Source organism: Chiloscyllium punctatum, chromosome 4 (assembly GCF_047496795.1).
Source record: "Chiloscyllium punctatum isolate Juve2018m chromosome 4, sChiPun1.3, whole genome shotgun sequence".
Lineage (NCBI taxonomy): Eukaryota > Metazoa > Chordata > Chondrichthyes > Orectolobiformes > Hemiscylliidae > Chiloscyllium > Chiloscyllium punctatum.
In genome coordinates this window covers 24332375-24404463 of record NC_092742.1, presented here as the reverse complement: position 1 = coordinate 24404463, position 72089 = coordinate 24332375, and the positions used below count along the sequence as shown (strand labels likewise).

Below are 72089 nucleotides of genomic sequence, written 5' to 3'. Positions count from 1 at the left end.
TTAAAGAGATGCCAAGACCAAAGAAAGGGCACAAAGGAAATGTACTGGACTGATACCAGTGACGGGGAAAGTGAGGACTGCACATGCTGGAGATCAGAGTTGAGAGTCTGGTGCTGGACAAGCACAGCAGGTTAGGCAGCATCCGAGAAGCAGGATAACTGACATTTCGGCCATAAGGCCTTCATCAGGAATGAGGCTTGTGGGTTGGGGCTGAGGGATAAATGGGAGGGGGGGGTGGGGTTAGGGAGAGGTAGCTGGGAAAGCAATAGATGGATAAAAGTGAGGGAGAAGGTGAGAGGTCAGAGGGGGCAGTGATGGACTGGTCTGGAGGACGGTTTCGAGTTGGAGGTTTGGGACTGGGTTAACGTCAGTGGGGGGAATGAGGAAGCTGTTGAAACCCACATTAATCTCATGTGGTTGCTGGGTCCCAAGGCAGAATATGAGGTGTTCCTCCTCCAGGCATCAGATGGTAAAGGTTTGGCGATGCAGGTGGCCCAGGACCTGCATGTCCTTGATGGAGCGAGAGGGGGACTGGAAGTGTTCAGCCACACGGCTGTGGGTTTGGTGGGTGCCGGTGTCCCAGAGATGTTCTCTTAAACAATCCGCAAGAAGGCATCCTGTCTTCCCAATGTTGAGGAGACCACACCGGGTGCAAGGGATGCAGTAGATGATATTGGTAGAGTTGCAGGTGAATTTCTGATGGATGTGGAAGGATCCCTTGGGGCCTTGAATGGAGGTGAGGGGAGTGGTGTGGGTGCAAACTTTGCACTTCCTGGGTGGCAGGGAAAGGTACTAGGAGTGGGGTATAGGCTGGTGTGGGGGCATCGACCTGATGAGGGAGTCGTGGAGGGAATAGTCTTTTTGGAATGTTGATAGGGGTGGGGAGGGAAATATATCTCTGGTGGTGGGGTCTGTTTGGAGGTGACGGAAGCGGCAGAGGATGATGCACTGTATGCAGAGGTTGGTGGGGTGGAAGATGAGCACCAGGGGGGTTCTGTCCTTGTTGCATTGGGAGGGGTGGGGTCCAAGGGCAATTGTGCGTGAAGGAGATGCACTGAGGGGTATCGTCAACCACATGGGAAGGGAAGTTGATTTCAGTTACATGAAAAATTCAAGAAGCTGGGTTTGTTTTCCTTAAGATAAGATTTGACAGAGATGTTCAATATCTTGAAGGGTTTTGGTGGAGTAAATGAAATAGAAATTGTTTCTGCTTTCAGATGAGTCTGTAAACAAAGGAAGCAGAAGTCAAATTAGGAAAACACTGTTTGTGCAGTGGGTTTGTAATCTGGAATGCAATGCCTAGAAACATAGTGAAGAGGGATACAAGAATAATTTGAGAGAGTCAGAATCTGCGCCTCGTCCACCACATATTTTTATGTAGGAAGGATGTATTTAAATTAGAAATGACAAAGAAAAAATACTTTACAAGGGACTGGAGGGTATGAGTTATAAGGAGAGTCTGGATAGGCTGAGACTTCCTTGGAGTGTTGGAAGCTAAGGAGTGACCTAATAAAATCATGAGGGGCGTAGATGAGATGAATAGCCAATGTTTTCTTCCTAGTGGAGGGGAGTCCAAAACTAGACGGCAGAGATTTAAGGTGAGAGGGGAAAGATTTAAAAGGAACCCAAGGGGCAACTTTTTCACACAGAGGGAGGTGAGTGTATGGAATGAACTGCAAAAGGAAGTGGTAGAGACTGGTACAATTACAACATTTAAAACACATTTGGACAGATATATGGATATGGAGGGAAATGGGCCAAATGCAAGCCAATGGAACTAGTTTGGTTTAGGAAACATGGTCAGCATGGATGAGTTGGACAGAAGGGTCTGTTACTGTGCTGTATGACTCTATGATTCTAGAACTTAATGTTAAGTTAGATAAATACCGAAAAAAGAGAGACAAAATGTTGATTTATGAACAGCCACATGAGAAAAAAATGAGGAAAGCCACCCGGGCAGGATTCCGCATTGTTGAGAAGATGCCAGTGTTGTGGTTGTGCTGGGAATGTAGAGTTCTTCACACATCTATCCTGCCCCAGCTGGTTTCTTATTTTACCACAGCCTTCAGCTACCCCCTCTTGCAACCTTCAATGAGCCCTCTGTTCCCAAAGTGTCCATATGCATGACAATCCAGCCGACCAGGCAAAAGTCCAGATTGGGAAGATTCTAAAGTTTGGTCCTTGTAGCTCACTTGTTCAGTGGGAGTTTGCAGATTAAGAAAGTTGAGAGTAACCTACAGAGCTCTCGCTTTCTGAAAATCATCTTCACCTTTAATAATCTGGAGATTTAGTACCCAGATTCTGGAGGCATTATCTTTTTACCTTTCTTTTAAATATTAAGGACACAATAGTAAAAATTCTGATTGATTATTTCCTCCACTTGGTAGACATGGGGAATAGATCTTCCAATATTCCTGGCAAATTTATCTCCGAGTGCCAAAGAAGGCTAAGTTCAGAAGATTTGTGAAGCATTGACAAGCATTGTGAGAGTCACTGGACGTTAAGACCTACTATATATAAGAAATGGTATAATATCATGTGTTCATTCTGCAAATGAGTAACAAATCAAACTTGGTGCCCATTTATCCTTACTCCAATCTCATGTAAAATAATACAAATCATTAAAATTGATTATCTATGTTACTGATTTCTATTGAAGACAATCATGCCTGACCAATCCTCTTATTTTTTAGCTCTTGGGGATCAGTGGTGCTAATGTAACTACCTTGGACTCAGAAATTCAATGTAAGATGATTAATTTGATGCAATCTGAAAATTCAGAGGAAATTATAAAGTTGAAGGAGACAGCTCAGCGGTGCTGAATAAACTGGTCAAAACAAACTTGACTACAGCTCCACCTTCAACACTATGATTCCAAACAAACTCATCTCCAAACTCTGAGACCCAGGTCTCGGCTCCCCCCTCTGTAACTGGATTCTCGACTTCCTGACCCATGGACTGCAATCAGTAAGAATAGGCAACAATACCTCCACCCAGTTAATCCTCAACATCAGTGCCCCACCAGAGTGCGTATCCAGCCCCCTACTATACTCCTTACCATCTCACAACCTTGTGGCCAAATTCTGCTCCAACTCCATTTACGAGTTTGCTAACGACACCACCACCATCAGATCGCAAACAATGATGAGACAGAGTACAGGAAAGAGATAAAGTGTTTAGCGGCATTGTGTAAAGACAAAAGTCTCTCCATCAATGTCAGCAAAATGAAGGAGCTAGTCATTGACTTCAGGAAGTGATTGGAAGGCACACCCCTGTCTGCATCAATGGCGTTGAGATGGAGATGGCCTAGACTGTCAAGTTCCTGAGAGTGACAAGCAACAACAATCTGTCCTGACACACCCACGTCGATACAATGGTCAAGAAAGCACAACACCTTTACATCCTGAGGAGGCTAAGGAAATTCAGCAAGTCCACAAAGACTCTGACCAAAATGTATTAATGCACCGTAGAAAGCATCCTATATAGATGCATCACAGCATAGTTTGGCAATTGCTCTGTAGGGAATTACAGAGAGTCATGAACACAGCCATGTCTATCATGCACACCAGCCTTCCATTCATTGACATCATCTATATTTCCCACTGCCCTGGGAAAACAACCAACATAATCAAAGACTCCTCCCACCTCATATATACTCTCTTCTGTTGGGCAGAAGATAGAAAAGTGTGAATACACATACAAACAGATTCAAGAACAACTTCCTCCCCGCTGTTATCAGACTATTGAATGGACCTTTCAAATGTTAATGCTAAAATCTCTCTCTGCATCTTCTCTGCAGTTGTAACGCTATATTCTGCACTCTGTTCTGCCACCTGATGCACTTTGTATGATACGATCTGCCTGTAGAGTGTGCAAAACAACATTTTTCATTGTATTTTAGTTCATGCGACACCAATAAATCAAATCAAATTAAATCAAAATACATAATGCAGAACAATGGTCATCTGCCAATCATTGTCCTCATCACCCAGCAGGTGTAACAGGTTAAAATCAGAACCTGTGGGAAGAGGACAATCATGGCAAATAACAATTTAATACAGAATAATACAAATTCCACACAGAGGAATTAGTGCACATTTCTCCTTCCGCATAAGTATTGCTTGAATAGTAATGGCCAAAATTGAAAGAGTCTGATGAGTCACAATTGGTTAAAATTATCTGGCACTGTAGACAAGTCATAAATTCATAGAGATGTATAGCATGGAAACAGACTTTTCAGTCCAACTCGACAATGCTGACCGGATATCCCAACCCAATCTAGTCCCACCTGCCAACACCCGGCTCATATCCCTCCAAACCCTTTCTATTCATATATCCATCCAAATGCCTTTTGATTGTTGCAATTGTACTAGCCCCCACCACTCCTTCTGGCAGCTCATTCCATACACGTACCACCCTCTGAGTGAAAAAGTTGCCCCTTAGGACTCTTTTATATCTTTCCCCTCTCACCCTAAACCTGCTGAATAAAACACTAAACCTTGGAGTCTAAACAGTAGAACACAAAGCCCCAATTAATCAGAGAGGGAGGTGCTGAGAAGGGTGCAAAATATGACAATGTGGAACCCAGGAAATTTAAAAACTCTAACCCTATCGGTGCAGCACCCGCCCGTCTCCTATGGGATGCAATGTCAAGTGCCAGCAAACCACCACGAAGATGGGAAGGAATGTCCCCAGTGTTGAGGTAACAGTGAGGAGTTGTGAGGGCCTTGGTGGCCTGGAGCTGAGGGGAGTGAAATGCCCAGACCAAAAAAGGGCTTCAGCACTCTCTAAACTTGCAATCTATCTTTCTTCCTTTGCTTCATTGCTTTATTTTTTCCTCAGTGCTGGAACAACCTTTCCATAAATCTCCCAAAAAACAATTATCAAAAATATACACAAAATGGGCAAAATGTTTTGTCTTCCTACACAAATGTTTTTAGACTGTCAATCAAACACGGAAAATGTGCTCCACCATATCAACTTGAATTGGAAGATAGTAGGATCATTTTCACTTAAGTGTATCGTTTTTTTCTTGCTCTATGTACACAGCACACTCATATACAGCACATTAATGTTCCCATTCTCACCTCTGAAATTGTTCATGGTTGCTCTGTTCATTTAACTGGTGGCGGTATCTCATTATTCATTCATTGTCAAAGAATTGCCAGAGTAAATGTCATCCTGTACTCCTAAATTCTTTATGCTTTGTTGAACTGTCCTATTAAAACACCATTCTATGCTATGAATTTGTTTTGCTAGTGCAGTACAAGTCAATTAATAGACACTTTGTTAGTGGGTGTGTTTGTTTAAAGGAAACTGTTTGATCCAACAAAAACAATTGTCATCCGTTTGGAACTGCATGCTTCAGACAAACATGTCTTTGAAGGAAATGATTGCTCACACTGCCCTCTTTAAAGAAGGCTGTGAAATCCTGCACTCAACGATGCTACCCCAACCCCTTAGCTGGTTCCTTATTTGACTGCAGCCTTCAACAACCACCCCAGCTCCCAAGGTCTACAAATGCTGCCCAGTGCAGCTCACAATGACCAATAAAACACCAAACTGGGAGGATTATTAAAGCAGGGTTTTCAACAGTTAGCTAGCTTATTCAGTGGGTGTTGAGGGGACAGGAAATTCTGAATTAACTCACCTCTCTTTTCTCTGAATATCATCTTTATCCACCTTATCCTATTTATAAAACTGATATTTCATCTCTCACTTTAAGTCTTATCTGCAACCCACATAATTTACTGATCAGGCAGTCTCAAGAGGCCTAATTGTAATGGAGATACAAATCTCTGGAATGAAATGCCTTTCATTTAGTTTGGTTTAAGTTGGATGTCTAGTAGTAGAATTTCACTCCTTGAAGATGACAATGGAGCTAACTTTCTGCAGGACCCACGATGGGGATAGATCGAAATCAAGGAGGTAGATAAATTTATCCTTGGCTACAGATGGGTAAGGATGGCCCAGCATCATACAATAATTGACTATTTATCTTGCCTCTCTGTGAAGCAATCCTTAGCCACCTCTTGACACCATACCAAGATGATAGCTCATCTCACAATGTCTCAATATCATATAACAGCAGGTTTTACGGATCAGTATCTGTTATTCATGGGAGATTTCACTGTTAACTTATTTACAGGTGCTCCATTTGGTTCTGTTGAGGTTTGGATGAAATCTTGTGAACATTGACCATCTGTGCAGTCCAGGAGCTGTTGGGATGATGTCAATGCTCAGCAACTGTTATTTACGCCACAATTAATTGTCAATTCGGTTCAGTTGAAAACCTTCTTGCTTCAGAGTCAGGAAGTTTCATATTTAACCAGGATAATCTGGTGCAGTACTAACGAGGTACCGTACTGTTAGCAGAGCTGTCTTTTAATCAGAGGTCTCACTACTTATTTAGAGGACAAAGTTAAAAATCACACACGACCAGGTTAGAGTCCAACAGGTATATTTGGCAGCACTAGCTTTCAGAGCACTGCTACTTCAGGTGGGTGTGAAGCAGAACCATCAGACACAGGATTTATAACAGAAGCAGAACCATCAGACACAGAATTTATAGCAGAGTTCTGCTTCACAACCACCTGATGAAGGAGCAGCGCTCTGAAAGCTAGTGCTTCCAAATAAACATGTTGGACTATAACCTGGTGTTGTATGATTTTTAACTTTGTCCACCCCAGTCCAACATCTGCTCCTCCACATTATGGCTACTTATTTAGATGGATGGGAAAGTTGGCAAGGACTTTTTTTTTGATGAAGACCGAGGGAATTATCCCTTGTGTCCTATCCAATAACTATCCTCCAATCAACATCAACAAACTAACTAAAAGATTTCCTTGTCATCATACTATTTCTTTTAGTGGGAGCTCCCTGCATGCAAATTGGCTACCACATTGCTGACATTCAGCAATGGTGATATTCAGAAAAGTAGTTAACTGACTGTAAAGCACTTTGGGTATATGAGTTCATGGAAGATGCTACGTAAACGTAAATTTCCTTTTGAGCCAATACAGCAGTAATACTGCGAGTGCGAGTGAATCTCAATTCAGCAACAACATTCTGTCCTTCGCATTGACCTGAGCACAGACTGCTCAGTAACAAGCCAAATTCAACCTGGGTTGACATATACAGGCGCAGCTTAAAATACTCTTCAATTCATTTACCACTTCTTTTGTAAAAAAGGTACCACAGTGTGCAGGAATATTAAAAGCTACGTTGCATCCCTTGGTGCAGTAAAAGTATACGTTAATTCTTTTAACATTGAACTTAACAATAAAAATAAGGGCTTCTATATATTCATGCAGATGGCACAGTCTCAGAGTTAAGGGATGCCAATTTAAGACTGAGATGAGGAGGAATTTCTTCTCCCGGAGGGCTGTGAGTCTTTATAACTTCTGGGGTTCTGGTAATGGTAATGGGGTTCAGGCTGCAGGGAGCAGAGTACTGGTGTATATTTAAGGCTGAGACAGACACATTCTTGATCAGTAGGGGGATCAAGGGTTATGAGCAATCTGGCAAAAAGAGAATCATGAGGGGCATGGATAGGGTGAATAGCCAAGGTTATTTTCCTGGTGTGGGGGAGTCCAAAACTTGAGGGCACAGGTTTAAGGTGAGAGTGGAAAGATTTAAAAGGGACCTAAGGTGTAATCTTTACAAAAGGTGTGTGGCATGAGCTGCCATAGGAAGTGGTGCAGGCTGGTACAATTAGAACATTTAAAAGACATCTGGATGGGTATATGAATAGGAAGGGTTTAAAGAGATATGGGCCAAGTGCTGACAAATGGGACCAGATTCATTTAGGATATCTGGTCAGCACAGATGAGTTGGACAGAAGGGTCTGTTTCTGTGCTGTACATCTCTATGACTATGACTCCATGAATGATGAGGTAAAAACAATGACTGCAAATGCTGGAAACCAGATTCTGGATTAGTGGTGCTAGAAGAGCACAGCAGTTCAAACAGCATCCAAGGAGCTTCGAAATCGACGTTTCGGGCAAAAGCCCTTCATCAGGAATAAAGGCAGTGAGCCTGAAACGTGGAGAGATAAGCTAGAGGAGGGTGGGTGTGGGGAGAAAGTAGCATAGAGTAAGAGCTTCAGGGCAGAGGAAATGACCTGGGAGTTGCAGTGGGAGAGGGACTCCCTAAGATTCTTGTAGAGAGAGGCCTGCCTTGAAGATGTTTTCCTCCTCTCTCTACAAGAATCTCAGGGAGTCCCTCTCCCACTGCAACTCCCAGGTCATTTCCTTTGCCCTGAAGCTCTTACTCTATGCTACTCTCTCCCCACCCCCACCCTCCTCTAGCTTATCTCTCCATGTTTCAGGCTCACTGCCTTTATTCCTGATGAAGGGCTTTTGCCCGAAACGTCGATTTCGAAGCTCCTTGGATGCTGCCTGAACTGCTGTGCTCTTCCAGCACCACTAATCCAGAATCCATGAATGATGAAGCAGCTATGACCCTATTGAATGACAGAGCAGCCTCAAGGGGCCGAATGGCTTACTCCTGTTCCTATTACTTATGATCTTATGGTCTTATAAACCTGGATCCAAATGCCCAAAATGGTGCTTGAGTACATCAGATTTACTTGAAGGTAGTTCTTTACATGGTATGGTAGTGTAATGCACATGGTATTTTGTGAGCAGTCCAGAGGTTTGAAAGTTGTATTCCCTACAGTCCATTGTGAATATTAATCACTTTGCTGTAGTCCTACTGTCTCATTACAGAGAGATGACTGGTGGTGATTTAACTGAGGGTCATCATGCTTCAGGGCAGTAGAGAGAGACTGAGGAGAGTCCTTTGTGGAACCTCAGCCACTACAACTTCAGCCAGATGGTCGGTTTGCTCTGTTAGCCGGCTGATTGGTTTGTGATGCCAAGTGATACCTGTGGCGCTGTTTCAATTCCTGTACTGGCTGAGGTTATCATGCATGTCCCACCTTCTCGACCTCATCCCTTGGCTGAGGTGTGATACCCGTCAGGTTAAATCCAACGCCAGTTGTTGCTCTCTAATGAGAGTAGCTCTGACACTGCGGTGACTTTACTTTTGCTTTATTATTCGCTTGTGGCTTTGTACAAACCATACTTCACACACTTCGGCACATCATTCAGGCTGGCCTTCCAATGCATGTGGAAGGAATACTGAGGGACCATGTCACCAGCATAACCAAAGGTTAAAATGCAGAAAGCAGTCATTTGGCCCATGACCTCTGCCCTGGCCCTCACGTACCAGCAGATTCGAGATCAGCTTCTTTCTCACTGTTATTAGACTACAGAGTGGACCCTTAAATTTTAGATTTAATGTCGATCTTATTCTTTGGGCACCTTTCTGCAGCCATTATATTGTATTCCTCGCTCTTTTCTATTACCCTTATGCACTTTGTACTGCATGATCTGTCCTGATGAAGGGCTTATGCCCAAAACGTCGATTCACCTGCTCCTAGGACGCTGCCTGACCTGCTGTGCTTTTCCAGCACCACACTCTCGACTCTGATCTCCAGCATCTGCAGTCCTCACTTTCTCCCAGTGTGATCTGTCTGTGCTGCATGCAAAACAAAATGTTTTAATGCACCTAGGTACATGTAATATAAGAAATCAACTCAAATCAAATCAAAAACCTTCTGTCTTTTTGCCCAAAACCCAGCATGTTGCTTCTAATAATCATTGTATAGCACTTTGAACACGTCAACTGAACGTGCCTCCATCATATTTCCAGGCAGTACATTCCAAATCCTAATGACTCGTTGTGTGAAAAACTTATTTCTTCCCTTTTTTTTGTAAAATAATATAAAACCATGTCCTTTGGCTCTCGATCCTTTTCAAAACGGCAGCTTTCTCCTCTCCAAGGCAAGCAGTCCCAACTTCTCCAATCTACCCTTCCAACTGAAAGTTTCCTAACTCAGGAAACAATTTTGCAAATCTCTTCTGCATGCTCTGCAATGAAATTACCTCTGCGTAAAGTATGCCCACAACTGTACAGAATATTCCAGCTGAAATCTAATCAGTATCTTCTATAAATACCTCATAACATCCTTGTTAGCATGTTCAATGCTCCTATTTATGAAGCTTAGAATACTGTCTGGTCTATTGTCAGCTTGCTCTACCTGCCCTGCCACCTTTCATGACTATTGTACAGATATACCCAGGCCTCTGCTTCAACAAACCTTCCAAGTACTTGGTATTTTATACTAACTCCATACTCTTTATGCCAAAGCCAGTCACCTTCCACTTCTGAACTCTGAACTTCATCTGCTACCTATTATCCCACTCCACAAACATGTCAATCTTGTTTTGATGTTCTGTGCTGACCTACTGCCAGTTTTGTGTGTCATTCGCAAACTTTGAAACTGTCTCCTGCACACCAAGATCTAGACCATTAGCAAAAACAAACCTCCCGATAGCAGCCCTGGGGTCCTCCATTACAGATTCCAGCCTGTTCGAAAAATGTCCAATGTCCATTACTTTCTGTTTCCTATCCCTCAGCCAATTCTGTATCCACAATCTCATGAGATGTTAGAATTAGGTTCCATCTGGCTCTGAGACTCTGGCACCAATTCTATCTGCCCACAAGTGATATTTAAACCATCCATTCAGAACATGTACATAACACTTACTAGAATGTTTTTTGAACCCTTTCCCACCATCAATTTCCAAAACATGCCCTGTAAAAGAAATGGCTGAAAATACCTTTCTGTGCTCTGATTCATCACTCAATGTGGTCAAGAATTGACATCCTCTACCCTTGCTCTCTCTCCCTACTCTGACCTCTCATCAACTTGCTAGCCAGTTTATCCCCAAGTATTACCAATGCTTTAGGACTGGTCTCCTGATATTAAAGTCCGGAATACTGGAGAGATCTTTGGAGAAGGATCACAACAGCATTAAAAACATATGTCCTGAGGATAAATAATGAACCTCCTGGCTCCACTTGTATACCCCTGTGAGTCCAGAAGCCGGCACTAATAGGTTCAGCCCTTCAATGCTCTCAAATCAGATATGCACATTTTTCACACCACTCTATTCCCACATGTCACACTGACATGAAGAAATTGAACTCTGACTTTTTCTGACTGACGCCTGTGATGCCTGTGAAGCTGAATTTGTATTATTTTTACAAAATCTTCACTTTTTTTTGTTTGTGTTCCATTAACCTTTACAATTATCCTTTAAACTTGTTTACTTATTTTCAGGACTTCTGCGCACTGATTCCAAAATCTCTTGCCCCTCCACAGTTTCTAGCTTCTCACCACCTAAAGGATTCTCCAATCTATCTTTCCGAGGTCGAAGGCAAATGATGGATTTTGATTTGCTCGCAATTAGTCACTCAACGAATTGATTGGTTATTTTAAAAGCCGGGTGCTTATTTCAGCCAATTGAAGCTTGTTGTCCCATAACTTTGTGGTGTTCTTGTGGTGTGACGCCCTGAAGTGTAACATTTTTGAGGCTGCAATTTCAGGTGTGGCTGCTTTGAAAGGCAGGACGTGACAGATGCACACGAGATGCAAGTCTTTTTAATTGTTCAAATGTTGTTTTTCATCTTTATTTCAGTCCATTTTTGTGGTGGCATTAGTGGTTGAAAGTATTTTCCTTGGTGGTCCACTGGGGGATATACATCTGCACCAAGCGCTGGTGGTCCATTGATGGATATGCATCCAAGCCCCTGGAGTCTAGTAATAGGTATGCATCCAAGTCTCCAAGGAGGTCTAGTTATGGGTACGGCTCCAAATTCCTGGTGGTCTGGTGACAGTCTGCCTCTGACTCAGTGCCAATATCATAAAAAGATCTCTTTTCAAAGAGTGTTACAGTAAACAACCTCTCGGGATCGAAGGACTATGCTCCTAACCTGGAATCTGAAAATACTAGAGGTGCACACCTGATATGCTAGCATGGAGCAATGACAGGTTTGTTCCGTAGAACTTGCATCAGTTCTAGCACATCCTGAAGCATTAACATGTCACTTTTCTTTGCAGATGTCGACTGACCTTTTTATCATTTGCTGCTTTTATTACGGATTTCCAGCAATTTGTGCATTTTGTTTCAGTTTTTTTTATAGAAGATCTATGTATGGGGTAGGCTCATTATGTCACCTTAATGGACAGATAAAAACCTTGTGCAGAAACAGTAAGTAACACTGCAAAGAAATGGAAACCAAGCATTGTTTCAAAACAAAAAGCAGCACAGAAGTTTTCCTCTGCCTATTTCTGAGGAGGGAAATTAAACAACATCCACTGCCCAAACAGCAGGAAAAAGCTGACAGTTACTGTGGATCAGCAGTTGTAGGGCTTGTCTGCTGATTTCAATGAATGCACACACTGTAAAATGGGTTAGTGGTGTTTGCATTTATTGCTGTGAGGCCAGCACTTGAGTGCACAATTGTATTGGTGACAAAGATCGTACATGCAATTTAAAAACATATACAAGCCCAACGTAATGTATGCACTTTATAACTGTCGTGGCACAGACAGAGTACAAGTAGCGAAAATCTCCGGTATGGTAAAATTGGACTGCAGGATGAATGTGATGCATTTGTATATGCATTTCTTAACAAGAATATTGCACGCAGTTTGACATACTGATCATGCAGCCTAACTCTAAAGGGGAAGTCTCCTCTTTCCACTGTAACTTGAGAAATAAATAACATACTATCTTCGTTTAACAGGACTCAGAACATATAGGATAAGGATCAATGATGACATTAAAAAGACCCAGAGCTGTCATGATGGGAAGCATGGATGAACTCAAATTATTTAATCCATTAATCAAACCAAAATCGATAAGCACTCATGATTTATTGATTGCTAAGGTCTTATAATCAGCAGACTCCCCCAGCGATCAAATGCTTACAGGATGTTTACTGTGGATAAATGGACCATGGTTACAGGAAGACAGACCAGGAGTAGGGCAATGAATAATGTAGGTACCTGCAGCTCAGAAATCCCATCTCCAATGTGTTCTCTGTGCGAGGGCCAACTGCAGGTTAAGTGCCCAGAAGTGGCTTATTGCAGGTCACGCCATTACCCAGGCTTAGTGCTCGGCAGGCAGATGGAGAGAAGGCAAACATTATGTCCATCACCAACTGAAAAAAAATGCTGGTGTACTCTATTATTTTTGTATGGACCAACTGTTTGGGCTTTGCATTAATTACTGCTCAGTCACCATGCTACAACACAGAGTGGATACTTTCCACGTATAGAAATAAAACAACAAACTTATCTACATGATATAAAAATAGCTGAAAGCCCTGCTATTGTCAGAACAGCACCTCTACTGTGCTCCGAAATAAAATATCACTTGTCGCATGGCATGTCCAATAACACGAGAAAGAACTTTGTGGGCCACTAGGGCTGGAAGAGAGCAATGGGAACTTGCATGTCAATTTGGCATCTCTCCTGATTTATTTTTCATGGACAAAAATAGAAATAAAAGATGCAGTCATGTAACATAGGCTGCCAAGTCATTATCACCCGTGTTACGTTCACATTCATAGGAAATTTCTGGCTCTAAGGATGTTCTGTCATTGTGTAGGAAGTAGGGCAGACTCTGGAGTTGTTGGCTTTATCACTGACCCATACTTCCCTCTATCACACCATCTTCTCTGGGAAGTCAGGATGGCAACATCACTCCTCACTCCCACATGAAGGAATTGTCAAAAATATTTCACTTCTTGTCCTCTTACTCTAAAATGAATCAAAACTAATGTAAGTAATTAACATGCGAATAGTATTTCAATTAAAAATGTAATTTTAATTTTTAAATCGTTTATATGACAAAGATATTCTTAAAATAATCATAAGTATTTGCATCACTTTGCATATAAATGTGGCACACCATAGCTGCACAGTCCATAATGTGCACTTTTTCACTAATACAGGGTAAGTCAGGATTCTTATCCAGCAATAATATTCACCTGCAAATTTCATGTTATGGTCACTAGCTGCCAAGCACACTTCTATAAATCCCCCTTTTCTCTCAAGTTTTGACAATTCCTTTGTACCTAATCATGAAGTAACGATCCTGTTCACAGTTGGCCACTTCTAATAAAATAACAATTCTAAGGGATGTAATTTTTTTGCTAAACATGCAGGCAGCAATTGTTCTAACTTAGAAAAAACTCAAGATATTCCGGAGGAGAAGAAATCATGTTTAGTTTATTAGACATCTTTAATTAATCAATAAAGGCAAGTGTACCAATCACTTCATTCACTACTCTGTCTGTGAATCCACTTTGCCAAAAACAGTGAAGAAATAGAGTATTACTTAAGAGTACAGCACATAACCAAGACAGCTAATGGGATGCTCTCTCTTATTAGGAGATGAATCAGACGTAAAAATAAGGATGCTATGCTTCCAAACAGGATCACACCTTGAATAATGCATGCAATTTTGGTTTTCTTGTTTCGGGTAGGATATGCATCGGAGGCAGTTCAGAGGAGATTTACTAGATCGAGACCCGGATTCTCTTATGAGGATGGGTTGGACACACAATGCTTGGTTCCACCGGAGTTTCAGAGAATAAGGGGTGACTTGATTGAAGTATATAATATCCTGAATGGTCTCGACAAGGTGGGCATGGAGAGGATATTTCTTCCTGGGGTGAAGCCAGATTTAGAGGGCAGCATTTTAAAATTAGGGGTCACCCTTTTAGGACAGAAATGAGAGGATTGCTCTTTCTCAGTGTTGTGCAACTTTGGGATTTCCTACAATAGAAGTGGGTGTCACTGAATACTTTCAATTTAAAGGTAGATACATTCTTGTTGAGCAATTGAATCAATGGTTATGTGGAGCAGATGGGAATATGGAATTTAAAAGACAAACAGATCAGCCATGATTTTATTAAATAAGGGAGCAGACTCAAGGGGCCAAATGATTTACTTCTGCTCATATTTTGTGTGTTTCTCCCTCTGTAGAAGGAACTTTCAGCAGCAGTGGCACTGCACAGTCCAATTGTAATGAAGCTTATTTGTAATTCTCAACCTTTCATGAAGTGGCATTCATAGTAAAATCAAAGTTACTCATCTTGATATTGCAGATTTTGGGGTATTATTCAATGCAGAAATTAAGAAGTCAACCACAGTGTGAGATTAACTGTATGTCATGGCATTAGTTCTATCTGTAATACTTGTTTTAACACAATCTTTCACCTCACCACCTTGTGAACATCAGAGGACGCACTCCAGATTTAAGCCTTAAAATATTAGCCCTTATATTTACTGAGCTAGCTGTGTAGTGAAGCAATTTATTCAGTTGATTGAAGAAGGGAGACTCACCATCAATACTCTGTCAAAAATTAAATAGTGAGAAAGAATTATAATTATTTTTAACACTCATAGATTTTTTTCTGTCCCTTTGTGAGTAAAATTTCCAACATATCTTAATATAAAAAATGAAAAAAATGTTAGAAAGTATGAAGTGTGAAAATTTCCTTTTGTTTCTTTCTAAAATTGTTCAAATATCAGCAAAATATATCCATGGATTGTTTTAGGTTTAATGAACCCCTGTACAAGTGTGAAGGAGACTTTCAAAACCCAGACAATTGAAACAGTAAACTCACTAAAGAACCTAAAGAAATGATTATCGACTAATATTCACCCAGCACTTACTCAATTCACTCCTTCTCTGACTCTACCTCCTCTTTTTTCTTAAGTTATCAGCGACCATTATTTTAAAAATAGAAAACAGAAATAGCAAAATAAAAAAAAATGAGGTTATTCATAATTTTTGGAACTGTTCACTTTTAGTTCAGAGATTGTGTCTTTAATGATTAATCCTGAGGAATGATAACATATTAGAAGTATGTTAACTGAATGATGTTTAACCAGAGTATCTTACAACCAATATCCTTGTCAATCATTTTTCCCAAGAGTAATGCTGTATTATGGAAGGTAGATTTTTCCAATTACCTTCTCAAAGTCTCTCTTTGGATTTTTTTTTCCCTCTCTCCCACACATTCCCTCTCTCCCACTCTCCTCTGTGTTAATGGCTGTAAGGGTTATGTATTTTAGTGTAAGACTCCGTGAAGTTGTTTTTATTTTAACAGTGTTCGTTTTCCCTCTCTCTCTCACCCCAATGGGTGGGCGTGAGTGGCAGCTGGGAAAGAGAAAGCAGGTGTTTTGGAAGTGAAGCGTGCCATCCAGCTCAGGCGTCAGGTAAAATAACGTCCCTCGGGGAACCATGCTCATCTGCATCAACACAACTGTCCTCCAAGGAGACACAAAAGCCAGTTGTGACCCGCTCCGGACAGCTGTTTGGCAGAGCACCAGCTCTGTCAGCCATAATTACAGCTAATTTATTGTGGTGCAATTTAACTCCTTCATATGCTCATTACTTGAAGGTTTTATCACCTAAAGTAGTACAGTGGGCTTGCTTTCTTTATTCCATTAATAATGTATCATTAAACTTGGCATGTGAGGGGCATATCAGGTTTACAAAATTATGAGGGGCATGGATAGGGTAAATAGTCTTTTCCCTGGGGTGGGGGAGTCCAGAACTAGAGGGGTTTAAGGTGAGAGGGGAAAGATATAAAAGAGACCTATGGGGCAACTTTTTCACACAGAGCATGGTACATGTATGGAATGAGCTGCCAGAGGAAGTGGTGGAGGCTGCTCCAATTGCAACATTTAAGAGGCATTTGGATGGGTATATGAATGGGAAAGGTTTGGAGGGATATGGAGGGTTTGGAGAGTGCTGACAGGTGGGACTAGATTGGGCTGTGATATCTGGTCGGCATGGACGGATTGGACTGAAGAGTCTGTTTCCATGCTGTACATCTCTATGACTCTATGACACTATTTAATCATAACAGCCATCTAAGTAGTCCTTACAAAAGAACACTTGGAATAGAATCTGAATCCAATATCTAAATCTATGTTTAGATTTTGTTGTATTTGCATGAAACACGAGTTAGAAGTGGTGGAAGTCAAATATGAAGTGAGCCTGTCTCATTTTGTTTTTATTTTGAATCTGTCATTTCTGTCAATGATTTTACTCTCCCACTTCATCCTTTGTCCAAGCATCCTCATTTGACCAACAGTGGCCTCACTTCACACTGCCATTTCCCATTTTTGAGTCAAGCTCAGGTGATTGCTGGACAATTGGAGAATGAGGCTCTCAGACGTGTTGAATACTGACAAAAGTTAACCAGCTCTGTGATCCTGGCTTCAAGACTTGCTCCAGGGTCATGAAGACATTATCTAAATGACCACTTCAATGGAGTACTGAGGGTATGCGATCCTGCCAGTTGTACCATCTTTCCGATGAGACATTAGGCTCAAGCCCCATTGATCGTTCCTGATGAAGAGCTCATGTTTGAAACATCAACTCTCCTAATCCTTGGATGCTGCCTGACTGGCTGTGCTTTTCCAGTGCCATACTTTTTGACTCTGATCTCCAACATCTGCAGTCCTTCCTTTCTCCCTTCAAGCCCTGCTGATCCACTTCGGTGATAAAAGATCATATGACACTATTTGAAGAACAGGGGCATTCTGCTGGAGGTGTCGGAGGAAGGGTAGGTAGCATTCTGGCACCTACGCCCTTCCGGTCCACAGCACCAGGCTGACTACATTCTACTTTCTCCTTTTCTTTCTTATTTTCTCTCTCATCTTCAATTACCCTTCACCTTTTTCTTCTTTTCGTAGGCGACAGCAAAAGAATCAATCAGTGCCGAGAGCAGGATCAGGCAGTCCCAAGGTGGACAGCAGCAAGAATGGGAGCAGGCAGCCCCTGGAGTGGGAAAAGGCAGCAGGGACAAGGATGAGCCTGAAGAGGGGAGGTTGAGCCTGTTGTGAAGAATGTGAGACCAGCATGGCCTGGTGCTTATGGACTGTGTGCTGAACTGCTAACCGTCTATCTTTTTTCTTCTATGTTTTAGTAAGAAGATCTGTAATATTTAACTTTTTAAACTTTATTTTCCTTATTTTTCTGCTTTGTAACTAAGATTCTGTACCTAGGTACCTTTGTACCTAAGATATACCTGTAAGTGGTGGCTTGTAAACTTCTCACAGTACACATGTGAGCACATGTGATAATAATTCTAGTTCAACGAAACATATTTCTGTTACTTGTTTTCTTGCTGGTTGTTAGATCTCACTATACATAAGTTGGTTGCTGTGTTCTCTACATTATAGTAATGACTCACTTCAAGAGTATGACATGGGGTGCAGAACACTTTAGACATCCTGAAGTCATGAAGGGTGGAATCTAAATGGGGAATATATTTTTTTCCTTTTAGGGAATGGAAACCCTTGCTCAAAGTTACTAACTCTAACAGGAAACAACCCTCCGTCTAAACCAATACTGTTACCTAAACCAGTCCAGCTGATGAAATAACTTCAAGGCTCACAAGCTTGTATATGCTTCACCTCAAGGAAATTTCCATCTGCCCACTCCCTGACAAAAATCACCCCTATACCACCAGGTAAAGCATTTAAGTAATCATGTTTGTGTCAACTGTGCAAATGCTAAAGCGCAAAATGAGACTGTACATATATCATAACTCTGTCTAAAAACATAGGCGAAAGTGAGGACTGCAGATGCGGGCAAAAGCCTGAAATGTTGATTTTCCTGCTCCTTGGATGCTGCCTGACCTGCTGTGCTTTTCCAGCAACACACTCTTGACTCTATCTAAAAACGTGACTTTCCATTGCCCATAATTTGGCCAACCGAAGTGAAACTTCCAGGTTTCTAAAAAATAGGAACATTCTCCGTGAATAACTGGGCATTTGCTTGTTTCTCTTTCCTTTATAAATGCCACTTCAGTTGACCTTGGGGTTGACCATCATAACATTCTCCAAGGATGACATGTTCGATTCTCCGTTATACGTCTCTCGGAGTCTCCGCACTTTGAGTACTTTGTCCACTCTGTGCTGTGCAGGGATGATTTACGTGTTGCAGAAAATATCCTTTTTTCCTTTATTATCCCACTCCACGTAATTGCCAACTATTGAAAAGCAATTTCTTGATATGGACCCTTCTTGAAAATCAACTATAATATTCTTGTCTCTCATATAGTTTTGTCCCTTTTGTCTCATTCCTTTGGAGTTGCTGACTTGTTTACATGCCAACCTATATTTTTGGACTTCATTCTACCTCACTTGGCCTCCAGCCTATCCCCTTTTGATGCTGGAAGGTTTCCAGTGGTGTGGCTTGGCTCCTCACCAATAAGATTCCTCTTATGTTGTTTCCTGTCTCTGGCTCCTCGAACCATCCCATGCTTTCTCAAGTAGTTGCAAATCTCACTTTTTCCTTGTTATGTGTGGTGTTATGATTTCTCAGGTACCCAGATTCCCGATATTATTACCCTTCATGTGCGCTCAAAAGTATGCTCATGTACAAAGTTTAGAAACAAAGAAGGCATTTATTTCATGATTATCCACGTTTTAGAGCGATGCATTTTTGAACTGAAGTTTTTTTGCTTTGCTTCTGTCCACAGAGCATTGTATTTTGACAGGGCACATTTCCATGAATGGCAAAAGTCTTCTGCTGCAAAACTCATCTGGCTATTTACTAAACGAAAGTGAGGACTGCAGATGCTGGAGATTAGAGTCAAGAATAGAGTGGTGCTGGAAAAGCACAGCAGGTCAGGCTGCATGTCCTGGGGAGAGGGAGTTGAAATGTTCGGCCGCAGGGCGGAGGGGTTGTTTGGTTCGGGTATCTCGGAGATGTTCTCTGAAGCGCTCTGTGAGTAGGCTACCAGTCTCCCCAACATAGTGGAGACCGCATTGAGAGCAGCAGATACAATAAATGACGTGTGTGGAAGTGCTAGGTGAACTCTCAGCTACCGTCCATCCCCCCCATCCCCACCCTCCTCCCATTTATCTCTCCACCCCCGAGAGTCCCAGCCTCACTCCTGATGAAGGGCTTTTTCCCAAAACATCAATTTTCCTGTTCCTCGGATGCTGCCTAACCTGCTGTGCTTTTCCAGCACCACTCTAAACTTGGCCATTTACTATGTGTGAGTTTAAACAGTAGAGGCGATAGAAAACTCAATGTTAGAGGGCACTGACATTGAACCGCATCCTCTTCTCAACTCATACCCACTCAGGCACGCTTTTATCAGTTGCATAGCTCTCAGAAGAGGAATCCTTGGCTGATTCCTCCCCTCCTTAGCTCAAGGCCAGTGAGGCTAACAAATTGCACCCTCCGACTGAATGAGGTCAACAGGCTGAACATCTTGGGGACCTTTCTAGTCTGTGCTGCACTTACACATCACTACACAACTTAAAGATCTAGGTATCAATGAACAGACCTTTTGATTAGAAAGTTTCAAACCCACTGTCATAACAAGAATGAAACAGCAGTGTTCATGTATTATTTGGAGAGTCCCTCCCTTTATATTCAAGATAATTTCACTGTGGTCTTCGGACAGTTGATCAGTCAATAAAACAAAGCCATGCATTCACCTGATTGTGTCACATCTCAAAAGTGCTTTGTTACCATTACTGAAGCACAGGCAAAGAAAGATTCTATTTCTCATAAACTCCAAAATCAACACAATGAATGGGCAGTCACTCTATTTTTGATGGTGGAGGCTAAAGGAGGAACATCAGCCAGGTCATTGAGAAAAGACCCTATTCTTCTACAGATAATGCCAGAAGATCGGTTACATCCATCTGAAGTGTCGGTAACCACAGAGTCAGGTACTTGTCCATGCAGTAAGGTTGACTCATTAATTCCTAATTCCCATCATATAATATCTCCAAAAAATAAAATTACATTGCTGAATATTATGACATTTCAAAGCGCATAGTGCATTATTCCCCCTTGGTAATGAAATACACTGCAATATATTTTTAGATTATTTTGCAATATATTTCTGTTCCATAGGGGATTCTTCATTATTAATACTCAGAATAAACTTAAAATTCAAATCTTGTCATATTTATTATTGTTGTCCATGAAGGCTACAAGAACCGCAGAGAGTAAAGATCATTGGTTACCTTACTGATACATCATTGCCTTCCAAGGAATGATTTAAGAAATTGCTTCAAAATTTCAAACGTATAGATTCAATTCACAAATCATTGAATCCTATTGCATAAAATGTGCTTTCATTATGCAAAAAAAAAAGGCTCAGCTCTTTTATGGCTTTGGGGAATCTGAATTTATATTCACTAGGAGCCATTTTCACCTAAAGCCAATAAAACAAAAGTAGTCCTTGTTTCTGGAAGCTACCTGCCAGCTACATGCTAACCTTAGCCTTAAGTAACCTTTAGCGATAAGTCCAAATTCTGCAGGTGATCTGGCCCTCTGCAAGTAAATGTTAGGTGCAAGCTGTAGTGGTCGAAAGTGATTTTCTCCAACTGATTTTTATTAAAGTTGCATTTAGAATGTCTATAATATAATTCAGCTAGCTGAAACAGAAGTCCATGTTTTTCTGGATGCTTGAACCCATATTGAATTCCCATTAAATATTAGGTCAGAAGAATCAGGGTTCAAAAGCTTCAAAGTTTTAACATTCATAACTTAGCTTTGAACAGAATACTGGAAGGGAAAACCAAGCTTTTTTATTTCAAAATGGTGGGTCATTCCCTCCCCAGATCTCATGCCCACTGCCCCCCAGGAGTTAGCTTGCCTACCATGATGAAGTTGAGAGGTCATTGAACTATTGAGGAACAGGCCACTCTAAGGATTTGCATATGCCACACTCCTGTGGTACATTTGTCAGTATCTCAATGTCTTCACTAGCAACGCGCATGAAACTTTGGCACCAAAACCCAATTATTTTTGTATGTGCATCAGAAATTTTCCTAATGCCACTAGGAGGGATAGTCTTCAACAATGAGGGATCCCCTAACAAACAGATCAAATTTTGATAATGAATGTGTTGCCAAGATTTAGAATCATAATTCCAAATTGTCAGGAACGTGAACTAATTACAGTAAAGCTGCAAACAAGTCTCCAAAATTTTGTTCAGTGATGTGAAAGGCGACACAACTGGAAATGATACTCAGACAGCTACAACATAAAGCTCTTTCCATAGATTACTAACTGCAAAGGGCTGCCAACCTCCACTTGTGGTTGAATAGGACCTTAATCACCTATTGCTGTGGGATACCAGGACTTTGGACATACCCAATTGTCTGTCTCATCTTGATGGGCTGCATGCAGTTTGATTTGATTTTTTTGATTTGATTCATTATTGTCACATGTACCAAGATACAGCAATAAACGATGTTTTGCATGCTAAGTCATACCTTACACAAATACATCAGAGTAATAGAACAGAATGCAGAATATAGTCTTGCAGCTACAGAGCATTTAAGGTGAAGGGGGAAAGTTCAAAGGAGATGTGAGGGGCAAGTGAGTGGTAGGAGTGTGGTATACGTTGCCAGGTTTGCTGGTGAAGGCAGATACTATAGGGACATCTAAGAGATTTTTAGGTAAGCACGTGAATACGTAAGGAAAGGAGGGGGATATGGACCAAGAACAGGCAAAAGAGATTAGTTTCTTTTGGCTTCATGTTCAGCACAACATCGTGAGCCGAAAGGCCCTTTCCTACTCTGTACAGTTCTATGTTCAGGGGATGCAGAGAAAGATCAACTCTAACATATGAGAGGTCCATTCATAAGTCTGATAACAGTGGGGAAGAAGCTGATCTTGAATCTGTTGGTATATGTTTTCAAACTTTTGTATCTTCTGCCCAATGGAAGAGGGTGGATGAGAGTATAACTGGGTAGGACAGGATTTCGAACGCGTTGGCTGCTTTCCCAAAGGAATGGGAAAGCAGTGTGGGAAGTACTTCCATCACATTTCCCTCTTGATGCAACAGTCACATTTACATAATTTCTTTCATTTGAAAGTGTCACAAGTTCACAAATGGAAATGGGGGAAAAGATGGCAAACCATTGGGGAACATGATAGAAGAAAGAGATTTAGTTGGATGCATTTTGAGAAATACTTTAAGGGTGGGAAGAGATTTGATTTGATTTGATTTGATATACCATTGTCACATATGCCAAGACACAGTGAAAAGTTTTGTTTTGCATGCTATTCAGACAAATTATCCCTCACATAAGGGCATCAGGGTAGTAGAACAGAATGCATAATTTCATGTCTAACCAGGCTGGACAGACTCGATGCAGGGAGGATGTTTTCCCTGGATGGAGAGTCTAGAACCATAGTCTCAGGATACGGACAAGACCGTAGGCGGCACGGTGGCACAGTGGTTAGCACTGCTGCCTCACAGCACCAATTGCCGCCTCAGGCGACTGACTGTGTGGAGTTTGCACATTCTCCCCGTGTCTGCGTGGGTTTCCTCCGGGTGCTCCGGTTTCCTCCCACAGTCCAAAAATGTGCAGGTCAGGTGAATTGGCCATCCTAAATTGTCTGTAGTGTAGGTAAGGGGTAGACGTAGGGGTATGGGTGGGTTGCGCTTCGGCGGGGCGGTGTGGACTTGTTGGGCCGAAGGGCCTGTTTCCACACTGTAAGTAATCTAATCTAATCTAATCTAAAAAAAAAGACCATTTAAATCTTGAGAAGAGGAAAAGGGTCTTCACTCAAAGTGATAGTGAAGCCGTGGAACTGTCTTTCACAAAAGGCTATGAAAGCCAAGTTATATAATTGAGAAAGAGACTGATAAATATTTGAATTTCAAAGGTATCAAAGGGTATGAGGGAAACATGGTATTGAGTTACAGGAAAAGTCATGACCATATGGAATGGAGAGAAAGCTCAAAAGGACTGAATGGCTGATTCCTAATTTCTTAGTTTCTAAGTTTCATCTCCCATCACTTTTCTGTTGGAAGTCACAGCCACCAGTGTAATGGCAGCAATCTCTCCAAGCTGCTCGTCCAGTGGCATCACCTGGGGGATGTGGCACTAAGTCCCAGGCAAAGCTGACAACCAGGGCTTTCGTTGTCCTTATTGAACACGATCCACAACTTCAAGACCTTGTTTTCCTGTGTCGCAGGCATTTTGTGTGCTTTGACAGACTGTAATGGCTTGATTCAGAATTGCATCCTGATCTCTCAGGTCATCGATGTAAATTTAGAAGAGAACAAGATCAAAACCTGCAAACTGGAAAGCTCGAGCATCAGTACAGGTTATGTTTGAAGTTAGCTTGTGGATTGCCGTCTGTTGCTGTTGACCTGTAGTGAAGGCTAATAGCTATTTAAGGAAGCATTCTCTAGTGATGCAAGCCTGTAATTAAGTAATCAAACCTGAGTGACCTCTTACAATCAAAAGCTTTCTTTGTAACAAGAATTGCTTCTTGACGCCTTCCGGATTTATCCAGTATGAGTCAGTGCATAAGTAGGGTTGTATATTTTTCACAACTTGTACTGCCGTGGCAAATTGGGAAACTAAATATAATCTTCACATCACTTTTTTTAAAAAATGCATTAGAATTAGTGCTAGACCTGCTATTGGTTTGTACACCCAGGTCGGTCAGAAAGAGGAGTTTCTAAGCACATGGATGCTAATTATTGGGTGATGAGGGTAAAGTTAGCTTGTTGCAGTTGTCAGCTTGTGATATTTTCAGCCAACACACCTTTAAATTAATTCTCAAGCACAGAGTGCTGCTTCTGCTGTTACTGTTGCTTCACCTTTATCATTTGCATATTTATTTTTTTAGCCTCTGAAAACTTGTTTCCCAAATATGCTCACTGGGTCTTTTTCGGCTCTGTGCACAGATTCCCATCATGCCTTGTTGCAACAGGGGAGAATTAAAGCAGAAAGATCAAAGAATAAGGCAACAAAGAAAAAGCAGGCCATTTGGTCCATCATTCCTGTGCTGGTTTTTTGCTAGATCTGCACAATTAGTCCCATTCCCTTGTCCTTTTCCCATCATCCTGCAATTTCTTTTTAGCCTTTAGACAGTTATCTGGTTCTCTTTGTAAATCATTGTTAAAAATATTGCTGAACAAAAATATTGCATTTGACATTTATTTTTGATTTGCTGAAACTATTTAGCAAATTTTCCAAGGCACTTAATAGGCCATGTCCTTCTTTAAATCATCATTTCCACATTTTGTTAATTACTGTTGAAAATCTACATTGGGTCCATACATAATCGATAGAATTTGTCCTTGCTACGTATGCAAGAGCCATAAACTTGACTGAAAATGTGAATACCAACAATGATGGCTACATGCCAAAGGTCCAGGCAGCTTTGTGTTGTGGACTTACCTCTATGGGAACTAGATTACCTCTCACAGACTTGGTTCAAATTTCACATCAAGCAGTGAAGCAGAATCATCAGCACTGCAGACTGAAAACTGGATGTGCAGCTGACAAATAACATTGGTAACCAACCCCAGAGAACAGTAAACTATGAAAATAAGTTCTAATGCGTACTGCCATGATGAGAGTGGAAATGGGGGAAAAAATAGGAAATGTTATTGAGTCTTGTATCTACCCATTAAGGCCAGTGGATTACATTAATGATGGAATGACTTACAATGAGCACTTGATGCATTGTCATAGAACAAAGACTTTGTGCATTAGACTACTTTTGTTTGGCATCGAGAGTGTGGTGCTGGAAAAGCACAGCCAGTCAGGCAGCATCTGAGGAGCAGCAGAATCGATGTTTGAGGCATAAGCCCTTTATCAGAGCTTATGCTCGAAACATCGATTCTCTTGCTCCTCAGATGCTGCCTGACTGCTGTGCTTTTCCAGCACCATTCTGTCAACACTGATCTCCAGCATCTTCAGTCCGCACTTTCTCCTACTTTTGTTTGACGCCTGTGTCATGTGATGCATTGTACAGCACTGAAGGAGGCCATTCATCCCATTAAATTGATGTCAGCAAGAGCATTCCAGCCCCATTTGTCACACTTTCCACTTATTCCTAATGTTTTTTCTCTCCTTCAGATAGTTATCAAATTCTTTTTTGAAGATTACAAATGCATCTGTTTCTAACACATTATCATCTGTCATATTATCAGGCCACATGCTCCTCAACAGAACCACTCATATTAAAAGGTATTTCCTTCATGTCATGTGTGTTGTTTTAACCAATTATCTTTAACTTCTCTCCTCTATACCCCTCTTACCAACCTCTCAGCCATATTGGAAGCTGTTTCTCATTACCTCCCATGTCTAAACCCGTCACGGTTTTAAACAACTTTACAAAATCGTCACATCACCTCAATGCTAAAGCAAAATACTGCTGGAAATTTGATTTAAAGAAATGACAAATGCCGCAACTACTCACTGGTCTCAGGGTATCCATGAAGAGAGCATTTCTTTTAACTCACTCAAAAATGCATACACAGATTTAAGGTTGTCCTCAATATTTCAGGCAGGTAATCTTTCATCAGAACATTGTTCTGTTTTCAATGATGTTGCCTGGTCTGCTGAATATTTGCAGCATTTTTTTTTGTTTCTGCCACACTGACACTTCCACCTCCCTAAGGACAACAAACCATTTGCCATCTTGATGGAGTACTGAATCTATGAGGAGTGGGAATACATCCAATTCGTTCTCCCCAGGAGCATGCCTCCTGCTGGCAACCCATGTAACTGCAACGATCAGAAAAGCAGGGGGTAGGGGCTGGTGTATGGACCACTGCTGAAAACACTGCAAAATTCAGCATTGGATGGGTTAATATGTCTGCCTGCCTACGTAGTTACTTCCAAGGAATTTTCACAAAAAGGGGTTTTCATGAGGGGACCATTTACTGACATAAATGAGATCTGCAGCTTTTAAAAATTAATTGTAATGTAGACACTGCTTAATGAAAAAAAACAGAATGTGTTATTACTTTGCCTGCATCAGATCAACTGTTCTGTTTTTATTTTGCCTCGAGTTTCTCACGAAACGAAGGGGTTTTCTTTTGATGTATTTAGCTTCACGGCTTCTGAGCACTCGCTAATTCCATCTGTCCACAACACAGAAGAAGAAATAGCGAGAGAAAGCATTTCCATATGTGCAAATTATCACCAAGCCTCCCATAAGCTGCAAAGAGCTCCTCTGAAGCAGAGACAGAGAACAGCTGCCAACACACTAATGGCATTAAAAAGGTAATAGCAGACCTCTGAGGTACATTTTTAAAACATCAAATTTTAACATTATACTTTCGATTTTTTAGCAAATCTAGATCTTCCAATGCATTTATCAGCAAAATTTCAATTAGTATGTTTATGTTTTAAACTAGCTTTTTTCTCTCTCTTTCCCCCCTCTCCCTCCAGCTGTAACAACCCTGAAGTAGTTTGTTTCAGTCAATAATAATACAGTAATTCTAGACAACTAACGCGGGTCATTCTGGTGGGGCCCACTAAAATAGATCTGAGCTTCAAAGGAAATTCTGTACTGAAAAGGCTTTAAGCACCTCTCAATTTCTCAGCCTGTACAAAGAAATGAGCTGTACTGTGGGTGGATTTTTTTTTTAAGGTCAACTCATGCAATATGGATATTATTCTGATAATATAAGCACCCAAAATGTTAACTTATAGCAGTGAAAGCAACTGGACTCCAAACTGCATACCGAGATGTTATCCTAGAGCAAACTCAACGGCATTGTCCTGTATTAAGAGCACTGGATGAAAGTTACCCCTGGTGCAAAAGATCCTGTCTATGCTTTACTGACAGGATCAGCAGTAAAGGACTGAATGAATACCACCAAAATCCATGGTTGTGAGAGCGATTTTCTTTCTTAGAACCTTTTCAGTCTCCTGTTACAGTAAAATTGTTTTACTTCTTGAAAAAAAAATTATTTTCATCAAATCCCCGTCGAAAAAAAAATGCATTGGCCACAGGAAGGGTATGATATTACCATGTGCTGTGCCATGTCAGTTAAGGAACTTAATCCCCCTGTCAATTAGGTGACTGAATTCCAATCACTGCTGACTGGATCGTGTGATCCAGTATCCAATCCTTTCTATCTGTCACACGTGAACACTCAATACGCACTCTGCCGAATGATACAGCTCTCTGATAATATTCATTCCACTTTTGCAGAGATTCCTGTTGAGAATTTATTCCGGAGCCTGAAAGCAGAGTGTTCAAGAAGGATTTCTGCTGCTCATCGCAACGGAGAGGCCCTTCTTTCCCCCACCCTCCCACCCCCATTGCACCTCTTCTCCTCAGAGGGTGTTTAAAATTGGCAAAAAAAAGCAAGGGCTTAGGCTGAAGAATGTAACATTCAAGGGCTAGGAGCACACAAGTCTATTGATTAGATGAGTTTGTTCAGGATACTTTCTCCACAGCATTCCTATTGCTCGCGGCTCTGTCAATGTGTGTGCCTTATGCCTCTGGCTGTTCGTAAAAGGAGCTGGAGGGCTTATATTTTTTTTAATTAAACAGATAGGAATTGCTATAATAGCAAGTGCCTTTCAGATGCCACTGAAGGTCATATTTATTTTCTGCATGCAGTTTTTTTTTCCTACAGATATTTTAGGTTGCTAATCACTAACTCTTAAAATTGCATCCTTTTAAATAAGAATGTGTCAAATCAATCATAATGGCACAGCTTCTATATGTAGGACTCATTCTCTGTGCCTCTCACCTTTTCCCTTACATAATCAACCAATTTTGTCTATAATGCGACAAACATATTGTTCAGGAAATACAATAAGACTCTGAAAATCCATAAGTGCCAATTTTGGCTTTATTCCTGTTATCCCTGAATTTCCCCCCCCGCCCTGCTGATGCTCACCCACACGGGCACAACGGACACCTCATTTCTGTAAGACCCATCATTGGCTGCCTATCCCACTGTGGTTGTTAATGCTCCAGAATAGTCCTGGAATCACCAGGAATAGTAGGTTAATCTGAACGTTATTTTGCCATGTTTAAAGTGATACTCCAAATGAAGCAACAGTGATGTAAGAAAGAAACTGTTATTAGACTTCTGAATGGAACTTTCAAATTTCAAACTTAATGTTGACCTTGCTCTCTGCAGCAGTAATATTGTATTCCTGGCTCTAAGACTTTGATGCACTTTGTATGGTATGATCTGCCTGTACTGCATGCAAAACAAACTTTTCATTGTACTGAGGTACATGTGACAAAAATAAATCAAATCAAATTAAAAAAACCTCTTCACACGGCAAGTAGTTAGGGTCTGGAATGTACTAACTAGAAATAAGGTTCGAGACAGTTTCAATTGAAGCATTCAAGAGATCACTGGGTGATAATTTGGATAGAAATTGTGCATATGGATATGGTATAAAAGCAGGAGATGGGACATAGGGGATAGAACAAGCACAAGCATGATGGTCCAAATAGCCACCTTCTGCAGCTGTAACAATTCTGTGATTCTGCTGGAACACATGGATGAAGAAAATGTTATTAGAAGTTAGACATTAGAAAATAAATAATGTTGTTTTATATTGGGCTTTTCTCTTTGATAATTGTCAATTTCATAGCTGGTTTCTCTGTGAGGCCTAGTGAATTTTTTTGAGCCATTGTCACAAACTCCCCTCCTTAATTATGGGCGGCACAGTGGTTAGCACTGCTGCCTCACACTGCCAGAGACCCGGGTCCAATTCCCGCCTCAGGCGACTGACTGTGTGGAGTTTGTACATTCTCCCCGTGTCTGCGTGGGTTTGCTCCGGGTGCTCCGGTTTTCTCCCACAGTCCAAAAATGTGCAGGTTAGGTGAATTGGCCATGCTAGATTGCCCATAGTGTTAGGTGTAGGGGAATGGGTCTGGGTGGGTTGCGCATCGACGGGACGGTGTGGACTTGTGGGCTGAAGGGTCTGTTTCCACACTAAGTAATCTAACCTTAACCACCCCCATGGCATCCCTCTTGTCCAATGCTGACCTGATTCTACCACATGCTGCAGCTGGGAGTACTCACCACCACTGACTAGAATTCTTGAATGTATCCTGTCAACGGTGCCATCTGTGAAGCACTGTCAGTCTTGAGCCACCCGGCACGGTTTTCTACATTTGCCGTGACATGGCATGGAGGCCACCTGAAAGTCCCTACATATGGAGTGATGCAGTGGAGAGCTTTCCTCTCCCCTCAGGACCACCAGAACAGGATATGAATCTAGATCCTGCCCGCTTGGTCCCAGTATCTATCAGCTTCTCTGCTGTGCCAGACTAAGTGCCACCACCTTTTTGCCACGTCACATTCATTTTATCTCTGCAAATGCCCACCTCTCAGTTCTGCAGCCCTCTTGACCTGCTCTAGTAGCTGGCATTAATACATGGCTGCATCCCAAACATACAGGCAGATGCCAACACAGCACTTCGCCCATCCCCAGGAAGTGGAGTTAGGGCCGATAGACTATGGTCTCTGTCCAGACCCTGTGCACTGTGAGAGCTTCCTGTGGCTGTGACCTCTGCACAAGCCGTCCTGCTGCTTGTCCTGTCTGCTGCTACTTCTGGGTTTGCTGTCAGCCCTGGTTCCTCCTGAATCTGCCTTCACCTTCTCTGGGAGGTAGCCACAGTGACCAGCATTGCATCCCACCAGCAGCCGGGCACAGGATGGTCAGTCAGTTAGCATGTCTAAGGAGCAAAAGAGTTTTGTCAATCTCAATGTTGGAATACCATGCAGACAAGGCCTGCAGTCACCTCTCTGGACAGTGATCACACGAGGGCCATGTCTCTATCGTTCATTCAGCTTTACCCTCAGTATGTGCACTAACTTGTTAAGGATGCCATGTCAGGTGACCACCGCATTACATTGCTGCACTCTGGAACCCTTCCCATTGCAGACCCACATCAGCTGTTCAACTTTCATAATATTCAGTTCAAAACATCATTACATTTACAGGACAGAGGATAAAGCAAAGGTCTACACCTCTCACAAAATGCTTAGAAATTGTGTGGGTGATGGTTCACCTTTGACCAGCTTTGGCCTATTTTCAGTTATAGTTGCTAATTTCAACATCATTGAGACGCCAATGGTCTATTTGCAAACACCAATTTGCAAGCTGTAAATCATCTTTAACCAACGTTTGGCCCCTAACCATGCTCACTATTGCAAATGTACAATGAAACGATTACAAATTAATTGTATTCAAAGTTTGTAAATGCATGCATCGTGTCTTTGTCCCTTCAATGCCCCTGCACTTTTCAGTCAAAAGGACTCCCCTCACGCTTGACATTCTCCCAGATATTTTCCAGTTGCATTTCACATCTAGAGAATGACAAGTGATGCCAGAGAATGTAGCTCACACGGGACATCATCATCAGCAAGCTCTGCTGGGTTCTGACCCTCACCCTGAGCCTGCATATGACCCAACAGCCCATTTGAAAACCTCCCACACCCCATCACAGCCATGTGGGGGGCCATGACATTGATCTTCACCCTGTGCTCTCCTCCCTGCCTCCTGAATTTTGACAATACCCACCCTGCTCCTCTATGTTCCTGCTGTGGAGAGACTGCTGATAACTCCCTATCATGGTGCTCCTCGAATGCTGCTTGACCTGCTGTGCTTTTCCAGCACTGCTCTAATCTAAACTCCCTATCATGATGTACCATGCCCTCTGATGCTGCATACCTCCCATTCACCCATCATCATCCTTGTCCCACCTTGAAGCAATGCCTTTGCTCTCCCACCATCAGCCTTGACAACACCCCGACTGGAAGTGAACCACTTGCCACCTCATGATCAACAGGTGGGCACCCACATCTGCATTTGCCCCAACCTCTGACCAATTTCAACCAGACCCCTGACGGCTGACTTTACAGATCCTCAACAACTGACGATACGCCATTCCCTAGTCACTAATGTCAGCCCTCCACAACTGACCATTGTCAACACCTTGAACTGTAGTTGGACAAATTACGAGAAAATCTCAGCAGGTCTGGCAGTGTCTGCAGACAGAAATCAGAATTAACATTTCGGATCCAGTAATCCTTCTTCAGAACTGGAGGTGCAGTTGGTTCTGGGGCATTGCAGTTGAGATGTTGTTAGAGTTTATAGCTGTAACTGTTTCTAGCTTCTATTCTTTTATATCCAAAAGTGATCCAACACATGATTGATTCCCATCACCAAATTGCCCATAGAGTTTTGTCCATTTATTAACTGCCATCTTGAACAGAGGAATGCCCCTGACCAAGACCTTTGACTGTGTGCAGGCTGGTGCCTGTGACTGACTGCATTGAGATCCCCTAAAAGACAACATCTTGGCACCAAATCTTGACTGGACCAGAGACTCGTCCCCTGCCAAGTTCTGACATGGCTTTTTAAATGAATTAACATTCAGCGTCTTTGCTGTGCAGGAATCCAGCACATAATGTAGGTTTTGTCTCGACGTTTCAATCTGCTGAACAGCAGGATAATGCCCCTCCCTTCCATACCCTGCTACCGACAAGCCTGGCACACAGTGTGCTCACACTGGCATAGCACAGCCAGGCAGGGCATGGGATGCTGTGAGCGTGAAACATAGGTTCTAGGTGAACAAGTGCTAAGATCCAGTCTTTGAGGTGGGGAATCTGTCTCTTTACACAGTGTCTTCACAGTGGCCTTTTAATGTTAGTGGCCATAGCACTCTCCAGTGTTTCCAAAGCAGCTTGACAGTGGACCATGAGGGGTTGGCAAATGCTGGATGCCAATATCCATGGGCATGGGGTGTTCCTGAAGAAGGGCTCATGTTCCGAAACATCGATTCTCCTGCTCCTTGCATGCTGCCTGACCTGCTGCGCTTTTCCAGCAACACATTTTCAGCTCTGATCTGCAGTCCTCACTTTCTCCTCGGAAAGTTGTTGTGTCAATAAGATATTTAACAAGCTATTTTGATTGAAAACTCACTGCTGCCTAATGAGAAGTTCACCTCATCAGTAATTGCATAAAAAAGATGCAATGAGTTGCTGGGCTTATCACATGAACCTGCCACAAAAATCTTACCATAGCCAACATCCCTCAGCACTCTGGAAGATTCCAACCTGATGGCATCCAAACCGAGTGTTAGCGAGCAGGTTAGTAGTAAGTGTCCCTCATTATCACTTTCAGCAACACCTCCATCTGTTTCAGAGTGGACTGATAGGACAATGATTGGCCTGATTGGATCTGTCCTTTTGGTGAGCAAGATTTACCTTTCTACTTTGTCAGAGAGACGGCAGTGTTGTACCAGTGCTGGAACCTTTGTTAGAGGAGCAACTAAAAAAAAAGAAAGACATGCAGATGCTGGAAAAGCTCAACAGATCTGGCAGCATCTGTTGCAAAAAATCAGAATTTACGTTTCTGGTCCAATGGCCCTTCTTCAGAATTCAAGATGCGGTTGGTTCTGGGGTACTGCAGTTGTGATGTTGTTAGAGTTTATAGCTTCACCTGTACCTAGTTTCTCTTCTTTTTGTAGCCAAAAGTGCTCCTACACATGACTGAATGTTTCTGTCTTATCAACAAATCTCCCATGGTTGTTTTTTCCACTTGTTATCTGCCACCAGTAAAATCACCTGAGTTTCTCATTGAATACTTTACATGCAATACCTGGATCTTGTGCCAATAACCATTTATTGCTATCACCTGTGGACAATTTAATTAGCAGAAGTCTGGCATCTGTGAAGCTGGAGACCTCAAGAGGAGGTCAAGATGGAGTATACAGTGAGCAGTTTCAAATGCTTCAACCTTGTCTCATACACTGACAAACTGATCTCCCCTTTCATTCAGAATAAGGAAGTTTATGAAGCCTTTTCCTGCCTGCTTAGTTACCCACAATCATTCATGAGTAGAGATAGCAGGCTGCAGATCTTTGTGATCCATTCGTTGTGGGATTGCTTAGCTCTAACAAAACATGTAACCTCCACTGTTTGAAATGCATGCAATCCTGTGTTTTAGCTTCACCAGGGTTGGCACCTTATCTTTAGGAATAGCTGGTGCTGCTCTGGGCATACCTCTTGGACACCTTTTTAAACCGCAGTTGACTTCCTGGCTTGGTGGTAATAGTTGAGAAGAGGATAGGTGCAATGAGATCACACATTGAGACTGAGGGCAGTTCTGGTGATGTTGCTGAAGTCTTTAGTACGGCTTTGTGCTCATAAATTTGTTTGAATTAATGCCTTGTAGCACAGCGGTGCCTGTATAATACAATATGGAGGATGTCCTCACCAGAAGGATGTCTCCCTGCTATAGCAAAGATGTTGTAAAACTTGAAAGGTTTCAGAAAAGAAGAATCGACGTTTCGGGCATCAGCCCTTCTTCACGTCGATTCTCCTGTTTTTTGGATGCTGCCTGACCTGCGCTGATCTCCAGCATCTGCAGTCCTCACTTTCTCCTCGAAGGTTTCAGAAAAGACTTACAACTTCATCCCTGATGAAGGGCTCCGGCCTGAAACGTCGATTTTCCTGCTCGGGTGCTGCCTGACCTGCTGTGCTTTCCCAGCAACACACTCTCAACTCTGAATAGTCAGGATCCTTACTCCAGGGTAGGGATGTCCAAACCTAGTGGGCATGGGTTTAGGGTGAGAGGGGTTAGATTTAAAAAGGACATAAGTGGCAACATTTTTATGCGGAGGGTGGTGCGTGTATGGAATGAGCTGCCAGAGGAAGGGGTGGAGACAAATGCAAGTTGCAGATGCTGGAATCCAAGGTAGGCAAGCAGAGGCTGGAAGAACACAGCAAGCCAGGCAGCGCCAGGAAGTGGAGAAGTCATCGTTTCAGGAGTGACCCTTCTTCAGGAAGTGGTGGAGGCTGATACAATTACAGCATCTAAAAGGCACCTGGATGGGTATATGAATAGGAAGGTTTCAAGCCAAATGCTGGCAAATGAGATTAGATTTGTTTAGGATATCTGACCCATATGGATGAGTTGGACTGAAGGGTCTGTTTCCATGCTATATATCTCCACGACTCTACAACTATAAGATGCTTGCTCCAACCATTAGTATCCTGAACAGAGCAATCTGGTACAACTGAATAAATTCTGTACGTTTGCTGTCCTTGCTATCTCCAATGTTTCTTCCAAGTGGTATTCAATGTAGAGGAATACCAACTCATCAATTGAAGGAGGGTTGTCAGTCCTGAAGAAGGGTTACACCTGAAACGTCGACTTCTTCACCTCTTGATACTTCCTGGCTTGCTGTGTTCTTCCAGCCTCCTGCCTGTCTACTTTGGATTCCAGCATCCGCAGTTTTTTTTTGTCTCTGTAGGTGGTAATCAGCAGGAGATTTCCTCAGCTATGCTTGACCTAATTCCATGAGATCATTGTTTTTAGTTTATGACAAATAGATTATTCCCCACGAATGAGCTGCTTGAATTACATGTTAGATAACAACCACTGCATGTAAATTTTCCTTATGCTACAAAGTGCATTCTGTTTATACTGCATTCTGCTTGATATGTTACAGGTCCAAGGTAAGGCTAGAATACTTGATAAGTACCTTGTATTGGTCATTAGTAAAGAAAAGAATGCTGATAAAATGTCATGAGAAGTAGAGCTGGTCTAGATAATGGACAGGGTAAAAATAAATAGTCAGGGTAATTGGAAAGGTTGCAATCCTCAGATTTGCTCAGCCATCTGGTCCAGATCCCTGAAATAGCTTGGTCTGCTCTCCTGAGGGGAGATTTGTTCAGAGTTGCACAGAACTACAAGTAGTTGGACAGGGTAGACAAAGAGAAACTGTTCCCATTAGCTGATGGTACAAGGACTTTGCAGACAGAAATCTAGGATATTTGGTAAGAGATGACAGAGGTGGCATGAGGGAGAATCTTTTTATGCAGCAAGTAAAATGAACCAGAACTCACTGACCATAAGAGTAGTGAAATCATAGATGATGGATGACTTCAAAAGGAGATTGAATAGATGCTTGAGGGATGGAGCAGGAGAATGGGACACACTGGGTTGCTCTGTATGAGCTGGCATGGGGTTGATGGTCCAACTTGTCTCTTTTTGTGTGATAATAAATTTTGACTCTATTGAACCCATATTTGGTTGAGACTCATGAGTAAAATAATACATTTTCAGCAGTATTAATAGGAAGATGAAAGACTTCCATTTATGACTTCAGAAATTCTAAAACATGCTACCACCAATGAAATGTCGTCACTACTTCAATGCACGAAATGCAGTGACCTGTTTGCATGCCACGTGCCTACACAAATAGGAATGAGACATATGACAATGTCATCCGTTTTAGCGTTGCTGAGTAGTGAATATTCACCAGAACAGCACAACATGCTTCCCTGCCTTTCTTAAAGATTTAGTGTTATGGAATCTTTTTATGTCCACTTGAAAGCACAGGTGGAACCACAGTTTACCATTTATTTGGAAAGGTGTCACCTCCAACAGTCCACCACACCCTCAGTACTGCACTGAAATGCTAACCTGGAATTTATGCTCAGGTCTCTGGAGCGGGCCCCAAACCTAGAATCTACTAACCCAGATGTCAGGATATTTCTCTAAGGATAATGTTAACTCCAGTGGATCCATATCGATAACAATATTACTCAGTGTACAGTACCTGGTTCTCATCACAATATATGAATAATATGGTGCAGAAAGACATGCTTTAATCAGTGACCAATGTAAATTAACGTAAACCATAGTATGGAATGTCAGATTAAAAGAACTATATCAATTCTTGTACAGGAAAAGGCATGAGCATCTTTAATCACGGCAGCTGAGGTGGCCAAATATCTGCCTAGGAAGTGGAGTGCAGGTGTTTCCGGGGGAGACTGAACATTGCTTAGACAACAAGATATTTGGTAACTTGTAAATCAAAAATTCCTGTTTGTTTAAAAGAAAAAAAATGGCCAGTTCAGGGACATGGTGAGACAATTTGGCAAAGTCAGTCATGATTTGTCAAGGATGTGGCATGCCTAATTTGTTTTCTTGTTGCCTGTCTGGCCAATAATTCAGAAATTCCTAACTATTGCAACTTTCAGCAAATCTATGACCATTTTGGTTAGCAATTTGGCCACCGATTTTAAATTGCTGCTGGCCATCTGGGGTGAAAGGAGCTTGTACCTTCAGAGTTGTGTCAGGCATTGTTTTCATTGAGCTTTAAGACACTAGTTGATATCATAAATCACAATGTTGCACTGAAATCTTCCTACTCTTGGAATTGCATGACTTCTGTTGACAGAAAATTGCAGTAAATTTGGACTTCTTTGAAATTATCCTTGCATTTCTAGGAAAGCAAAGCTCTTCCAGTAATAGAAACAAAAATTGCTGAAAAATCTCAGCAGATCTGACAGTATCTCTTCAGAACTATTCTGAAGAAGGGTCACTGGATCTGATTGATTTTGCTTTCTCTTCACAAATGCTGTCAGACCTGCTTAGCTTTTCCAGCAATTTCTGTTCTTGTTTCTGATTTCCACAGTTCTTTCTTTTTATTGTTGTTGTTTAAAGCTTTTCCAGTGCCTCTTTTTGATTCATTCATGGGATGTGGACATCACTGAGTAAATCAGCATTTTATTTGCCCAGAGGCCAATTAAGAGTTAACCACATTGCTGTGAATCTGGAGTCACAAATAGGCCAGAGCAGCAGTATCTTCCCAAAAGGAACTTTCTCTCCGTAACCCTTGATCCTCTTGACAATTAAGAATCTATCTCTCTCAGTCTGAAATATTACTCAATGACCTGGCCTCCACAGCCTTGTGTAGCAGTGAATTCCATAGAAGAAGTTCCTCCTTATCTCCGTTCTAAAGGTTTTCCTTTTACTCTAAGACTGTGCCCTTGGGTCCTAGTCTCTCCTTCCAATGGAAACATCTTCCCAACATCCACTCTGTGCAGGCCATTCAGTATTCTGCAAGTTTCAAATATATTCCACCCCCCCCCCTCACCCCCATCCTCTCAACTCCAAGTACAGACGCAGAGTCCACACACGTTCCTCATATGTTAAGTTTTTCATTATAGAGCCTCAGAGGTATGCTTTTATATTCCAGTCCCCTCAAAATAAATGCCAACATTGCAATTGCCTTCCTAACTATTGACTCAAGTTTACCTCGAGAGAAACCTGTGCTGAGAAGGTTAAGGGAAAATTTAATAGAGGTTCGTAACCCAAAAGGTCGTAACGCTGGTTCAGAATTTAAAAGACATCCCTTTATTAACAGTGGGCGGCACGGTGGCACAGTGGTTAGCACTGCTGCCTCACAGCACCAGAGACCCAGGTTCAATTCCCACCTCAGGCAACTGTCTGTGTGGAGTTTGCATATTCTCCCCGTGTCTGCATGGGTTTCCGCCCACAGTCCAAAAATTGGCCATGGTAAATTGCCCATAGTGTTAGGTGAAGGGGTAAATGTAGGGGAATGGGTTTGGTGGGTTGTTCATCGGAGGGTCGGTGTGGACTTGTTGGGCCGAAGGGCCTGTTTCCATACTGTAAGTAAACTAATCAAAAAACCAGACAGATTTTCTTGACAATCAGTAATAGTTTCATGGCCACCATGAGACTCCTAATTCCATATTTTAATTGAAGTTATATTCTAACATTTGCCCTGGTTTGATTTGAACCAAAATACTCTAGAACATTATCTGGCTCTCCAGACGCAATTCAAGACTATCCCAGAAATATACATTGTCACAGATTTTATACATCATTGAAGGGAGATGGTAGACAAAGCCAAGATGTGACTTTAAGAGCCTTTCAACTCTAAATCGTCTAGCAATAACACAATTTGGCTACCACATTTCCCTTCCAGAGTTCCAATTTGTTTCCAACTCAGAAATAAGCCATTTGGCTCATCAGGTCCAGGTATCTGTCAATGTTTCATTTAAGCTTCCTCCCCCATTATTTCATCTAACCCCTACAACGGTCCTCTTTCTTTCAACCCTCTTGTTCTAACCTAGCTTCCCTCAAACATATGAATGCCTTACCTATTCCATATTGTAGCAAGTTCCCTATTTAAATCACTTTTCAGGCAAATCAATTAGTAATATTCCCAATGAATTCATCATCCAAGGTTTTGGTCCCAATGTTCATTCAAAATACTTCACACATTTGAATTTTGGGTGAAAAAAACTCTGATCTTTAACTGTTTTAAATTAAGAACTTATCGGTTCCCACTTCATAGATTAAACCTATTGGTGAACAGCTCCTTCATATGTATGTCATCTACATGTTACTTAGCTATGTTCTAGTGATGGGCAGGAGTAGAGTCATAGGATCTGGTTTGAAAATTAATGTTCCTATTCTGCTTTCAAAATCTAACACCCAGTGGAATCACAGTAAAAAAAAGCAACAGAATTCAAAGAATTTGAGAACTGAGCTCAAAAACTGAGCTTAAAATGACATCTTGGCTTTGTCTAACATCCCCCTTCAATGATGTATGAAATCTGTAACAATGTACATTACTGGGATGGTCTTGAATTACATCCCATGTAAAACAGAGTTAAAAATCACACAACACCAGGTTATAGTTAACAGGCTTATTTGGAAGCTTTCGGAGCACTTAACCTCCATCAGGTGGTTGTGGAAGTTAAGCTTAACTCCCACAGCTATCTGATGAAGGAGCAGCACTCTGCAAGCTCGTGCTTCCAAATAAACCCATTGGACTATAACCTGGTGTTGTGTGACTTTTAGCTTTGTCCACCCCATGTCCATACTGACACCTCCAAATCATGTAAAACAGAAGCAGTTCATTGCTGGTAGTTTTTGCAAATAAGGAACAGGAATGAAGTTGACTTCGAGGAAGAGTTTGGTTCTACCTCAGGTGTTCCAATTAATATAAATCAGGCACAATAGACCAGAAATTGGACCAGTTGGCTCCTGCTCTATGAACAAGCCCCAGATTGAAAATGTTGACTTGTTGTCCCAGGAGAGCTTGAAAAGTGTCCAGTCTGAAATTGTGTCAAGGATTTCTTGGGCACCCCTGGGGCTGAAGAGATAGCAAGACCCATAAGTTTGTAGATGACAGAGTAAAGGCTAACTTTCAAAAGAGGTTTGGATACATAACACACATTTCCTTATTTGCAAATGTAATGGTGGAACACAAACCCACAGCCAAAAAGGTGAGCCATTTAACTGTGGGAGTGATTAGAACAAAGTGGAGTTTAATTCAAAATTAGATAGAGCATACATACCAGAAATATTGGTGTGGAGAAAACATATTAGCATATTGCACAGTTTATTTCGAAAGAGGAATAATTTTGAGAATTATTCAAAGCTAATATCTTTGACTGCAATACGTATTTTCACTAGATTTCCAATTAATTCAAATGTTACCTCAACAAGAGTACCTGGATATTATGAGATGGGCCACACAGCAAACTATAGATGAGAATTGTTTTCTCATTAATGTATTCAAAAGCTAGGAGGTAAATGCTGTCAAACAAAATTAGTACTTTCAAAATGCAATAAGTCTTCACTTACTGTTGGCTCAGTCAATATTCTTTTGCTGAAATATCATTGGTAAAAAGGGAACATGTAGGTTACTATTGCTGCAACATTCTGTATAACATTGCTGTACCTTGTTCTGCTCATTCCAGATTGAACTTCTGAGGTTTATCATACAGTCCCCAAGGGAGGGGTTGTACACGATAAACCCATCAAATTTCATTGATACTGTTCCCACTGCCTATTTGCAACACACCCCAGCCCCACTCCCAACCCCGTGATTTAACAGGCAGTGTTTGGAGAAGCTTTAGGTAATCTACCTTCATACATTTAAGCGAGCAATTAATGAATACTTTGGAGCCACTGCACATTGGGCTGAAACGTTTTGCCTGGCAGGAGGAGGTTGGAGATGGGCATTCACCCTGGTGGATAGGCCTGCTTGGATTTCAACCAGGAAATAGAGATGGCTTCCTTCACAAGACCTCTTTTCATATTGGAGGAAACCCTGCAGCACCTCCCCTACACCGAACTCCTTAGGTTTGCCCCCTTCAGGTGTCAGCTCTGCCCCAGCCCTTGTAACACAGCCCTCAAAGCCCAAATCCCTCTCCCACCGCCAACCCCTCAGGTGTCTCCTACCTTGATTCTGCATCACTTCACAGCCTACTTGGTATCCTGCTCCTGACTCTTCATCTTTAGGCACGGGTGCAAGTGAACAGAGACCCGCGGTGGCACTGCCAATGACTAGATTGGCTGGCGGTGGTTCTTGTTCCCCATTGGGTTTTAAATAGCTCCAGGGCAGGCTGCTGGAACAAGGCACATTTTTAGCGATAATGGGGAAGTATTGCATGGAAAACATATCCATGTGTAAATTCCTGACCCATGGTTAAGAACTGAAATTTCCACAGTTTTCATTGGTCACAGAAACATAGGGTTATACAACGTAGAAACAGATCTTCCTGTCCAACTCGTCCATGCCGACCAGATGTCCTAAGCTGATCTAGCCCATTTGTCAGCATTTAGCTCATATCCCTCTAAAATCTTCCTATTCAGATATCCATCCAGATGTCTTGTAATTGTACTAGCCTCCACCACTTCCTCTGGCAGCACATTCCATGCATGTACCACCCTCACCTTCTGTGTGAAAACATTGTCCCTTAGGTCCCTTTTAAATCTTTTTCCTCTTACCTTAAACCTTTGGCCTCTAGTTTTGGACTCCCCCATCCCAGGAAAAGACCTTGTCTACGAATGCTGTAGCCTGAGTAGTGACCAATCTCTAGATCACATTGGGTTAAAAAGTGAATATTCATGACATAGTTTCAATAATATTCAAGAAAGCCATGGATTTCTCACTAATAATAAGTGTCACATTAAGTATGATCTGCAGCTGTGGGAATAATAGCTAAATGTTTACATTGCAGAGATTTATTATTTACAAAAGATGTGTATTTCCACTGTAGTTTTCTTCCTCTTTGATCTCCATCTCCTCATTATGACAGCTCATGTTCAATGGGCAGTGACTTTTCTCTGTCAGTTGACAAAAGAGCAACTTTATACCTGTGACATTAAGAAGTAACACCAGAGAATTGAGCCCTATTGGGCTCACTGGCAAATTCCATAGATCAGCCGTGATCTCGTTGAATGGTAGAACAGGCTCAAGGGGCTGAATGGCCTACATCTGTTCCTATTGTCCTCATACCCTTATCTACCCTTTCCCAATATCTTTTGAAATGTACCTATCTTTAAAGAGTGATCAATATTGTTGATTGTTCTGAGTTGGATTATATGAATCTCTAACTGACCTATGCCAACTGCACTTAATTAACTGACACCATAGAAGCAGTAAAAGTTTGATCTAGAGTGAAGGTGTTGATACTTTGAAGCATTATAACTAAAGTTCCTGCATGCTTGGAAACTAATATCATCTCTGTATTTGTTTAAGATAAATATATAAAATATATAACAGTGTTGCGTAGTATCACCAGGCAATCAATTCTACAATCACTGTTCAATGGTAATTGAAAGACAGAATCCAAGGCACATTTCTTCAACCCAACCTAGGGATAGTGATAAGACCATAAGACATGAGAGCTGCAATTAGGCCATTCAGCCCATTGTGTCTGCACAGACGGGTTGTTTCTGCGCTGTACTTCTCTACAACTCTTATAATAATTCTATCATGGCTAATAGATTCTTGAGGATCAAGGGTTACGGGGAGAAAGTGGGAGAATGGGGTTGAGAAACCTATCTATCTCAGTCTTAAATATACTCAATGACATGGCCTCTACAGCCTTCTGTGGCAATGAAATCCATAGAATCACCACTTTCTGGCTGAAGAAGTTTCTCCTTATCTCTGTTCTAAAAGGTCTTCCCTTTATTCTAAGACTATGGCCTCAGATCCTAGTCTCTCTTACCAATGGAAACATCTTCCCAATATCTACTCTGTCTAGACCATTCAGTATTCTGTAAGTTTCAATTACACCTTCCTCTCATCCTTCTAAACTCCATCAAATTGAAACCCAGAGTCCTCAAACTTTCCTCATATGTTAATCTTTTCATTCCTGGGACCATTCTCGTGAAAGTCCTCTGAACATGCTCCAGGGCCAGAACATCCCTTCTGAGATATGGGCCCAAAACTGCACACAGTACTCCAAACTCTAGTCAGAACCAGAGCCTTATAGAGCCTCAGAAATACATACCCGCTTTTATATTCAAGTCCTCTCAAAATAAATGCCATCATTGCATTTGCCTTCCTAACTACTGACTCAATCTACAAGTTTATCTTAAGAGAATCCTGGACTAGAACTCCTAAGTCTCTTTGCACTTCAGATTTCTGAATTTTCTCCCCATTTAGAAAATCATCCATGCCTCTATTCTTCCTACCAAAGTGCATGACCTCATATTTTCCCACATTGTACTCCATTTGCCACTTCTATGCCCACTCTCCTAACCTGTCCAAATCCTTCCACAGACTCCCTGCCTCCTCAATGCTATCTGTCCCTCTACCTATCTTTGTATAATCTGCAAACTTAGCCAGAATGCCCTCAGTTCCTTCATCCAGATTGTTAATGTATAAAGTGAAAAGTTGCAGTCCCAACACTGAGCCTTGCGGAACACCGCTTGTCATCGGCTGCCATCCTGAGAAGGACCCTTTTATCCCTGCCCTCTGCTTTCTGCCAGACAGCAAGCTCTTGTCCATGCCAGCACCTTGCTTCTGACACCAAGGGCCCTTGCCTTACTCAGCAGCCTCCTGTGAGGCACATTGTCAAAGACCTTATTGAAGTCCAGTAGATAACATCCATTGGCTCTCCTTGCTCTAACCTGCTCAAATAATTCTAGCAGATTTGTCAGGCATGACCTCCCCTTGAAGAAACCATACTGACTTTGCCCTATTTTACCATACACTTCCAAGTACAGAGGAACCTTGATTATCCAAAGGATATGGGCAGGGAGTTTTACACTCGGTTAATCAAATGCCAGATAACATAGTTTAGCCGAGCATCGGGATCTTGTGATCTTGCCGTACAATCCAAAATAAGGACAATTGAATCTTGGATAATCGAGGTTCCTCTATATTCAGAAATCTCATCCATCACAATGGATTCTAGGATCTCTTGCCCATGAGAGACGTTAGGCTAATCGGTCCATAATTTTCCATCCTTTGCCTTGCTCCCTTTTTAAACAGGAATGTCAGCGATTTTTCCAGTCCTCTGGGACCCTCCCTGATTCTAGCGATTCCTGATAGATCACCATTGTTGCCTCCACTATCTCTTCACCTGTCTCCCTTAGAACTCTGGAGTGTAGTCCAGCTGGTCTAGGTGATTTATCCACCTTCAGGCCATTCCGTTTTTCTAGCATGTTTTCCTTGCTGATGGCTACCATACTCAGCTCTGCCTCCTCACTCTCTTGAATGTTTGCGATTTTGGGATATAACTTATGTCTAATGCAAAGTAATTATTCAGTTCCTCAGCCATTTCCTTGTTCCCCACTACTGCTTCTCCAGCATGATTGTTCAGTGGCCCAATGTTCACTTTTGCCTGTCTTTTGCCCTTTATATATCTAAAGAAACTCTTGCAGTCTTCTTTAATATTACTGGCTAGCTTACCCTTATATTTAATCTTCTTCCTCCATATTTCTTTTTTGTTGCCCTCTGTAAGTCTTTGTAAGCTTCCCAATCTTTTGGTTTACCCACTGCCTTTTGCTGCATTATATGATTTCTCTTTTGCTTTTATACAGCCATAGGGTCATAGAGATGTATAGCACAGAAACAGACTCTTCGGTCCAACTTGTCCATGCTGACCAGATACACAGCCCAATTGAATCCCACCTGCCAGTACCTGGCCCATATCAACAATCCAGAATTGCTTCAGGGGTGCAATTTTCTTTGAAGCTAAGACAGGGTGGCTGGCAAAGTGTACAAGGCACCAGACTGCATTACCAGTGCTGAAGCGTTCAATAACTTAGACTCATTGCATGGCTATTTTTAGCAAGTTTCCAATACAAATGCATGTGTTACTGGACCAGCTTTCCAGTGCTGCAGAGAAAGAATAATTGTCAAGATGAACCACCTGCCATTAAAATCTATTCTAAATGTCATCTAGTGAGCACATATGCCTATCAATGTTTTAGACTGTAGTCTATTGCTCGAATTTTGATTATGGGCAATTCTATAAATAAAGACAAGTTTTCAGATATATTGATTCTGATTTTTAAAAAAAAAGATAATCAGTGATGCACACAGACATTAAAAAATACAACACATTATCATGCAAGTCACAGGCCATGTTATCCCTGACTTCCCTAGTCAGCTATGGTTGCCTCATCCTCCCTGTACTATGTTTCTTTTTCCTTGGTTGAATCTCTGCTGTGTCTCCTGAATTACTCACAGAAACTCCTGCCATTGCTGTTCCATTGTCTTTCCTGCTTGGCTCCTCTCCCAGTCAGTTCTACCCAGCTCTTCCCTCATGCCTCTGTAGTTGCCTTCATTCAGCTGTAATACTGTTACCTCTGATTCTATCTTCTCCCTCTCAAACTGCAAAGTAAATTCAATCATATTATGATCACTGCCTCCTAAGAATTCCTTTACTTTAAACTCCCTTACTAAGTCTGTCTCATTGCACAACACTAAATCCAGTATTGCCTGCTCCCTGCTCCATCTTGAAGACATTCCACAAATTCCTTTCCTTGCAATCCACTACCAACCTGATTTTCCCAGTGCACCTGCGTATTGAAATCCCCATGATCACTGTAACTTTGCCTTTCCTACACATCTTTTCTATCTCCTAGTTCATTCTAGTGATGATTGCAGCTACAATCAGTTCATTTAGAGCTTGGATATAATTCTCAACAAAAAGTTAAAGCCCAACGGCAACTTAATGTTAACCAGAGGACATTATTGTATTTGTCCTCTGAGGAGCAGAGTACGACAAAGGTTGAGAGACGAGTAGTCAATGGTTGAATAGTAGGTTGGTTAGAATGAATAACTATTCTGGAAGCTTTGTTTTTGATTATCTCCGAAGTTTGTTAGGTTTCTTTACAGTGTGGTTTCAATCAAAAGATGAAACAACAGTGGAAGCTGTGCAGAATGTGTGGACTTTCCAGTTGTTTATGAATCTGAATAGTTCAGTGTCACCCCATGTGGTACGTAAACCCACAGATCCATCTTGGGTGTCCTTGTTTTCAATATATGCATCATGTTCTGACTGTGTTAACGCAAAGTCTGAGGCTTGATCCAGAACGGGAAGAATTTATTTCTCAGACAAATAATGTGATGCTGGAAATCTGAAACAAACACAGGAAATTGCTGGAGAAACTCAGTCGATCTGAGAGCATCTGTGGAGAGAGAAACCTTTTGAGTCCAGCTTCTTCTGTGTTTACATAAGGATTTATTTCTGGTAATTGGTCAATATCCTGAAGTGTTAACTCTCTTTCTCCCTCCACAGATGCTGATCATTTCCAGTATTTTCTGTTTTTATTTAAGACTGTCAGCATTTGCAGGACCTTGCTTGTGTTTCTTGTTTCCCCTGAATTAGTCAAAACGCCACTCATCTCTTTTTTGGATTCTGGCTCATGCCCCAGGAATAATTCACAGCAGAGGATGGCCATTTGGGTGGTTTTCAAGGCTTTGTTTTCATAAAACAAACCGTGCTGCTCTGAAATGTATGGAAATCCCTCTGTCCCGAAGTAGAAATCCAGTGGCAGACATTCTTTTTGTGCCTGTTCAAAAGAGTCGAGGTTGATGGAATGATGATCTCTTATCTAGCTAATCAGGATTTTGGGATAATTAAGTTTCCAGTGTTACTCAGTCCCCAGCACAAAACTGTCTAAAAATTGCTAGAACACTGTACTCTAACTCATACAGGCTGAAGAAAATTCCACAGATGCTACAGGTGATATTAATCTTAGAACATAGTTAACCATTTTTATGCCAGAATGAAGCCTCACTACGCAACCACCCTCCCGTTACATTCAATCGTGCAGTGCACCACACTGAGTAAAATGGAGATGTGCTCCATCCAGATTTACTGTACTGAAGTGCAGAAACCTTTCTGGTTTCAACCAATGTAGATGACCATAGAGTCATAGAGATGTACAGCACAGAAACCGACCTTTTGGTCCAACTCACCTATGCCGACCAGATATCCCAACCTAATCCGGTCCCATTTGCCAGCACCCAGCTCGTATCCTTCCAAAGCCTTCCTATTCATATACCCATCCAGATGCCTTTGCCTGTTGCCATTGTACCAGCCTCCACCACTTTCTCTGGCAGCTCATAACATACATGCACCACCCTTTGCATGAAAACGTAGCCCCTTAGGTCCCTTTTATATCTTTCCTCTCTCACCCAAAACCTATGCCCTCTGGTTCTAGACTCCCTTACCCCAGGGAAAAGACCTTGTCTACTTACCCTATCCATGCCCCTCATGATTTTAAGGTCACCCCTCAGCCTCCGACACTCCAGGGAAAATATCCCCAACCGATTCAACCTCTCCCTGTAGCTCAAATCCTCCAACCCTGACAACATCCTTCTAAATCTTTTCTGAATCCTTTCAAGTTTCATACCATCCTTCAGATAGGAAGGAGACTAGAATTGCATGCAATATGACAAAAGTGGCCTAAGCAACATCCTGTACAGCCACAGCATGACCTCCCAACTCCTGTACTCAACGCTTTGACCAATAAAGGAAAACATACCAAATGCTTTCTTCACTATCCTATCTACCTGCAACTCTACTTTCAAGGAGCTATGAACCTGCACTCCAAGGTCTCTTTGTTCAGCAACACTCCCTTGGACCTTACCATTAAGTGTATAAGTCTTCCTAAGATTTACTTTCCCAAAATGTAGCACCTCGCATTTATCTGAATTCAACTCCATCTGCCACTCCTCAGCCCACTGGCCCATCTGGTCCAGATCCTGTTGTAATCTGAGGTACCTTTTTTCACTGTCCACTGTAGCTCCAATTTTGGTGTCATCTACAAACTTACTAACTACACCTCCTATGTTCTCATTTAAATCATTAACATAAATGATGAAAAGTGGTGAACCCAGCATGGATCCTAATGGCACTCCACTGGTCACAGGCCTCCAGTCTGAAAAAAACCCTCCAGCACCACCCTTTGTTTTCTACCTTCAAGCCAGTTCTGTATCCAAGTGGCTAGTTCTCCCTGTATTTCCCCTTGCTAACAAGTGTCGCATGGGGAAACTTGTCAAACTCCTTACTGAAGTCCATATAGATCACGTGCATCACTCTGTCCTCATCAATCCTCTTTATCACTTCTTCAAAAAACTCAATCAACTTTGTGAGACATGATTTCCCACGCACAAAGCCATGTTGACTATCCCAAATCAGTCCTTGCCTTTCCAAATATATGTACATTCTGCCCCTCAGGATTCCCTCCAACAATGTGCCCACCACTGATGTCGACCTTACTTAAATAGTGGCACCACATTAGCCAATCTCCAATCTTCCACCTGTGAATATCGATGATGCAAATATCTCAGCAAGCGGCCCAGCAATCACTTCCCTAGCTTCCCACAGAGTTCTGGGGTACATCTGATCAGGTCCTGGGGATTTATCCACTGTTACACATTTCAAGACATTCATTACTTCATCCTCTGTAATATGGGCATTTTTCAAGATTTCACCATCTATTTCCCGACATTTTATATCTTCCATATCCTTTTCCACAGTAAACACTGATGCAAGATACTCGTTTACTATCTCTCCTATGTCCTGCGGCTCCACACAAAGGCAGCCTTGCTGATCTTTGAGGGGCCCTATTCTCTCCCTCATTACCCTTTTGTCCTTAATGTATTTGTAAAAACCCTTTAGATTCTCCTTCACCCTATTTGCCAAAGCTATCTCATGTCCCCTTTTTGCCCTCCTGATTTCTCTCTTAAGTATACTCCTACTGCCTTTATATTCTTCTAAGGATTCACTCGATATATCCTGTCTGTACCTGACATATGCTTCCTTCTTTTTCTTCACCAAACCCTCAATTTCTCTGGTCATCCAGCATTCCCTATACCTACCAACCTTTCCTTTCACCCTCACAAATATACCATCTCTGGACACTCATTATCTCATTTCTGAAGGCTTCCACTTTTCCATCCATTCCTTTATCTGCAAACATCTGCTCCCAATCAGCTTTTGAAAGTTCTTGCCTAATACCATCAAAATTAGCCTTTCTCCAAATTAGAACTTCAATTTTTAGATCCATTCTATCCTTTTCCATCACTAATTTAAAACTAATAGAATTATAGTCACTGGCCCCAAAGTGCTCACCCACTGACACCTCAGTCACCTTTCCTGCCTTATTTCCCAAGAGTAGGTCAAGTTTTGCACCTTCTCTCGTAGGTACGTCCACATATTGTATCAGAAAACTGTCTTGTACACACTTAATAAATTCCTATCCATCTAAATCCTGAACACTATGGCAGTCCCAGTCTATGTTTGGAAAGTTAAAATCCTCAAATATAACCACCCTATTATTCTTACAGATAACTGAAATCTCATTACAAATTTGTTTCTCAATTTCCCACTGACTATTAGGGGGGTCTATAATAGATCATCCCTGTCTCATTTCTCAGTTCCACCCAAATGACTTCCCTTGATGGATTTCCGGGAATATCCTCCCCAAGTACAGCTGTAACATTATCCCTTACCAAAAATGCCACTCCACGTCCTCTCTTGCCTCCCCTTTCTATCCTTCCTGTACCATTTGTATCCTGGAACATTAAGCTGCCAGTCCTGTCCATCCCTGAGCCACGTTTCTGTAATTGCTATGATATCCCAGTTCCATGTTCCTATCCATGCCAGCGACTAGAAGAGATACTTTGTTTGCTGTAAAGTGTTTTGTGACATTCAGAGACTGCAAAAGAGGTTATAGAAGTGCCGATACTTAATTTTTATTCAAGGCTGAGCGATCACTTACTGCAGCGGCTTTGGTCAATGCTTCACAAAAGAAAAAAACCTGAAACAATCAAGGCAGGTTTTTGACTGATATGTTCAGCTTTTAGTGGACCTGTCACTGCACTGATGAATGGGCCAGTGAAAGGCGAAATTCAATTTGGTCACCCAAAGGTTCACCCTACACATCTGCTGCTGGCTCTTTTCAAAAATATTACCCTATGGTACTGCATTTGTAAGGCGAAGTAATTGGCCTTTGAGCTATGAACTCACATAACCTGTGCATCTGCATCCAGAATGTTGAAGAGGAGTGCATTGTTTTGAAAGCTAAAAATCACACAACACCAGGTTATAGTCCAACAGGTTTATTCGGAAGCGTGAGCTTTCAGAGTGCTGCTCCTTCATCAGGTGCTTGTGGAGTATAAGACCATACAACACAGAACCTCGAGCAAAAGATTGCAGTGTGATGTCACTGAAATGAAGTATTGAAAAAAAATGGATTGCCTGTTAAGTCTTTCATCTTTTTGACCATGTTAGTCTTGGTTCCTTCATATGTAAAATCAAGAACTTTTTAAAAGTTACATTCTCAAGTTAGCTTTAACAATAGGTGCTATTTCAACGCAGATGGAAGGTGTGAGGTTTAAGTCCAACATTATCTACCCCAGTCTAACACCGGAACCTCCAAATCGTTGTTTAGAAAGAAGAGGTTTGTGGGCTGACACTGGTAATGCTGCAGTTAGGATACACAGTGCAGGACTCTGAGTTGACACTATATCTTGGGCTAAATCCTATGAGTTTTTGCTTGAGTGAAAGTCATGGTGAGTTTTGAGATACTCACCACAAGGTCTGGTGAGCTGGCTTGTCGAATCTTAGTAAATTTGCCACACTAATTGCTGTTGCCACCCATATGTCTGATTTCCACCCCATTTTACCATACTCAATTCCCTTAGGAACTCGCCACTCAAGCAGATATCCACCCTGAGATCAGCATCCCTGCCATCTCTGAACCGTTGATGATCACCTGGAGAAACACTGGTAGCTGTCCAGCTCGCTGTGCAAGCAGTGAGGAGGGATGGATGAGAAGGCGACGCTGGCACAATGTTTCTCATTCACTGACTACAGTGTGGCACAGTGAAAAGATCTACCCTTCCTGGAGGCCACGCAATCCAGATGATGCCAGGCTGGTTAGAGATCATCACCTGGGTCAGTGCTATCTCCACGTGTGCAGGACAGGACTGGAAGTCAACGACCTTCTGCAGTCATAGAATCATAGAGATGTAGAGCACGTAAACAGACCCGTCGTCCAAATCATCCATGCCAACCAGATATCCTAGATAAATCTAATCAAACTGCTAGAATTTGGCCCAATCCCTGTAAACCCTTCCTATTCATATACCCATCCAGATGCCTTTAACTGTTGTAATTGTACCAGCCACTACCAGTTCTTCTGGCAGCTCAATCCATGTGTGCACCACCCTCTGTTTGAGATAGTTGTCCTTTTAAATCCCCTCCCCTCTAAGATTAAACCTATGCCCTCCAGTTATGGAGTCTTCCACCCCAAGGAAAAGACCTTGTCTATTTATCCTATCCATGCCCCTCATGATTTTATAAACCTCTATATGGTCATCCCTCAGCCTCTGATGCTCCAGGGAAAATAGCCCCAGCCTATTTAGCCTCTCCCTATAGCTCAAAATCTCCAACCCCAGCGACATCCTTGTAAATCTTTTTTGAACTCTTTCAAGTTTCACAATATCTTTCCTAAAGGAAGGAGACCATAATTGCATGCAATATTTCAATAGTGGCCTAACCAATGTCCTGTATACCTGCAACATGACCTCCCAACTCCCACCTCCAAAGCCTTCTTCACTATCCTGTCTACTTGTGACTCCACTTTCAAGGAGGTATGAACCTGCACTCCAAGGTCTCTTTATTGAGCAAAACTCCCCAGGATCTTACCATAAGCTTATAAGTCCTGCCCTGATTTGCATGCCGAAAATGCAACTCCTCACATTTATCTAAATTAAACTCCATCTGTCACTCCTCAGCCCAATGCCCCAATTGATCAATTGAAAAACAGCCCTCCACCACCACCCTCTGTCTTCTGCCATCAAGCCAGCTCTGTATTCAAATGGCAAGTTCTTGCTATATTCCATAAGATCTAACCTTGCTAACCAGTCAACCACAAGGAACCTTGTTGAATGCCTTACTGAAGTCCATTTTGATCACGTCCATCGCTCTGCCCTCATTAAACCTCTTTGTTGTTTCTTCAAAAAAACTCAATCAAATAGTGAGACCTGATTTCCCACGCACAAAGTCATGTTGACTATCCCTAATCAGTGCTTGCCTTTCCAAACACATGTACATCCTGTCCCTCAGGATTCCCTCCAAAAACTTGCCCACCACCGATGTTGGGCTCATCAGTCTATAGGTCCCAGGCTTTTTGTTATCACTTTTCTTAAATAGTCGCACCACATTAGCCAACCTCCAGACTTCTGGAACCTCACCAATGCTATCAATGAAATAAATATCTCAGCAAGAGGGCCAGCAATCACTTTCCTTGCTTCCCACAGAGTTCTAGGGTACCCTGAATAGATCCTGGGGTGTATCCACCTTTATGAGTTTTAATACATCCAGCACCTCTTCCTCTGTAATATGGACATTTTTCAAGATGTCCTTATTTATTTCCCCATGTTCTATATCTTCTATGTCCTTTTCCACAGTAAATGCTGATGCAAAATACTCATTTAGTATCTCCCCCGCTTCCTGCAGATCCACACAGAGGCTGCTTTCCTGATCTTTAAGGGGCCCTATTCTCTTCCCAGTTATCCTTTTGTCCTTAATGTATGTATAAAATCCTTTTGGCTTCGCCTTAACCCTATTAGCCAAAGATGACCCTTTTTGCCCACCTAATTTTCCTCTTAATTATATTCTTACTGCCTTTATACTCTTCCAAGGATTCACTTGATCTCTGCAGTCTATACCTGACATATAATTCCTTCTTATCCATGACCAAACCACAATCCTCCTGTCATCCACCTTGCCCACAGCCTTACCCTTCACTCTATCAGGAACACACCGTCTCTGAACTCTCACTGCCTCACTTTCGAAGGCTTCCCATTTTCCAGCCATCCCTTTTACCTGCAAAAATCTGCTCCAATCAACTTTTGAAAGTTCTTGCCCCATATTGTCAAAATTAGACTAGATTAGATTAGATTACTGACTGTGGAAACAGGCCCTTCGGCCCTACAAGTCCACACCGACCCTCTGAATCGCAACCCACCTGGACCCATTCCCCGGGAATTTACCCCTTCACCTAACACTACGGGCAATTTAGCATGGCCAATTCACCTAAGCTGCACATTTTTGGAGGAAACCGGAGCACCCGGAGGAAACCCACGCAGACACGGGGAGAATGTGCAAACTCCACACAGAGTCACCTGAGGCGGGAATTGAACCCAGGTTTCTGGCGCTGTGAGGCAGCAGTGCTAACAACTGTGCCACCGTGCCGACCACAAATTCTGCCAGGGTGAGTGCTATACTCTGCTCTTTGCCATCTAACATTCATTTCCATTCCTGCTAATGCATCTGGCTCTCACCAAGGTCCATGTCCTGACATTCTTCTGTTGCGTATGACCCCACCCCTCACTCACCCCCACCCTGACCCCCCCCCCCCCTCCAGCCCTAACCTGGCATGGCCTGCAGCCAGTTCTGTTCAAAACCTGGAGCAATGCAACCAGTCCTCTGGCCATCTATCTGTCTCCATGGATCAGTTAGTGACTCCCATGGAGGGACAGGCCCAGCATCCTCTAGGGGCAGCCAGAGTTGGCATGCTTACACAATATTGCCCTGTGCATTGGTCCTCAGGATCAAATACAGGACCAGAGAGGGTACAGGAACCTAGGCCTGGACGCAAGTGCCCCTCTTCACAAGGAGACAGGATGGTGCCAGGGGGGCACCCAGCCAGAGGAGGAGCCTCTGGCCTAGTGGTATTACTGTTAATCCGGAGACCCAGGTAATGTTCTGTGCACCCAGGTTCAATTCCCACCATGACAGGGTTTTCTTTTATTATTTATCATTTATCAGATGAGGACTTTGCTGGCTAAGCCAGCATTTATTGCCCATACTTAATTTCCGAGACAGCCATTTAGAGTCATCCACATTGTTGTGGGTCTGGACTCACACATAGGCCAGACCAGGTAATGATGGCAGTTTTGTTCCCTAAAGGGAATCAGTGAACCAGATGTTTTTTCCAACAATTGACAAAGGCCATTAGTAAATTCTCAATTCCAGGTTATTATTGGGTTCATGATCCACCACATGTCATGGCAAGATTCGAACATGGATCCTGAGAACATCACCTGGGTCTCTGGATTAACAGTCCAATGATAATACCACTGGGCCATTGTCTCACAGATTCAATTTAAAAAATCTGGAATTAAAAGTCTAATGATAACTATGAATTCATTGTTGATTCTGAGGAAAATCCCATCTGGTTCACTTCTGTTCTTTGGCAAAGGAACCTGCGATCCTACATGTGACTCCAGACCCTTGGGGCAATTACAGATGGGCAATAAATGCCAGCCTAGTCAGGTGATGCACTCATCCCTTGAATTAATATTAAAAAAGGCCCGTTGGCAGTTTTTGAAAAGGACACTGGCTGGGCCTTCCACTCCCACCAAGCATGCTCCCTGTTGACGTGTGGATTTTCAGGCTGAGAAGGGGGATTTTGTCTCTGGAAAGAAGACCCGCAGGATGTCAGGCCGTTGGGCCCCCCACAAACCTCCTGGACAATGGGATCCATTATGGAGCGGTGACCCTTCATCAAAAGAGGAGCTCAGTGTAGTGCAGCAAGAGGAAGAGAAGAAGGAAGTTATACCACAGGCACGTTCAGGACATGGCTAACAATATTAAGTCAATTGTTTGTTGTCTTCCTAGCCACTTGTTGGTCATCAGTCACGTGGTTGTCTGTGTTTTAGTGTAGCACCTAAATGCTTCATTAGGTCCTGTGGCATCACCGTCTGGGCAGTAACAGAGCACACTGACTAAGGGTCTATGATGACCGATAAAACATCATATGGCAGCTGGGGATACATGGTTTATACTCGATGGATGAGGGAGAACCTAATTTAAATGTACAGAATACTGAATGGCCTGGACAGAGTTGATGTTGGGAAGATGTTTCCATTGGTAGGAAGGACTAAGACCCAAGGGAATGATCTTAGAGTAAAGGGAAGACATTTTAGAACAGAGATAAGGAGAAACTTATTCAACCAGAGAGTGGTGAAGTTGGATGTAGGTTTTCTCACTGAGCTGGAAGGTTCAGTTTCAGACGTTTCATCACCATATTAGGTAAGATCATCAGTGAGCCTCTGGATGAAGCACTGGTGGTATGGACCACTTTTTATTTATGTATTTAGGTTTCCTTGGGTTGGGGAAGTCATTTCCTGTGATGATGTCATTTCCTGTAGTGATGTCATTTCTTGTTCTTTTTCTCAGGGGGAGGTAAATGGGATCCAAGTCAATGTGTTTGTTGATAGAATTCGGATTGAAATGCCATGCTTTGAGAAATTCTTGTGTGTGTCTCTCTTGTCCTAGGATGGATATGTTGTCCAGTTGGAGTGGTGTCCTTCTTCATGTGTATGTAAAGATACTCGTGAGAGTAGATCACTTTTTGTTCATGTACATGAACATCAACTTGCCATCGAGCAGACTTGAGGGGCTGAATGGCCTAATTTCTGCTCCTATGTTTTATGGTCATATGGAATTAGTCTGATACCATCACCCTATGCTCCTCCCAGCCAACCCACAGCACAAAGCCTGCCCTCTGACTGACCTTTATGGAGACCAATGACTGACCGTGACCCATTCCCTCATGCACAGTGTTCCTGTGTAACTCCACCCCAACCGGACTCCTTACAATGACTAAAACCAAGGCCAAGTATGTGAGGCTGCCGTTGACTAACAGTGCTGACTCACTTCAGACTGAAGATACTCCTACGGACCTCACCGCAGACTACTTCCCTTAGACTATCAGACAGGTTACAGCAGGTTTGGTGATGAATATTCCTGCAACATGATATAGACCTGGCATTCTGACACACGGCGAAAGGTACATCCCTTTGAACTGAGGGCTGCTGCACAGACTGCCACCATTTTTTTTATTATTCATTCATGGGATGAGGCCAGCATTTATTGTCCATGCTTAATTGCCAGAGTCAACCACATTGCTATGGGTCTGGAGTTACATGTAGCCTAGGAGAAAGTGAGAACTGCAGATGCTGGAGATCAGAGCTAAAAAATGTGTTGCTGGAAAAGCGCAGCAGGTCAGGCAGCATCCAAGGAGCAGGAGCATCAATGTTTCGGGCATGAGCCCTTCTTCAGGAATGCATTCCTGAAGAAGGGCTTATGCCCGAAATGTCGATTCTCCTGCTCCTCAGATGCTGCCTGACCTGTTGCATGTAGCCTAGACCAGGTAAGGATGGTAATTCCCTTCCCTAGAGTGAACCAGATGGGTTTTTCCAACAATGGGTTCATGGTCATCAACAGACTCTTCGTTCCAGATTTTTATTCACTTACAATTCCACCATCTGCCATGTGGGGTTTGAACCTGGGTCCCAGGAACATTACCTGGGTCCAGTGATAATACCATAAAGCCATTGCCTTCCCTATAGCAAGGCATGGCAGGGTAAGAAAGGTATGTAAGCCGAGGGCATGGCAGTAAGCACCAAGTGAACACACACAGGAAGTGCAAGGGAACAGCCATGATAGGCCACCTATTCCAAGCTGCAGACAATGTACCTGTCTCTGTGTGTGGTAAGTACATGATGCTGGTTGCTAGTGCACTGCTGGTACCTTTAGAGAGAGGCCGGAATGGTGGTGATTACTCCCTGAAAGTCTAGTGCCAGTATCTGTGGTGGAAGAATAAATTGTGGCTGGGGCTGGTGGATCATGGCCTGGTCTGCAGTTTGCCTGTGGGCAAGATGGAGGTCGCTTGAGGGGGAGGGGAGGGGCTTGTTAAAACCACCAGACGTCCACTCAGGTTTTCACATTGAGTTTTCCCGATTGCTGGTTTGTTGAGAGGGCTCAGTAAGATCGCAACAGGAGTGTCAGTGAGGCAAGGTGGGTCATCTGAAGGACCTTGACCAATGTTAATCACCATCAATTGGTGACTCACCACTGCCCAGTGAGAATCTTGCCACATCGCTAGAGAAAAACAAACAAGACGTGGTAAGAAGATCTCAACATCAAGGTGGGCCTCACCAGATGTATGTCCCAATTCTGCCAGATATGTTGCCATAGCCCATGTCGCCCGGAACACTGTAAGGTCCGCCTTCCACGTGTGAATGATCAGCTTTAAGTCTTGGTCCATCATTCTGTCAGTTTTTCTCACTCTATGATAATGCCTGTTGTTATGGACCAGGCCAGGCTCCTCAAAGTATTTCAACAAAGTAGCCCAGACCCTAACTTTGTTCGTTGTTTTAAGCAGGTGTAAGGTGGATGTTCCAGGAGAGGATCAGCTGGTCAAACCACTTAATTTTAAACAAAACAGAATTTATTTACAAGATTACTGAATGAAACACAAACAACAGAAAACTGAATAATTTCATCTTTCCGACAACCGAACAGATCACCCCCCACCTTAACGATGCTGTTTCTAATACTTGCAATAATCCTCATGAACACTCCTTGGCACAAAAGTTAAAATCAAACACAGGGTCTTCCAGGTGAGAAGTCGGAGAGAGAGGACCAGCCTGGACCTGCTTCTTTGGGTCCAGCAGCTTTTCCCCACTACTACCAAAAGCCAAGTCAAACCAAACCAGAGAAAAACTCAGCTGAGAGAACTGATGAAGAATTTATGCCCGAAACATCGATTCTCCTGCTCCTCGGATGCTTCCTGATCTGTTGTACTTTTCCAGCAACACTCTCTTCAACTCTGATCTCCAAGCTGGGAGAACTGGCCGCTCACTTTTCATTGTACAAATGATTTTATTTTTTAAACTTGAAAGCCTTCTGCCTGAGGCAGTATTTGTTATCTATTATCAAATTAGCCCTAAACCCCTTCAACCCAGTCTTTTCAGAGTCTACGATCTCTCTGAAAAGAAAACCCAAGTTCAAGATAATGTGGTTAATGGAGCAGTTTCGTCACACTGTCTACTAATGAAGATCTGTGGCAGTCTCGCTGCCGACATGACTTTGACTTCTTGTTTACTGACGTTGTCTTATCCGAAGCAAAGGAAAAGCAACACAAGGTTGGGTGGGGGGGTGGGGGGGGGGGGGGGGGGGAGGGTGGGGGGAGATGGTGGAGTGTGGTTGGGAGAGTATGGCGTAGTTGTGGTGATGGGTGTTGTAGGTCGGCGTTATAGATGAGAGCGATCAGAAATCAGGGTGATGGGGGTGGGGGTGGGTGGGGAGTGTGTGCAACATCCAAATCACCTCTCAACGCTGTGTTGTGAACCGGAGTTCTGCCACAATCCTATGGCTTCCGGTCAGTCAGCCTACACATTACAGCACGTCCCGTCCGAACAGCCAGAACAATTCCAATTCAGTCAAGTTTCCTGGTGCAAAGCCAAGGTCCATAAAGGGTTAAGCTGGGTTTGCCATCCAGTGAGACTCGGAGGCACAGCTGCCGGGAGAATCTGTCTGCACCACCGCCGCTAAGCCACCACCTCCCTTCCCCACCCACACTGCCTCACAAACCACCCCCTCCAACCCTTCTCTCTCCCACATGCACTCCCATCTCCAACACCCACAACCCCCACCATCCCTTCAAAGCATTCAAGTTGCAGCCTGGAATGAAAGAGTGCTGGAGTCTTGTTTTAATTTGAGTTTAGAGAAAGACGGCATTCAGCAGCATATTGTTGAAGCATGTAGCAGTGGTGACACTGAGCATACTTCAAGGCTTCAGATTGGACGGTGGTCATTGCTGCCTGACGCCTTATCAGGGACTTAATTTCACCGCAAATCCTCTGGAGTGCAGCTTCATCTTCTGAGCCCATGCCAAGCGAATTCTCATCTTCCCACTTGTCTGCAGGCTGTTTGGAGGTTCTAATGCGGCTGGCTTGATGCTATTAATCCTGCTTCAAGTTGATACATGCAAATGCTGATGGAAAAAAAACACAGAAAGGGAAATAAAAACAAAACAGAAAGAGAGCATCCAAGTGGCGACCACAAGTCGTACTGCCATGGGAACTCTCCTAATTGAAACCTAAACTACCCCTTTATCGTCAGTACAAAAAAAGGATTTATAACACACCCTTATGTCTCAGCATCTCCTCCTCATAAAAACAATGATTTACCCAAAACAGACAGTAAATTATTGCAAGGCCTCATTCCTTAACAGCCTCTCCCATGCTAAGAAACCCAGTAGCCTTCCTAATTAACTCGTTTGACTGAGCATCGTAAAAGCAATTGAATTTATTTACTTTATTTGAATTTTGGTTTTTTTTTTAACAAGGCAAATCCAAGGCGAGTGCAGCCAGTTGCCTGGTGACCTGACCCAGCTAGATCTGTCTGAATCAGAAGGAAAATTAAACGACTGAAGGGGGAAGATTATGAAGCTGTTGTTTGCTGTTCTAGACCACAGAGTGAACTGCGGCAGCAATATAATCAAACTGTTGCCATCAAGAACTAGAAGCACAGAGGTGCGATACCTGAATGTTATAGAATTGTACGCTCACTGTGAATATTGAGCACTCGCCGTGTCAAGTTTAAAGGCTATATGATTTCTCAGTAGATTAGTTGGCTCCACGCAACTTATTAATATCTATATCCCTGTTCAGTTCAGTCAGCATATGCAGCTCCCTGTATTATCTCCTCTTAAGACTGTTGACTATGCATTTGGGAGCTGTATTTTGTAATGGAGTCCCTGTTATAATGATGTTGCCTTACAGGGCTTCTTTATTACGTTGGCAGCTTCCAACTATGAAAAGTACATCCACATTCATGTTATCTCAGAGAATATTGAAAAGCTTAGTATGTTCATGTCATATTTTTTTTCCCAGATTTCTCAGTTAATGAGAGAGTCGCATATCAGGAATGACTGCCTTGCTTAGGCTTTTGGCCCGGTGTGAAAAATAATTTTGAGTCCAGGCCAAAAGGAGTATTGCCTAATAATAGCCAATGGTCACCATGGTGTACAATAACAGCAATTGTGCTAATTTGCATATGACAGGAATGCACATATTAAACATCTGAATATACAAACAAGGAACAAGAGAAGGCCACTCAGCATTTTGAGCCTGTCTGGCCATTCGGTAAGGTGATGGATGATCGGATTTTAAACTCATTCCTGCATACCCTCCAATAATCTTTCATCCCCTTGGTAATCAAGAATCTATTGACATCAGCCTTAAAAATATTTAAATATTCCGACCTGCCACCTTGTGACGAAGGGAATTCCAAAGACCTCTAAGAGAAAAGAAGATGAAGGATCACCCTTATATGGTATGACAACAAACTTTGAGTTGGATCAGGATCCTAAAAGTTAAGGAGTACGGCTCGCTCTGTGAGAATTCGTGTTTCCTCAACGTGAATTCTGTGCAACATGATTGACGAACTGGGGAGGCTACTTGTACAGCTTGAACTTATAAAATTTGTGTTAGCTGTAACTACTTTGCCAATATGTTAAGCATTGTTTCCAAAGCCCGATTTCTCTATAACGTCAGGCTGCGCTAGAACACAACCAATGTGTTATAGAAGAACTGATTGGATGTAAATATGATTAAACGGATTGTCGAATGGGATGATGTACATTAGTGCAACAAAATAAAAATCCACGATATGTGGAGAAAGAAACGTGAGGAGCAGTAGACTGTGATGGAAGGTAAATGAGGAGATGGAGTGGTTGGACATAGAGCTCCCCTCTATTTGGCTGAATGAACATCTATTAGGATTGATTCACAAGCAAGGCCATGTATCCACATGTCTCCTGTCTATTGATGGAGGCAGTGCTGATGAATAATTAACAAACTAAACAAGTGGGGTAATTATTTCAGACTGTTATGAAGTCCTGAGCCTGCCCCTGAAATGAAGCAGGCATTAGAAAACCCTATCAGCCCACTAAGTTACACTGATCCTTCAAAGAGCATCCCACCCAAACCCAATACCCTAGGTATTTCCCGTGGCTAATCCACCTAGCCTGCACACTATGGTAATTTAGCATGGCCGATCCAACTGAGCTGCACATTTTGGAGTGTGGGAGGAAATCAGAGCACCCAGCCAAAACCTACTTGGAGAGAATGTGCAAACTCGACATAAACAATTACCCAAGGCTGGAATTGAACCTAGGTCACTGGTGCTGTGAGGGAGCAGTGCTTACCAGTTAGCCAGCTACAGTGGGATTAAATGAGATTTTTACCAAGTGTCCCCTTCACTTGGGATGGTGGGTAGGCTCTCAAAGAATGATGGCTTATCTGAGGTCGCCCAGCATGTGAGGAGTAGTAGACTGCGATGGAAGGTAAATGAGGAGATGAAGTTGTTGGACATAGAGCTCCCCTCTCACCAAACATTTTAAATAAAGTGTGGAGACAATAGCCAGGCCTCCAACATGGATTGAAATGGTGGAATCCCTTTTGAGAGTGGTTAATTCTTGCTCTTACACCCAGGTGGGCACGGATACCCTGCTGGATCTCTGGGGGTTTGCTAATCTGCCCACCTCCTGGCACCTAAACTGCCCCTGGAGACCAGCTAGAAAATCATAGTTGTCCTTCTATGATTGATCTTAAACAGTCCTATGACAAGCTTAATCAGCTAACCACCATGGAAGAGGTTACTTGCCTTCGCAAGTCTTTGTCGACCCCAGTCCAACACCGGCATCTTCACACATACAGCCTGCTCTGGGAAATGGGTATGACAGGAGGCATGGGTATTTTCAGGCTATGACCACCTTTTTGCATGTGATTCCTGTCCGAAATCCAATCCCTTAGCTCTATTTTTTCTTTCTCCTGGGATGCTGGCTGACCAGCCTGTGTTTACAGCATTGTCTGTCTTTATCTCGGATTTCTGGCATCTGCAGTTATTTCTACTGGGCTGTGTTCAAAACGCTGCAGGTAATGGGGAGATGGGATCTCTGATGGTTTCATTTTAATTCCTCCGGCAAAATCAGAGCCACTTCTCTGTGGAAACGCTAAACACCAGTATTTCTAGCTTAACTCGGAGACCAATAATGTGTCCCAGCCACATGTGGCATTCAATCAGATACTTCCGGACAATGAAGTTTGTTGTCAGTAACAAAATACCAATCCTAATACTGTAGCTGATTGTAATTAATGTACTTCATAAGAAATCTAAGTGGCATGACAACCTCGGGGGAGGGATTCCAAAATTGCTTGTATGTTTATAGTTATCTGTGAGGATTTAAAAGAGGTGTCTAACATCAGTGACAAGCGTTAAAAAAAGAGGCAGTGTCACTGGATGAGTACTCCAGAGGCCTACACTAGAGTCACATTTATAGATGTACCACACAGAAAAGACTCTTTGGTCCAACCCATCCACATCGACCAGATATCCTAAATTAATCTAGTCCCATTTGCCAGCATCTGGCCCATATCCCTCTAAACCCTTCCTTTTCATCTATCCATCCAGATGCTTTTTAAATGTTGTAATTGTACCAGCCTCCACCACTTCCTCTGGCAGCTCATTTCATACACACACCACCCTCCATGAAAAAGTTGCCCCTTAGGTCTCTTTCATATCTTTCCCCGCTCACCCTAAACCTATGCCCTATAGTTCTGGACTCCCCCACCTCAGGGTAAAGACTTTGTCTATTTATCTTATCCATGTCCCTCATAATTTTGTAAACCTCTATAAGGTCACCCCTCTACTTCCGACACTCCAGGGGAAAACAGCCCCAGCCTGTTCAGCCTCTCCCTATAGCTCAAGTCCTCCAAACCTGGCAACATCCTTGTGAATCTTTTCTGAACCTTTTCAAGTTTCACAACGTCCTTCCTATAGCAGGGAGACCAATGGGGATCAAATCCGAATGTCACACTTTTAAGAGTTGAATGAATAAATCTGGAATTAAAACAAAATTAGTCTTAGTAATGGTGACTATGCATGTCCATTCAATGTGTGAACCCATCTGGTTCAATAATGTCTTTTATGAAAGGAACTCTGGAATTGTTACCTGATCTGGCCCTCCAGGTTGACTCCAGACCCAGTGCAATCTGGCTGCCTCTTAACTGTCCTCTGCAATGGTCAAGAAACCACACCGTTCAATGGCAATTAGGGACAGGCAATAAGTACCGCAATTAAAAATGACATCCGATCAAAAAATAAGACATTAAAAAAAGGTTGTTGACATCCTCAAATTTTGTGTGTGGTTTTGGTCTCCTTTTCTGAGGAAGGATGCCCTTGCTCTTGAGGGAGTGCAGTGAGGGTTTCCCAGGCTAAATCCGGGGATGGCAGGACTGACACATGAGGAGAAATTGACTGGGTTAGGATTGTTTTCGCTGGACTTCCGATGAGTGTGGGAGTATCTCAGAGACTTATCACATTCTAACAGGACTAAACAGGGTAAATGCAGAGAGGATGTTCTCTATGGTGGGTGTGTCCAGAAACAGGGGTTACAGTCTGAGGATTGGGGTGAGGACAGAGATGAGGAGATATTTCTTCACCCAAAGAGTAGTGAGCCTTTGGAATTCATTACCACAAAGTGGTTGACGCCAAAACATTGAATGTATTCAAGAGGTGACTAGGTATAGCACTTGGGGCAAATGGGATCAAAGGTTGTGGGGAAAAAGCAGGATTAGGCTGTGGGTTTAGGTGATCAGCCATGATCGTGATGAATGGCAGAGCAGGGTCAAAGGGCTGAATGGCCTCCTCCTGCTCCTACCTTCTATGTTTCAATGTTTCTATCCAAGTCAAGGACAGACTGAATCATTCATGTGGCCTTGCTCAAGTGACAACAGTCCATGAAAACAATCACTGCACTGTCACTCCGACAGAGGGGATAACTGTCACATCTGTCAGGATTACTAAGAGACAGGGCCAGGGATATGGATGTACAGGAGGGCCCAATACTCAGGCCCTGGACACCAAGGGGCCTGCTGTGCTCAATTTATGGACAAGCCCAGGCTAGCATCAAAGTCCATGATTTCTGTTCAAAGACCTCGGTGGAAGATTTTCTGTGCTTTTGTAAAATTTGTTTTTGGACTACGGCAACACTGAGATAGGAGTCTTTACATCAGTTTTTGCTGGAAGTATTGAGCAAGTCAGACGGTGTGAGAAAGAAACAACATGGGTCAGACTGGGTAGGAATAGCAGACTGATCCAATTGGGTTTTAACAATAATGCAGGAATTATACTGGCATATTTCTCCGTGTTTTTTCTGAAGATCCCAAGAACAATCATTGGACTCAAAATGTTTTTTCTCTCTCCACAGATGCTGACAGACCCACTGAGTTCTCCAGCACTTAGTTGAAAAATGGAGGTTTACAGGAAATTTGAGGAAACGATTATTTACCCAGTAAGTAATGGGGATTGGGAACATGCTGCTTGGGAGCGTTGTTGAGTTGGGAAATCTCACAACCTTTAAAAAGTACTTGGATGAGCATGTTAAAAAGTCATACTTATAAAGACTATGAGCCAACTACTAACAAGTGAGACTAGAGCAACTTTAGAGTAGTTTTTATTGGTACAAATTAGTTGGGTCAAAGAGTTTCTTCTGTCCTAAATAAATCTTTGATTTTATTATTCCTATTTTTCTTCCAGATCTCCACCACCCACTGTACTTTGCTATAGTGAACTGCAGCTACTGATTCTACTTAGAATCCATACTGTGTGGAAGCAAGCCATTCGGTCCATCGTGACCACACTGACCCTCCAAAGGGGATCCCACCCAGACCAATCCCCTACCCTATATTTCCAATGGTTCATCTGGCCAAACTACGCATCCCTGAACACCATGAGCAATTTAGCATGGCCATCTTTGGATTGTGGGAGGAAACCTGAGAACCCAGAGGAAACCCACTCAGACACAGGGAGAATGTGCAGACTGTGCACAGACAGTCCCCCAAGGGTCCCCGTTGTGAGGCAGCAGTGCTAACCATTGAGACATCGTGCTGCCCACTTCCTCAGATATGAGAACGATGAGCAGAAAAGTCGATCCTCAATCGATGTGAAAATATTCGGGAAACACAGAGTGAAAACCTGAGCAGCAAACAGACTAATTGCTCACACAGTGGTGCTGAACAAAGCAGATCAATTGTGTTTCAATATCCTTCATTCCCTTATCATGAAGGAAACAATATATCATTTTTTCCAAAGCAAAGTAATTGTGTAATGTCTACTTTGGATGTTGGGATTTCATGTTAATACAAAAAGAAGGTGGATAGCTCTCACCCACACCAATGAGAGACAGAAGAACTCATTTGCTTGGTTCCATCATCAGGGCATGGTTCATGGAGGCTAATTGAGTAGGAGAGTCTCTCATCAATGACAGAGACGACTCAAATTTCAATCGATGACCTTTAAATGGATGAAGAATTGGACGCCTTCTGTTACTTTCTTACCCTTTCTCACTGATGTTCTCTATGTTTCCCACTGACAATCCAATGCATCCAAGTCGAGACTGTGGTGCTGGAAAAGCACAGCAGGTCAGGCAGCATCCGAGGAGCAGGAGAATCGCGTTTTGGGCATAAGCCCTTCATCAGGACAGCCTTTTCCTGTTTCTGGGATACTGCCTGACCTGCTGTGCTTTTCCAGCACCACACTCTCCAGCATCTGCAGTCCTCACTTTCTCCCAGTGCAGCCAAGTGTCCAACAATGCCTTCAACAGAAGAGTAAAGAGCTTTACTAATCATCATCTGGATTCTTATTCCATACATAGCTTGGCAAGAGGAGGAAAGTTGGAGGTATGGAGATAGAATAGATGTTTGAAGGTATAATACGAACATGTGGAGGTGGGATGGGCAGGGAATTAAGCTGTTCTGGAACAGGACAAGAGTTTGAGAATAAAATTCCTCTAAATAGTATTAATGTGGCTACCTTTGGAAGAAATGCATGAAAATGAAAAGGTATTGAAATCTCCCAAACAGACTGCTCTGCATAAACATTGAAAACCAGAAGAAGTGAATGGTGACATGGAACATGCTGTGTTGGAGAGTTGGGACATGAACTTATGCCTATGATTCCCAACACAGTGGGTTTTTGATTGCATTGAAGCTTTCGAGAAGAGATGAGATCCATCAGATGGAAGGACGATTGTGAGATGTAATGACCCCAGGCTATTCCTCGGAACGGCACAGATGCAACCTTTCAAGATATGCAGATATTTTCTATTTCATAACATTTTCAAGATCTTATTTTTCTTTGCACTATAACAATAGCAAACCTTTTGAGTGCAGTTGAAAAAAAAAACATTTAACAAGCTGCAGCATTCTGGGAACAAATAAAGTAGCCAGAAATGCAGTATTATTCATTCTATTGATGCAATTGGTATTTTCATTGCCCACAACATCAAAAATGATCACATACACACATGAAATACTGTAGAATCTGTCTCAGCAAAAGTCTGCAATTATCATTAATTGTTTCCATCCACATGCTAATGTCCATCAGATGTTAATATGCCTGGAGTTTTAAAAGAAAGAAATTTTTAACCCTTTGTGCACTTGCATCTCCAGAGTATTTTATTCTCACTGGGTGGTCAATTTCACCTTACACACATCACATTCAATTTCACCATTGTAATATCATTGAGAAACACGGTTAATATAAAACCAATAAACTATCAGGAAGTTAGTGTATTGATAGTTCAAGTGTCATATACTATGGTTTTGCACTCCAAATTCTCCCCGATTGGCCAGTTAAGACTGAAATATCAAAATCACTACTCTTCAGCTTACTCTCTCAAAACCTTTCTTCCTTCTTAATTTCCATGGCATCTCTAATTTATTTATGTATTAATTTAGGTTGATATTTAATATCTAGATTTTCAGCACACTTCTTCTGGCCTGCTGTCAATTACTTGTACTTCCTGAAGATAATTTTTAAAAGGCAGTAGTTCAACTCGTCATTTCACAAATGCATTGATGCGGTTCACTGTGGAACCTAGTATTCTATTAGACATTGATTGCCTGCTTTCTACATGCACTGGAGGCACCAGAAGACTGCAAACATTGGAAGACCACTGGCCATTTTGCACATGCTCTGGAGGACAGCATTATGAAGAACCATGGAAATTAAGGATGACGAGAGATTTTGAGGCAGTGAACTGAAGAGCAGCCATTATCATTTTTAGATTGTGACTTGCCAACGGAGAGAGCCAAGCATGCAAAGACCTCAATGTACAGTTTCAGTGGAAAGAAAGCGGGGTCTGTTCTAAAGAAAGGTCACTGGACCTGAAACATTAACTCTGCTTTCCCTCCACCGGAGTTGCCAGACCTGCTGTGTTTTTCCAGCAACTTCTGTTTTTGTGTCAGATGTCCAGCATCCACAGTTCTTTTGGTTTTTATTTGCTCAAAGTACAGTCTATGAGCTAAGCCTTCAAATCCTCACTTTATGGAAGAGTTTGTGAATTTGAAGATTTTATTTTAACATGTTGATTATGTTGTCCATGTTGCTACAGCATTTAGAATGATATATGAGAGTGAAAAACATTTAAATTGGACCAACACGTCACAATTGGTGACTATCAAAAAAAATTAAACAATATGTTAGGGAGGAGAGTGGAAGAGAGGCTTAGAACATTAGCCATTGAGGAAGAGATTGATGAGCTTGCTGACTTGGAGATTGAAGACAATGGCAATGACCATTTGATATACACCATAAAAGCCAGATACATTGTATTGCTTTATTATTCCAATTATCAACTGTGCATGAATAGAAATATATCCAAAGAGATTGAAGTTGAAATGCCACACATAATAACATCCACCACAAATCAGCCTCTAAGTACACCTCCATTCTACTGACAGGAGTTTCTGAAAGTTAGTGCTGCACCTCAGTCTGCACCTGCAACTATCATTGTATTGCTATAGTGATACAACACTTTGCACTCAAGGATACACACCCACCTGATGGAATGGAGCGGGCAGTGTCTCTGGGCTATTTGCTGAGTCTTTTGGCACTTACTCACAACATCACTACCTTGCATCACTTTTCCTTTTTGCACGTTTCCAGCTCAGCCGGAGATACCAGGCTCACGGTACAGAACAACTTTTATTATCCGAATGAGACGGGAGGAGATTATTTTGTTCGGATAACTAATTGTTCGGATAACGGATAACATTTTTATGGGACCTTGAGATCTTGTTCTGATAATCCAAAATTTGGATAATTGATGTTTGGATGTTCTGTGTTGCTGTCTGGCTGTACAATTTAGCACAGGCACAAATCCATGAAACTTATCATGCAGTCATCATTAGTGAAATCAAGGGAGATAAACTTTGCTCAGGGGCTCCTGCCACCATAAGTCAAAGGCAGCCTTTATACCAGTCCAGGTCTGGGACATAGTCAGGCAGCCTATTAGGCAGTCCGAATCAGGGTCCTCTCCTCATTAAGGGTGAGGCGTTGAATGTTGGTTTTCCTCCTGAACTGAAAGAGTGGTAGATGTTAAGGGAGATGAAACTGTGGTACAGTTGTTATCGATACAGATCGGGAGGTGCCCAGAATGAATGACTCCGCAGCGTAGAGTGCTGTTGGGTGTTGGGGTGTGTTCCAGTGAGTGAAGGAAGATGTTGCAGGTGCTGGTGAGATTGGCAGGGCTTGAGTCTTGAATTGGGTACATGAGCAGTGATACAGTGAGGTGGAGCTATCAGAGAGAAGATGGTGGCACTTACACCAGCAGAGTAGAGAAGCCTATTGATGTTGTTCCCATAGTGCTGGGCAATCCTCCTGATAGCAGTGACCACACTGACCCATGAGGCAACCTCGGACCAGGCTGGCATAGTCTGGTGTCATCCCCCAATGCCAATTCTGGGCAAAGAGGACGGCCCACGCCTGCGGACTCCACCCAGTTGACTCTCCAACACCCTGTTCGCAAAAGAGGGCACTTAATTCCTCTTGTCCAGGGTAAATGGGTCGAACCTTGCAGGCCAGATCAGGATTGCGACGTTGGCTACACAGCAGCTTATAAAAGTGGCACGGGGGGAGAAAAGGGTGCTTTGTTTTCAGTAGATACCTGGTGAGTGGTACATTGATGTGGTGGGATGAGGCCAGAATCAGAGTGGAGAATGCCATTGGGGCGACAGACATAGTTAATGAGACAAGTTTGGTAAAATACAGTAAGAATCTTACTGATCGTCGGGGAGACAATCCCTCATCAAAACCCTTGATGCAACTCACACTTAGCCAAAAAAAAAGATCTGGCCCCTGTAAAGCCCACCTCCAGTGACCCTAATTCATCCACTCTGGAGACCAAAATGGCTGGCACATCACACATTTACCGTCATCAGCCAGATAGTGCTCTGTGTTGCCTCAGGGACGGCAGATTAAGTTTAAATCCCAGCTCCCATACATTTATTAGGTTGCTGATGCTAACTGATATGAGTGTTTTGATTCAAGGTTTATCATAATGAGGCAAAAACAGATCAAAAGAGAGCAAAAAGCAAAACCTCCAGGCCTGCAAAGTTCAAACAGCACATAAGGGATATAATTGCTAATAAGAATAAAAAAGCGATTCCTCGGACTCTACTGTTTAATATAGAAGCTCGGATTGATAGAATAAAGCAGCACAAAAAGACAGTGCCTGTCAATCATGGTTGTGCCAGTATTTGAAAAAGCTCTCCAGTTCATCCCACTCCCTGACTCAGTCCCTATAGACCTGCAGTTTTCTTTTCATTCACGTATTTATCCAATTTCCTTTGGAAAGTTAGTAATAAATCCGTTTCTATCACCGTTTCAGGCAGTGTATTCCAAACCATAACAGCTTGTTCAATATAATATCCAATTCTTCATGTCGTCTCTCTTTGTTTTGCCAATTACCTTAAATCAATGTCCTCTGGGTACCAATCCTCTCCAACTGGAACCAGTTTCTCTTTATTTATTTCAACCAAACTGTTCATGACCTTGAACACCTTGATCAAGTCTCCTCTCAACATTCTGCTCTGAAAGCAATAATCCCAGTTTCTCCTGTCAGTCCATATAACTGGTCAATGATCATGTGCGTCTGTTATGTTAACCTATTCTGCGCCCTCTCTAAGATGATGGCATCTTTTCCAAAGTGTTGCATCCAGAACTGGACACTATACACCAGTTGAGATCCGACCAAAGTATTATAAAGTTTCAGCATAACATTCTTGCTTTTATACTCTTATGCTTTTATTAATACATCCAATGGTCTCACTTATTGAACTGCTGGCCCAATTTTCCTGCACTATTTTTTATTCATTCACTGTATGTGTGTTTTGCTGGCTAGGCCATCATTTATTGACTGTGTAAAATTACCCAAAGCACAGTTAAGAGTCAAGCACAATGCCATGGGTCTAAAATGACATGTAGACCAGAAAAGAAAAGGTTAGGACACATTTTAAGCCAAAGGTTATAAGGAAAATTTTGAAATCAGAGCCCATAATAAATGGACAACGGTGAATATTTTAAAAATGAAAATGTTAAAGATTTAGAGAAAGTTCTGGAAGAATGGAGATGACTGTATCATATTTTCAGAGAGGTAACACAATTGGCATACCATGAATGGCCTTTCTCTATCCAGTAAAATATGGCAGAGAAGATCGTAGAGTAACAGGTTAGTGCTGGAACAGCCCTGAACATAAAGGTTGGCAAAGAGTTCCAGGGCAACCTAGCAAGCTGAAAAACAGCAGTGCAAGCTGGGTGGCCCCAGCTTTCCTATATACTCATGGAAATAATCTTCACAGCTTGTTTCTTTTAAAAGTTTGGAAGTTATGGGTGGCCATTTTGAAAACACGCAAGGAACAATGCCACAAAACTCCTCAGCTCATTGGTGTTTGCTGTTTTCCAGTACATAGTCACTCCTCAGTGGGGAGTCCTGTTAATTTATAGATATTCTCATAGGACTGTGCTGCTGCAGAGATGTGATAACATTATATATTCATTCACTCCTGCAGAACTCATGAATTATGCTTCTTTTCAGATTTGGAGAGATTTTTCTTTTGTTCCAGCAAAATAATATCTACTGTAGAGCCTCTTTAAAATCCCTATAATAAGATCCTACATTTTAAATTTCTTTCTACAGTCTCAACCAAGATGTCGGTATGAATGTTGTTCATCGTTATATTATTCATTCCTGGAATGTGGGACCATCATGGTTTATTCCCAGTGATCTTGAGAACCTGGGCTACCCCCTGAAGCCTTTCACTCTTTGAAATGAAAACGCTCTCACAGCCCTGTTGGTTTGAGTAGAAATCCTGCAGCTGTGTCCCAATAACAATGAAGATACACTGATCAATGTCTAAGCTTGGCCTATTTGTCAATTGTAGCAGAATGGGGAGGTTTTGGTATTCCCATCTACCAGATGACCGTGTGCTTGTAGATGGTGGAACTTGTAGGTATGGAAGATCCTACCATTGACATCTGGTGAGATCCTGCTCTGGGTCACAACTACATGGGACTAATTTGTGGGACAATTCTCCAGTCTTTGTCACCAGTCCCCAGTTTATTTCATTCCTGTACAGGATGTGAACATTGCTAACCCTAACCCTAACCCTTCACAAATTGCCCTCATAAAGCTGGTGAGCTGCTTATCTAACAACTGAGTAACTTGTTGGGCCATTGCTATAGTTTTGAAGTCACTGGGCTTTCCAAAAGAGCAATGGTGAACAAGAAGGATTTCAACACAATCTTGTGGATTCTAAGTCACCACTACTGACACCAGATTTTCATCCAGATTTATTCAATTGACTGAATTTATAGTTCACAACTTGTATGGAGAAATAGAAACCCATTGTGGGAATTTTCTCTATGTCGTTCGAGGCAAACTCTCAAGTTGGAGAAATTGGGAAAAATACCCATTAGGATGGCATCTCAATGTCTTGCTGCCTCATTGCACCCTTCCCAAAGACAGTTTGGGAGTTACGTCAATAATCCCTACAGTAATGTTGGAAAGACAAGTTAAAGAGGCATTTGAGAGACACTTTCCTTCCGCGATATTTATTTGTCAACAGCACAATAGTCACACACAACATGTGGAACATGGCAACATTATTTTCATCTCCTTATCTAAGGAAGGATCTAAATGCATGGGAGATGGTTCAGAAGAGATCTACTAGTTTAGTAACTGGAATGAGCAGGGGTTGTCTTATGAGGAAAGATTGGACAAACTGGATTAATGTCCACTAAAGTTTAGAAGAGAGAAAGGTGACTTGATTGAAGTCTGTAAAATCCTGAATGATCTCAACAAAAAGCATGTGGAAATTATGTTTCTTCTTGTGGATGAGTACAGAACTAGGGGTACTGTTTTAAAATTAGGGGTTACTATTTTACAATAGTGATGAGGGCTTATGACATTGGAGTTCTTTGGTGACAGAATCCTTGAATATTTTTTAAAGCAGAGGTACATTGGTTCTTGTCAGACAAGGGAATCAAAAGTTTTCAGGGATAATTAGAAGATTTAGATTTTTAGGTTTAGATTTAGATTTTATTGTCAAGTGTACTCAAGTACA

At 42.3% G+C, this 72089-nt stretch overlaps 1 long non-coding RNA gene across 1 annotated transcript; it reads left to right on the top strand.

The window, feature by feature from the left end:
• The first annotated feature begins 26756 nt into the window (after nucleotides 1-26756).
• Nucleotides 26757-64691, top strand: LOC140475927 (uncharacterized). Its single transcript, XR_011960360.1, has 3 exons — nucleotides 26757-26959; nucleotides 63893-63976; nucleotides 64222-64691. It is a non-coding gene; the product is annotated as an uncharacterized lncRNA (long non-coding RNA).
• Nucleotides 64692-72089: the final 7398 nt, after the last annotated feature.